The sequence below is a fragment of the Ambystoma mexicanum genome, chromosome 4p (assembly GCF_040938575.1).
Source record: "Ambystoma mexicanum isolate Mex_15411 chromosome 4p, UKY_AmexF1_1, whole genome shotgun sequence".
In the NCBI taxonomy this organism is placed as follows: Eukaryota; Metazoa; Chordata; class Amphibia; order Caudata; family Ambystomatidae; genus Ambystoma; species Ambystoma mexicanum.
In genome coordinates this window covers 713,534,026-713,606,114 of record NC_090927.1, presented here as the reverse complement: position 1 = coordinate 713,606,114, position 72,089 = coordinate 713,534,026, and positions in this window count along the sequence as shown.

The window sequence follows — 72,089 nt, the reverse complement described above, 5'->3', positions numbered from 1 at the left end:
AACAGCATTTCCCGTTCTCGTTGTCCCATCCGCACCTCCCTCCCAAGAGATTGGTTCTGTCCCATCTGCCCCTCCTGTAATTGAACTTGATGAAAAAGAAGAAGGGGCTGGACAGAGGGGATGTACGAGAGTAACTAGTAGTTCGATCAGTAAGGAGAGGAAGCGAGAGTTGCAAGAACAGACAGAGATGTATATAAACGGGAACAATGAGACGTCAGCATTGGCCTCGATGTATGATTTCAGAAGGAGCAACGAAAGACAGGTAGTGTTGGAATGCATGGGTGAATATTTAGTGGCGAGATGGAAGCAGTTAATTGGGAAGCTGCCTCTGCAACGACTGTTGGATTTGAATGCATTGGCACGTTGTAGAGGGAAGGATGAAGAGATGAGGGAACACGTAGACCGACTTTTTGAGCTCAAGAATGAACTTGATAATGAATATGCTGAAACGTTTACCACACCTGGGTATAGGAGTAGAGATATTAGGAGAGATAGAACTGAAGCGGTGAAACCCTATATACAGCAGCGATATTTACTGTCGTCAATACAGACAGGCGATAAACTAAAAGTATGTATATGCGTTAAGATGGATTTCAGATCCTAGTATCCCCACAATGGAGATACATGAGGTATTTGATGAGTACACCTTGCACATGAAAAGAAAAGCACTGCAGATAATGGCTGAACATCTGATAGACAAAGATATAAATGAGAAAAAAGCCAGCCCCCCTGAAATAATAGCAGTATATAGGAGGGCATTTGAACGCGGAACAGGAGAAATAGCCTTATCACTTGACTTGGGAATATTACTACATATGAGAGAGGGGAGTCTACAGTGAATGCAGTATTTCCCATGAGAGAAGTCCCACCTACCTTCGTGCCAAAGTTAGAAATTCCTGGAGTTAATGGGGGCGCAGCGCAGGTAACGCTAGCCCATTATACCGCCCAATATGTACATGTCCCCTTTTCCAGACAGGAAGTGAACAACATAAAACAAACGATTCCCGATATAAGAAAGAATCCTGCGGGATTCTATAAAGAAATAGAGTCTTGTCTGCAGTCATCCGTGCTTACTATGGGTGACATAGATTTAATATTCCCAGTGATCCTGCCAGCAGACATATGGAAACAAATAAGAAAAGTGGATGATGAAACAGCCTATGGCGCTACGTGGGCGAATTTAATACTAGAGGATAGGAATAAAGAGGTGGGAGGAAAACCAGGGCCAAATATGGCGGCATTACCAGCACGAATAATATAGAAATTGAAAGGAATTGTTCCAGAGAAAAGAATTCAATGGGACAAATTGACTGCATGCGTTCAGGGCAAGGATGAACTAGCCACAGATTATTTTAATAGATTTGAGGAAGCATTTACAGATTTCAGTGGACAGGATGTAAGCACAGAAGCGGGAAAAAGGCTATTTGTTGATAAGTATGTGAGAGGGTTACTACTTCCCATTCAAACCTTAATAATGACATCGGAAAGTGCATGGCAAGCAAAAACGTTGAGTGAAGTACTACATATGGCTCAATATTATGAGAACAGAGTGAACGCTGAGAAAGAGAAAGAGGTGAAGGATAGAGCAAATTTGAAGACAAGGGTGCTACCCCAGCAAGTATCGGGACACAATAGAGGAAGAGGGAATGCACAAGGCAGAGGTAATTCGAACATGCATGGAGGGCCCCTGTGACTGAATCAATGTGCGTATTGCAGAGAGGAAGGTCACTGGCGAGCGCAATCTCCACACTTGCGAAATAGAAATGGGTACGGCCAGAGAAGACAGCATAGGGGGCATCCAGGAGCAAATGGGAATAATAGAAATAACATGCAGCAGCACCAAAATAGTCAAGGGAATAGTGCCCAGAATCAGAATCAGGCTCAGGATCGAACCTCTACTCAGAATCAGAGCCAGCAGAACATGCAAAATGGGAATAGAGGAAAGGGCGGGACCTTTTTTGATACTCATGCCAATGCGTACTATAATAATAGCAGCAATTACACATCGGATGATGTGTTGTTTCCCCAATAGGACAGCCCAAGACAGGGGTTGGAACCCGTGTCTATTCCCATGAATCAGAAAGGACCCTACGTAGAAATGAAAGTCGGGAATAGGGAGCACAGCTTCCTTGTGGATACAGGGGCACAAAAGTGTTCGATAGACCATCACTTGGTTCCAGAGATACCACTGTCAGGGCATAGAAATATTTCAGTAGGATTCGCAGGTACCCAGTAGCAGTAACATTAGGCCCATTCACTGAATACTGTCCATTTCTCTTAACAGAGAATTGCGGAGAGAATCTTTTAGGATTAAATTTACTGAAAAAATTGAGTGCAATAATCCACTGTACACCAGATGGAGTATTTTTGACCATTTCACAACAGAATGTACCAGTATATGAATTTGTGTCCAAACCTTTCCCAGGCAAATTGAGTGTAGTGCCAACTTGTATATGGGCAATGAATGACAATGATGTTGGATGTTTGAAGATAGAACCAGTGAAAATTGCTTTGAAAGAAGGAATAACGTTACCGCGTATTCCGCAATATAAAATCTCAATAGAAGGAGAGAAAGGACTGAAAAGTATTGTTTCTGATTTTGTAAAATTGGGGCTGATTGAAGAGATTACAGGCAGTACATGTAACAGTCCCATTCTTCCGGTGTATAAGAAAGGAGGTAATGAGGTACCTTACCGTTTTATAATTGATCTGCGTGCATTAAACAAGGTGGTAGATCCCCAATTCCCGTTGGTCCCAGATGTAACCACGATTTTGACAATGATTCCTGCCTCGGCTGAGTATTTTAGTGTTATTGACTTGAAGAATGTGTTCTTTAGCATTCCAGTGCACAAGGAAAGCAGATATCTGTTCGCCTTTACGTTAGGAGGACCATCATTTACATTCACGCGCATTCCACAAGGCTACACAGAGAGTCTGGGTATTTACAGTAGAGCATTGAAAGAACAACTAGACATGCTAGAGTTACCAGCAGGTTGTGTATTGTTACAATATATAGATGATTTGTTGATTGCTGCAGATACAGAAGAGATTTGTAAAAAGATTACCGTTTTACTATTAACACACTTGGCAGCACATGGCCACAAAGCAAGTTTAAAGAAGTTTCAGTATTGTTGAAAGGAGGTGACTTATTTAGGTTACCTACTTTCGAAAGAAGGGAGAAGACTGACGCCAGAAAGAATAGAAAGCATTTCTGGTATGCCTATTCCAAAAACACAAAAAGGAGTCAGAGCTCCTTATTGTCGGCAGTGGATCGTGAATTTTGCTCTAATTGTGAAGCCAATGGTGGAGTTGACAAAGAAGGATGTTGTGATGCCTTTGCAGTGGAATGAAGAATGTCAGAGAGCATTTGATCTGCTCAAAACTGCATTGAGTTCTGCTCCAGTTTTGGGCACACCAAATTATGAAAAGATTTTCAGATTGTTTGTACACGAGAATGAAGGCTGCGCGTTGGCTGTTTTAACACAGTAACAAGGTGGAAGAAATAGGCCGTTCGGCTATTTTTCTTCTGCGCTGGACCCTGTAGCGCAAGCATTACCACGATGTTTGCGAGCTGTTGCAGCGGCTGCTGCGTCAGTGAAACAAACGGAAGGGATGGTATTGGGGCACACCTTAATTTTGATGGTGCCACATGCCATAGATATTCTACTCAATAGAACACAGACGGAACACCTCGCCTCAGCGAAATTGACTAGATATGAAATTGTCCTCTTTGCACCACACATCCAAATTATGAGGTGTAGCGCTTTGAATCCTGCAGAATTAATGCCACTGCCCATGGAAGAACTTGATGGGATTGAATCGTCTCCCCATGATTGTTTAATGGTTACTGGGGAAAAAACAAAGGGGAGAATTGATTTGACAGACACCCCACAAAGAGAGCCAGATGGAGAGGTATTTTGTGATGGCTCCTGTTTTTAACTACCTGATGGCACATCAACTGCTGCCTATGCTATCACCACATTAAAAAGTATTGTGGAGAGTAAAAGAATCCCCTACAACTCTGCCCAAGCGGCAGAGATAATAGTCTTGACCAGAGCTTGTTAGATTTCTGAAACTCTGAGTGTAAACATATATACTGACAGCCAATACGCCTTTGGTGTGGTTCATAACTTTGGCCGACTCTGGGCTGAGAGAGGTTTCCTAACTTCGTTGGGGCTAGAATACAGCATTGCCCTTTGATTGTACGATTGTTGTCCGCACTTACGTGCCCAAAGCACCTGGCAATAGTAAAATGTGAGGCGCATAAAAAAGTAACATGTAAAGTAGGAGAGGGAAACGCATTTGCAGACAATATTGCGAAGCAAACTGCCACTGACCTAAATATCAAAATGTTAACAGTACAGTCAGAGGAAGTGCCCTGCATGATAGAGAATGGAATTGCCACTGTCAAAGAGATGCAGGCAGAAGCCACTGCTGATGAAATACAAGGGTGGGCGGAGGGCTCTGCTAAATTAGATCTGGAGGGTTGCTGGGTAGACAAGAAGAGTAGAAACTGGATGCTGCCCAACTCCTATGTAACTGCAATGGTCACGATGGCCCACAGCCCTACTCATATTTGTGCCAAAAAGATAGTCCAACATCTAGCCACAGTATGGGAGAATGCGCACATAAAGAAAAATGCAGAGAGGTTGGTACAGAACTGTATCACGTGTCTACCACACAATGTGGGGAAGGGAACGGTGACTCCAACAGGCAGTTTTGGCCCTCTCTCTATGACTTTTGAGGTAATCCATTTTGATTTCATAGAGATGGAGGGATGCCAAAACTTGAAGTATGTCCTAGTGGTCATATGTGCATTTAGCAAATGGCTGGAAGCATATCCATTAAAAGACTGCACTGCCATGAGCACGGCAAAAGTAATTTTGAAGGAGTATTTCTCCCGTTTTGGCTTGCCCTGTGTCATATGGTCAGACAACGGTCCACATTTTGTGGGCGCAGTAATACTACAGATTTGTGCAGGTCTCCAGATCGATAAGCGATTCCATTGTTCTAGACACCCCATGTCAGCCAGTCTTATTGAACGCCACAACGCATCTTGAAATCTAAGATAAGCAAAATATGCGCAGGAAATAAGTTAACCTGGGTAGATGCATTACTGTTAGCGTTACTGTGCATGCGCACATCTGTGCAGGCAAGAACTGGTCTCTCCCCGTACGAAATCGTAATGGGGAGACCAACAAATGTTTGGTGTGCACCTCAGCCGAAAAGGCTGAGGGAACTTGAATACCCTGTGCTCAGCATTTATTGTAATCTGTTAATCCAAAAATTGGGTTTGATTCATCAGCAGGTGCAGGAGGCATTACTAATAAGATACACTGGCCCGGGACACGCCTTGGAGCCAGGAAACTGGGTGCTAATTAAGAACTTTGAGCGGAAGACATCATTAGCACCCAGATGGCGTGGACCCTATCTGATCCTCCTAACTATGCAAACGGCAATTCGGGTGGATGGGAGGAAGGCACGGATACATGCGACACACGCAAAAAAGGTCCGGTCACCATCTGAGAAATTGTTTGATTAAGACGACCAGAAAGAGACAGCAGTCCCAGTTCTTTGCCACAAAATCTGCCTGATCCTGAAACAAAGCCTGAAAAGATTGCTGTAAAAGAGGAAGGGGAAAGAGTGCCCTAACGTTGTTCAGCAGAATCTGCATCACTGCTGGCAGACACAAAACGTGTACCACTTTGACGCCCACCCTCTTTCATTGCGCCGCAGCCTGAAACGAAAGCTGCATCATCACTGTGGCACCCGCCATCATCCGCAATTGTGCCACAGGCTGACTCCAAGCTTGAGTCTGGAAGTGCATCCGCACTATTCATTAATCACACGATACCAGGAGCGAGGCAATACAATTTGCGGCCTTGGAAGAAGGAGTGATCAAACCTACATTTCCGTTGATCTTTTTGTTGCCTCTGTTTCCTATTCTCGGATGAAGTAGGAAACGGAGGCCTAGAGGAGAGCGGCGTGAGTGTTTTGTCCAAATTGGACAGCCCAATAAACGAGGCTCCTCGGTGCTAACATAAAATCCATGTGTCCTGAACCCATGCAAACGAACGGGGCGCACATGATTCGAAAGCAATTGATAACTGCTCTGGAGTTCTTTGAGCAATGTGCAGACGCACAAAGATCTTGCCCAAGGTATAGCAATTCAGGCTGCTGAGAACTGGCAGAACAGACTGTTGAAATGTATCAAACTTATTGACATTCCAACGAGTGCAACGGAGAGAGATATTCACGACGAACACTGCTGGAGAAGAAGAGCCGTGAGAGAAAAATGCCGGAATCAGCTTTTGTCCCCTCCTGCACCACTGCTGATAATGAATTAAACACAGAAACTGGAATATTACACAAAAAGAGTTACCGAAAAAATTGTATGCTGATCTTAACAATAATTATGTGCGTAATGAGTATAATATCCCCGATAATAACAGCACTGGTATTATGGTACTTGGAAGAAATGCACCTTTTAGAAAAACATCTCCACTACTGAAAGCCCTGTTCATGTAATTACTTACACTCTGTCCCCAATGGAAGAAAGACACAGGGAAGGATATGGTAACAATACATTTTTTCAAATAATGAATATGACACATTCAATTCTGAGAAAGAATAATTGTTGGGTGTGTGCCCATTTGCCACAGCAGGGTGGAAAAGGAATAGGTTGGTACATACAGCCATTGACATTGAGTTCTGCATGCAGTGCATCTCTGAGTATGTTATATAATGGAAAATGGAATAAAAGTTAAACGGGTCAACTAGATAGCACAAACATGAATGAATTTGAGGAGACAATCGTGAGACCTGTAGGCTGCTCTATATTTCATAGAGCACAAATGATAATGCCAGAAGCTACGCCCAAACCAATGCCACGAGATAGATTGTTCGTGCCACATAAATCATCTGCAATCACGTTTCATATGAGATTAGAAGGAAATAAAGATGCAGTGCCTCCCTCCTATACAGTAAACTACAGCCCACGTTCTGTTCCTTTTTGTTTAAAAAAGAAAGGCTCTTATTCAGTAGGGACATTCACTAGATGCATGAATATAGCGATTCTTGATAGGGAAGTAGAACCTGTATATGTAGGTGATCATGTGTTTTTTATATGTGGAGAAAAAGCATATCCCTGGTTGCCTAGAAATTATGGAGGTACTTGTTATTTAGGACTTTTGTTCCCAGGAGTGTTTCTTTTAAAAACAACAGACATAGCCAAACTATCTAGATCTAGGCCACAGAGGAGTAATGAAGACGGATTAATAGTAGAAGACATAGCAAAATCATGTATACCATTTATGGCGCAAGCAATAAATTCCTATACTATACGACAACTATCCAGAATCTTAGAGAAAACAATAAATGGAACAACAGATATATTATATAACATGACATTAGAGGAGAACGGGATTAGATTAATGACACTGCAAAATAGGATGGCTCTTGATGTAATTCTGGTTGATCGTGGTGGTGTTTGCAAAATTGTGGGATCAGCATGCTGTGTATTTGTAAACGACTCCTCTCCTATGATTTTTGAAGCAATAAGAAAGTTACACGTCTTGAGCTCTGAACTCCATACCCAAGAAGGGGGTTGGGATATAGGCTCCTGGTTCTGGGAATTATTATATTTGTGGGGATGGAAACTATTTGCGAACCTAGTAGCAGTACTAGGAATATTCATAACATGTTGTTGCTGCATACCCTGCCTACCTGTAATATGCACTGAAATAAGTGAAGAATGTGTACATATGATAGAGAAAAAAACCACTATTAAATCAAACACTCACGGTAATGATGAATCAAAGACAGTAAAAGAATTAATGTCAATTGACATTGATGACAATGAAGATGAGACCAGTAGTGTGCAAGACTCAGAATCTGAATCAGATACCGGGTCAGAAGAGGATGCAATGTACGGATGAAACATTTGTCATACGGCCAAAAGGAGGGTTTGTCGATCTAGAAAAAGTAGACACCCCTCGATCATAAGGCTATGTACTATGTTGGCTGAAGACCAACCATCTCATGCATTTAGTATTAGAAATATATAGCAATAAGCTTGACTAAGGTGCAGCCATTTTAAAGCGACTGAAATCGCCATTTTGTTTTCTCTAATGTTTGCTTTTTGCCTTCTGTTAAACTGCTTTGCTGAAATATTATTTTGCTTCACTGGTGCACAATGCAAGGCTGTGAGAGGCATGTTGAAACATAACGCAGTAACCCAGACATAAATGCCCAGTCTCTTCCCTCACATATCCTTGGAGGGTGAGCAGCAAGGCATTCTAATCAGTACAGCAGGTGCCATATAGTCTCGGTAGCAAAGTAGAAATGCTGGGAGCGAACATTAAATGACTTGAATTATGCTCTTCTTTGCGGCCCCCTTTCCCGAGCCCGGTAGAGCCCCGGAGAGCAAGTTGACACCTAGCACACGAATAGAAACTAGGAGATAGCAAGGCCTGGAATGCGTCTCTCCCTACGCACAGCTTGCTTGCAGAGACAGAAGCATCGTGTTCTTTAAAACAAAGACTTATGTCTGTGGGCTTACAAAATTGCAAACTGTTACTAAATGCATGTTTGAAGGTGTCATACTCGTCACCATTGTCAATCATCATGCCTAGTTCAAAGGAAATGTAATAGGGGCGGTATAAGTTATGACACAGACTGATTACTAGATGCTTGTTTTGTATATATGTAACTGTTGTATGAATTTCTCTCTCTTGCGTCCCCCGAGGTCTGGTAGACACACGTCGTGGGGCGTGGGACCAGTTGGCCAACTGAGACTATTTGCTTTGCAATAAACCCTAGATTATGGGAATACAACCTCGTGCCTGGCGTATCAGTTTGTGTGTGGTGATTGTGCCTTGTTTCCACAAACCAGGGTCCCTCAGGGGCCCCTTCACCACTTGTAAGTTAGATTTGCTTCATTTGAGTGACGGTATTGGTAGCTGATTTAAGGCTATTTACCAGTGATGTGAGCCACGCCCAATCTTTAATAACTGCTGATAGAGATGCATGTTGCACCAGGACAGTTTCATTAGCAGGATCTTTTAGTGCATTATTAGCAGATGGTGCAGTCTCCAATATGTTTTCTTTGTCCTGGATTTCAAGGAACTTTAGGGCAACATCTTTAGAGGAAAATAGTTGCGGGGTCAGGCCAAGTAGTTTGAAGTCTGACCTATGGTTCCATATCATTTTTATAATGATAGCCGAGTGGAACTGACAAATCATGCGTGAGTTGTTGAGCTGAATCAGGGTGACTCAGTGTCTTCAGAATTAAGTACTCTTAACATGGGAATGTCCTTAAAGGATTGGAGCATAAAGGATCGATTGAGTCTGGGTCTCCCATTTTTTTAGACATCACTTAGCCAGCGAACAATGGTAACGTTGTCAGCTGTGAATTCAGCTACTGGGAGATGTCACTTGTGTCTGGAAGTAACATTCCCACCTTGTGGGTTGTTTCGCTGAGGCCTACCTTAATGCTTTTAGTAAGCGGATAGAAGGTTGTTAATTGGGTTTGTTTTGTAGCTAGAATTCCTTTTGCCAAGGCAGAGGCACTCATAACAATGTCAACTTCGCCATCAGGTATTGACCCCGGTGTATCCAGGTCAACAGAAGGAATAGCTTCAGTGGATCCCATGTTTTCATTTTTTCTTTTTGTTGAGTTTTTTTATAGTGTTTTTTATAATTTGTTTTCGCTTTTTTAGGTAGAGCATTGTTAGGGATAATTCTCCAGAATGGCTAATTTCCCTTACCTATTGAGTCCCACAGCAGCTTTGCTAGATTTCTAGGATTAATGTTTTTCACCTGGTAAGAGTGTGAGACTTTTTTCCCACTCTTGCATGTGTTTTGCTGTGTGTTTTACATTTTTGTGTTCATAGACTGGGGAGCCTCACCTACTCCATAGGCATCATCTTTTTACTGTGTGTCACACAGCACCTTTAGTGCAGTGACACAGGGTTGCCTTTTTCAGACTTCCCACTTTAAACTCCATTTTCTGGGACTGACTACTGTCTCCCAGAACATGTAAAGTTGCCATTGACTTTATTAGTCTTTTTAAATTCACAGACCCAGTTCAAATGATCTTCCATAGAGTACTGGAAAGGGTTAATAGTTATCCCTTTTTGTCTGTCTCTCATGGAACATTATTTTGTTCCTCTTTCTTGAAGATTGGGCTGGTGGCAGTGGTATCTACCATTTTTTCCCTACCGCAGACTATGAAAATTGCCTTGGTACTGTTTTAGGCTATGTTAGTAGCCTCAAACTTGAATCCACTGGACCCCTTTTACTTTTATTTGGTTCCGGCTGGATTTATTTGCCATTTCTTTTTGTAAAGGTCTTTCATGTGTTTTACTCTGCGTGTCAAACCATGTTTGGTTCCTTTGTTCGCCGTCCGTTGGTGGGCTTCTATACAGAAGCCCTCCTTAGGCGCCTGAGAGTCTAGGTAGACAGGATGTGAGGGAGGGGATTTAGGCTCCCTGCACAGGGTCTCTATGGAGACCCAAGTCGCACTCTTGTTTGATTGTCTAGGTGACTGTCCTGCCAGGACAGCCACCCTGCTGTGTGATTGACAGCCAAGCTGTGTGAATGGGGAAAGCTGCATAAAAAGCAGGTCTCTGGGACTTGGAAGGCAGAGTCGCCGCTGGATCAAGAGAACCGAAGAGAAGCTGAAGGAAGAGGACGGCTGCAACTACTGAACCTCCCGTTGAAGCCCTGCTCTGGGTCCGAATCTTCTAAACTTCGACGACAGAGAAGATCTGCAAGGAATCTTCTTCCCTTGAGCTGGTGGGACCAACCAGTTCACCAAACACAAAGCAAGGCTTCCCTCCCCTGGTCGAATTTGCTGTGCACCGCTGCAGTGAACCGGATAGCCAGGAGGACCGGACCCTGTTTGAGGTTTAAAGAGCGCACCTTTTATTTGTCGCTTTGCTCTGCTGCTGGTTTCTTCCCTGGGCAGTGAAGGACCCTCCAGTCTTCCTCCTTCTTGTCAGTCCGACGTTCGCTTAAGGAACTGTGAGCCTGCAGGACCTGCCAGGAAATTCTGCCTCAGCTACAGCATCTTTCTTCTACTAAGGTACTGTTCAAATCTAGTCGTTCGTTCCGTCCGATCGGGTGAAAGTGTTTGAAATATTTTGCTAATCCGAGGGCTTGTCCTTCTCAACTCTTTTAAATAACTTTCCGTCCGACCAACTTCGTTTCGAGGGTCTTGGCAAAGACTTAGCCGCAAACTACTCTGAACTGTGCGATCCTCTGCAAAAACTGTGAACCATTAACATTTGCACAGGCCTATTGATTTGAATCCTAGTAGTAGTAAGCCTTTTCTAGATTGCCCTGCCTACTTATTTGTTGGTGCTGCTTGATAATGAATAACCTTGGGGGTCATTACGAGGTTGGAGGTAAGGGAAAAACGATGCCGGTAATGGATTACCGGCATTGCTTACCACTCTGCACGATTATGACATGCCAACCCGCTATTAGTGGCACCGTAATTAACGGTGTTGCTAATAGCGGCCTAGGCGCGGGCACATGACCCTTCATGCCGGCAATACAGGCATGGCGTAAACAGGAGACCATCACAAGTCAGGTGGACATGCAAATAACGGCCTACTGAAGCCCGAAAAGTACCTTACCGGCATGGAGCAAATACCAGCATCGCGGACCACCCGTAAACGGCCATGTGCCGTGTTCCCAACTGCCACAGGTGCACACAATCAGCACAGGTGGAGGCAATATAGACTGGGCCAGCACAAAAGGAGCACACCCCACCCCTTCCCTCACCCAGTCACACACCAAAATGATTCCAATACTACTAGCAATGCTGGGGCTGGAGGACATGATTGCAGTGGAACTCCAGCAACAACAACAACAACAGGCAGCACAGAGGAGACGCAGGAGGAGAATGAGGGTTAGGCAGGGCCAGCATGCCCCACCAGTGCAGCCAGTGGTACCACGCAGGCAGCCCCCAATCCCTCGCATCAGAGCCAGTCCATTCAAACTAACCCCTGAGCAGATCCACACACTGTACCGTCTGAACCGGGACACCATCACCACCATTGTGGACATGATACATGACGACATTGTCAGCATGATTGAAATACGCACCGCCATCCCACTCCTACTGAAGGTAGTGTCTGTGCTCCACTTCCTACAGGCCACAGGCACCTACCAGCACACAGTGGGGCACATGCATGGCATATCACAACCATTATGCTCACGTATGCTGAACCAAGTGCTTGATGCCCTCCTGAAGCACACAGGCGACCACATTTTCCTACCACGGACAGCCCAGGAGATCTCCAACACCAAAGTTGGTTTCCATTCACTGGCCGGCATCCCTGGTTGCATTGGCGCCATCGACTGCACCCATGTGGAATTGGTGGTCCCGCATGCCATGGAGGTTGTGTACCGCAACTGTAACTTATACCACTCCATCAATGTGCAAATGGTATGTGACTCAAACAAGATGATCACACATTGTTGTGCCCGATTTCCCGGATCAACCCATGATTCAATGGTCATGCTGAACTCCATGATACCACGCTACATGGAGCAACATGCAGGGCAGAGATCCTGGCTTCTCGGTGACTTGCATGTTAGGCTCATGGAAATGCGATGTGGGTAGGTGATTGGGGCGAGAGATGCATGCCTCACCTGGCTGAGATGGGGGGGAGATGCATACTTCACCTGGCTGAGAGTGCCTGAGAGAATGGACCATGCTCATACCCCAAAGCAGGCCAGACTGGACCTGACACCTGACCCCAAAATGCAAGACGTAAGCTGCCCTACCATGAAAATGATGCAGTGTTACAACCATTCCACAGCCATCAACATGTGCACTGTACATAATCAGACCGTATCCCCCGCAACACAATGCAGCTACAAGCAATTAGTATGGCCAATGCACAGCACCAAACACCATCAACAGAAAGGACAGTCCTCTATTACTGCGTACAAATGAGTCACATGAGGGCCAAATACATTAAAACACCACTACACTAACACAGAGGTCCACCAAAACTGCATGTCATCATTTGTTGTGCATAGTGAGATCATCATGAGGGGAAAGAGTGCCCTAACGTTGTTCAGCAGAATCTGCATCACTGCGGGCAGACACAAAACGTGTACCACTTTGACGCCCACCCTCTTTCATTGCGCCGCAGCCTAAAACGAAAGCTGCATCATCACTGTGCCACCCGCCATCATCCGCAATTGTGCCACAGGCTGACTCCAAGCTTGAGTCTGGAAGTGCATCCGCACTATTCATTAATCACACGATACCAGGAGCGAGGCAATACAATTTGCGGCCTTGGAAGAAGGAGTGATCAAACCTACATTTCTGTTGATCTTTTTGTTGCCTCTGTTTCCTATTCTCGGATGAAGTAGGAAACGGAGGCCTAGAGGAGAGCGGCGTGAGTGTTGTGCAAATTGGACAGCCCAATAAACGAGGCTCCTCGGTGCTAACATAAAATCCATGTGTCCTGAACCCATGCGAACGAACGGGGCGCACATGATTTGAAAGCAATTGATAACTGCTCTGGAGTTCTTTGAGCAATGTGCAGACGCACAAAGATCTTGCCCAACGTATAGCAATTCAGGCTGCTGAGAACTGGCAGAACAGACTGTTGAAATGTATCAAACTTATTGACATTCCAACGAGTGCAACGGAGAGAGATATTCACGACGAACACTGCTGGAGAAGAAGAGCCGTGAGAGAAAAATGCCGGAATCAGCTTTTGTCCCCTCCTGCACCACTGCTGATAATGAATTAAACACAGAAACTGGAATATTACACAAAAAGAGTTACCGAAAAAATTGTATGCTGATCTTAACAATAATTATGTGCGTAATGAGTATAATATCCCCGATAATAACAGCACTGGTATTATGGTACTTGGAAGGAATGCACCTTTTAGAAATTCTCTTGCACGTGAAAAACATCTCCACTACTGAAAGCCCTGTTCATGTAATTACTTACACTCTGTCCCCAATGGAAGAAAGACACAGGGAAGGATACGGTAACAATACATTATTTCAAATAATGAATATGACACATTCAATTCTGAGAAAGAATAATTGTTGGGTGTGTGCCCATTTGCCACAGCATGGTGGAAAAGGAATAGGTTGGTACATACAGCCATTGACATTGAGTTCTGCATGCAGTGCATCTCTGAGTACGTTATATAATGGAAAATGGAATGAAAGTTAAACGGGTCAACTAGATAGCACAAACATGAATGAATTTGAGGAGACAATCGTGAGACCTGTAGGCTGCTCTATATTTCATAGAGCACAAATGATAATGCCAGAAGCTACGCCCAAACCAATGCCACGAGATAGATTGTTCGTGCCACATAAATCATCTGCAATCACGTTTCATATGAGATTAGAAGGAAATAAAGATGCAGTGCCTCCCTCCTATACAGTAAACTACAGCCCACGTTCTGTTCCTTTTTGTTTAAAAAAGAAAGGCTCTTATTCAGTAGGGACATTCACTAGATGCATGAATATAGCGATTCTTGATAGGGAAGTAGAACCTGTATATGTAGGTGATCCTGTGTGTTTTATATGTGGAGAAAAAGCATATCCCTGGTTGCCTAGAAACTATGGAGGTACTTGTTATTTAGGACTTTTGTTCCCAGGAGTGTTTCTTTTAAAAACAACAGACATAGCCAAACTATCTAGATCTAGGCCACAGAGGAGTAATGGAGACGGATTAATAGTAGAAGACATAGCAAAATCATGTATACCATTTATGGCGCAAGCAATAAATTCCTATACTATACGACAACTATCCAGAATCTTAGAGAAAACAATAAATGGAACAACAGATATATTATATAACATGACATTAGAGGAGAACGGGATTAGATTAATGACACAGCAAAATAGGATGGCTCTTGATGTAATTCTGGTTGATCGTGGTGGTGTTTGCAAAATTGTGGGATCAGCATGCTGTGTATTTGTAAACGACTCCTCTCCTATGATTTTTGAAGCAATAAGAAAGTTACACGTCTTGAGCTCTGAACTCCATACCCAAGAAGGGGGTTGGGATATAGGCTCCTGGTTCTGGGAATTATTATATTTGTGGGGATGGAAACTATTTGTGAACCTAGTAGCAGTACTAGGAATATTCATAACATGTTGTTGCTGCATACCCTGCCTACCTGTAATATGCACTGAAATAAGTGAAGAATGTGTACATATGATAGAGAAAAAAAGCACTATTAAATCAAACACTCACGGTAATGATGAATCAAAGACAGTAAAAGAATTAATGTCAATTGACATTGATGACAATGAAGATGAGACCAGTAGTGTGCAAGACTCAGAATCTGAATCAGATACCGGGTCAGAAGAGGATGCAATGTACGGATGAAACATTTGTCATACGGCCAAAAGGAGGGTTTGTCGATCTAGAAAAAGTAGACACCCCTCGATCATAAGGCTATGTACTATGTTGGCTGAAGACCAACCATCTCATGCATTTAGTATTAGAAATATATAGCAATAAGCTTGACTAAGGTGCAGCCATTTTAAAGCGACTGAAATCGCCATTTTGTTTTCTCTAATGTTTGCTTTTTGCCTTCTGTTAAACTGCTTTGCTGAAATATTATTTTGCTTCACTGGTGCACAATGCAAGGCTGTGAGAGGCATGTTGAAACATAACGCAGTAACCCAGACATAAATGCCCAGTCTCTTCCCTCACATATCCTTGGAGAGTGAGCAGCAAGGCATTCTAATCAGTACAGCAGGTGCCATATAGTCTCGGTAGCAAAGTAGAAATGCTGGGAGCGAACATTAGATGACTTGAATTATGCTCTTCTTTGCGGCCCCCTTTCCTGAGCCCGGTAGAGCCCCGGAGAGCAAGTTGACCCCCAGCACACGAATAGAAACTAGGAGATAGCAAGGCCTGGAATGTGTCTCTCCCTACGCACAGCTTGCTTGCAGAGACAGAAGCATCGTGTTCTTTAAAACAAAGACTTATGTCTGTGGGCTTACAAAATTGCAAACTGTTACTAAATGCATGTTTGAAGGTGTCATACTCGTCACCATTGTAAATCATCGTGCCTAGTTCAAAGGAAATGTAATAGGGGCGGTATAAGTTATGACACAGACTGATTACTAGATGCTTGTTTTGTATATATGTAACTGTTGTATGAATTTCTCTCTCTTGCATCCCCCGAGGTCTGGTAGACACATGTCGTGGGGCGGGGGACCAGTTGGCCAACTGAGACTATTTGCTTTGCAATAAACCCTAGATTATGGGAATACAACCTCGTGCCTGGCGTATCAGTTTGTGTGTGGTGATTGTGCCTTGTTTCCACAAACGAGGGTCCCTCAGGGGCCCCTTCACCACTTGTAAGTTAGATTTGCTTCATTTGAGTGACGGTATTGGTAGCTGATTTAAGGCTATTTACCAGTGATGTGAGCCGCGCCCAATCTTTAATAACTGCTGATAGAGATGCATGTTGCGCCAGGACAGTTTCATTAGCAGGATCTTTTAGTGCATTATTAGCAGATGGTGCAGTCTCCAATATGTTTTCTTTGTCTTGGATTTCAAGGAACTTTAGGGCAACATCTTTAGAGGAGAATAGTTGCGGGGTCAGGCCAAGTAGATTGAAGTCTGACCTATGGTTCCATATCATTTTTATAATGAATGCCGAGTGGAACTGACAAATCATGCGTGAGTTGTTGAGCTGAATCAGGGTGACTCAGTGTCTTCAGAATTAAGTACTCTTAACATGGGAATGTCCTTAAAGGATTGGAGCATAAAGGATCGATTGAGTCTGGGTCTCCCATTTTTTTAGACATCACTTAGCCAGCGAACAATGGTAACGTTGTCAGCTGTGAATTCAGCTACTGGGAGATGTCACTTGTGTCTGGAAGTAACATTCCCACCTTGTGGGTTGTTTCGCTGAGGCCTACCTTAATGCTTTTAGTAAGCGGATAGAAGGTTGTTAATTGGGTTTGTTTTGTAGCTAGAATTCCTTTTGCCAAGGCAGAGGCACTCGTAACAATGTCAACTTCGCCATCAGGTATTGACCCCGGTGTATCCAGGTCAACAGAAGGAATAGCTTCAGTGGATCCCATGTTTTCATTTTTTCTTTTTGTTGAGTTTTTTTATAGTGTTTTTTAAAATTTGTTTTCGCTATTTTAGGTAGAGCATTGTTAGGGATAATTCTCCAGAATGGCTAATTTCCCTTACCTATTGAGTCCCACAGCAGCTTTGCTAGATTTCTAGGATTTATCTTTTTCACCTGGTAAGAGTGTGAGACTTTTTTCCCACTCTTGCATGTGTTTTGCTGTGTGTTTTACATTTTTGTGTTCATAGACTGGGGAGCCTCACCTACTCCATAGGCATCATCTTTTTACTGTGTGTCACACAGCACCTTTAGTGCAGTGACACAGGGTTGCCTTTTTCAGACTTCCCACTTTAAACTCCATTTTCTGGGACTGACTACTGTATCCCAGAACATGTAAAGTTGCCATTGACTTTATTAGTCTTTTTAAATTCACAGACCCAGTTCAACTGATCTTCCATAGAGTACTGGAAAGGGTTAATAGTTATCCCTTTTTTTCTGTCTCTCAGGGAACATTATTTTGTTCCTCTTTCTTGAAGATTGGGCTGGTGGCAGTGGTATCTACCATTTTTTCCCTACCGCAGACTATGAAAATTGCCTTGGTACTGTTTTAGGCTATGTTAGTAGCCTCAAACTTGAATCCACTGGACCCCTTTTACTTTTATTTGGTTCCGGCTGGATTTATTTGCCATTTCTTTTTGTAAAGGTCTTTCATGTGTTTTACTCTGCGTGTCAAACCATGTTTGGTTCCTTTGTTCGCCGTCCGTTGGTGGGCTTCTGTACAGAAGCCCTCCTTAGGCGCCTGAGAGTCTAGGTAGACAGGATGTGAGGGCGGGGATTTAGGCTCCCTGCACAGGGTCTCTATGGAGACCCAAGTCGCACTCTTGTTTGATTGTCTAGGTGACTGTCCTGCCAGGACAGCCACCCTGCTGTGTGATTGACAGCCAAGCTGTGTGAATGGGGAAAGCTGCATAAAAAGCAGGTCTCTGGGACTTGGAAGGCAGAGTCGCCGCTGGATCAAGAGAACCGAAGAGAAGCTGAAGGAAGAGGACGGCTGCAACTACTGAACCTCCCGTTGAAGCCCTGCTCTGGGTCCGAATCTTCTAAACTTCGACGACAGAGAAGATCTGCAAGGAATCTTCTTCCCTTGAGCTGGTGGGACCAACCAGTTCACCAAACACAAAGCAAGGCTTCCCTCCCCTGGTCGAATTTGCTGTGCACCGCTGCAGTGAACCGGATAGCCAGGAGGACCGGACCCTGTTTGAGGTTTAAAGAGTGCACCTTTTATTTGTCGCTTTGCTCTGCTGCTGGTTTCTTCCCTGGGCAGTGAAGGACCCTCCAGTCTTCCTCCTTCTTGTCAGTCCGACGTTCGCTTAAGGAACTGTGAGCCTGCAGGACCTGCCAGGAAATTCTCCCTCAGCTACAGCATCTTTCTTCTACTAAGGTACTGTTCAAATCTAGTCGTTCGTTCCGTCCGATCGGGTGAAAGTGTTTGAAATATTTTGCTAATCCGAGGGCTTGTCCTTCTCAACTCTTTTAAATAACTTTCCGTCCGACCAACTTCGTTTCGAGGGTCTTGGCAAAGACTTAGCCGCAAACTACTCTGAACTGTGCGATCCTCTGCAAAAACTGTGAACCATTAACATTTGCCCAGGCCTATTGATTTGAATCCTAGTAGTAGTAAGCCTTTTCTAGATTGCCCTGCCTACTTATTTGTTGGTGCTGCTTGATAATGAATAACCTTGGGGGTCATTACGAGGTTGGAGGTAAGGGAAAAACGATGCCGGTAATGGATTACCGGCATTGCTTACCACTCTGCACGATTATGACATGCCAACCCGCTATTAGTGGCACCGTAATTAACGGTGTTGCTAATAGCGGCCTAGGCGCGGGCACACGACCCTTCATGCCGGCAATACAGGCATGGCGTAAACAGGAGACCATCACAAGTCAGGTGGACATGCAAATAACGGCCTACTGAAGCCCGAAAAGTACCTTACCGGCATGGAGCAAATACCGGCATCGCGGACCACCCGTAAACGGCCATGTGCCGTGTTCCCAACTGCCACAGGTGCACACAATCAGCACAGGTGGAGGCAATATAGACTGGGCCAGCACAAAAGGAGCACACCCCACCCCTTCCCTCACCCAGTCACACACCAAAATGATTCCAATACTACTAGCAATGCTGGGGCTGGAGGACATGATTGCAGTGGAACTCCAGCAACAACAACAACAACAGGCAGCACAGAGGAGACGCAGGAGGAGAATGAGGGTTAGGCAGGGCCAGCATGCCCCACCAGTGCAGCCAGTGGTACCACGCAGGCAGCCCCCAATCCCTCGCATCAGAGCCAGTCCATTCAAACTAACCCCTGAGCAGATCCACACACTGTACCGTCTGAACCGGGACACCATCACCACCATTGTGGACATGATACATGACGACATTGTCAGCCTGATTGAAATACGCACCGCCATCCCACTCCTACTGAAGGTAGTGTCTGTGCTCCACTTCCTACAGGCCACAGGCACCTACCAGCACACAGTGGGGCACATGCATGGCATATCACAACCATTATGCTCACGTATGCTGAACCAAGTGTTTGATGCCCTCCTGAAGCACACAGGCGACCACATTTTCCTACCACGGACAGCCCAGGAGATCTCCAACACCAAAGTTGGTTTCCATTCACTGGCCGGCATCCCTGGTTGCATTGGCGCCATCGACTGCACCCATGTGGAATTGGTGGTCCCGCATGCCATGGAGGTTGTGTACCGCAACCGTAACTTATACCACTCCATCAATGTGCAAATGGTATGTGACTCAAACAAGATCATCACACATTGTTGTGCCCGATTTCCCGGATCAACCCATGATTCAATGGTCATGCTGAACTCCATGATACCACGCTACATGGAGCAACATGCAGGGCAGAGATCCTGGCTTCTCGGTGACTTGCATGTTAGGCTCATGGAAATGCGATGTGGGTAGGTGATTGGGGGGAGAGATGCATGCCTCACCTGGCTGAGATGGGGGGGAGATGCATACTTCACCTGGCTGAGAGTGCCTGAGAGAATGGACCATGCTCATACCCCAAAGCAGGCCAGACTGGACCTGACACCTGACCCCAAAATGCAAGACGTAAGCTGCCCTACCATGAAAATGATGCAGTGTTACAACCATTCCACAGCCATCAACATGTGCACTGTACATAATCAGACCGTATCCCCCGCAACACAATGCAGCTACAAGCAATTAGTATGGCCAATGCACAGCACCAAATACCATCAACAGAAAGGACAGTCCTCCATTACTGCGTACAAATGAGTCACATGAGGGCCAAATACATTAAAACACCACTACACTAACACAGAGGTCCACCAAAACTGCATGTCATCATTTGTTGTGCATAGTGAGATCATCATGAGGCTGCCATCAACGGTGACAGGATGAAAGCATAGAAATGACTGCACATCAGCCAGATCATGGGAACAACCAGTGTGGACTAACACAGTGCATGAGCACTCACAAGGAATAGGACCCCCCTGCGCCCACTAGATGATGGCACGCACACCTGTCCATAAGAGGAATACACACATAGCAGTCACATCGTGTGTCTCTATTCATGCTTGGATATGTGGTTGCAAACAGGAAATAAATGCATGCTATGGTGTCATTGATACAGGTCCCATATGATGTGATGACTTACACATATACATTGTTGCCCACATGCAGGTGATGCAGGCTATCCCTTGAAGAGGTGGCTCATTACCCCAGTCCGGAACCCACAGAACAGGCACGAGGAGGACTCAGCAGGTCTGGTGGGGCACTCCTGTGCGGCCATGAGAAGGTGGGCAAGATCGTCATGGCATATGTCATGCTACACAATATGTGCATCAGACAGAATGTGCCTCTGCCCCCTGACGCTGAACTGCAACCCCCTGACAATGAGGATGAGGAGGGTGGAGATGGGGCTGCACTTCAGGGAGGCAGCGATGCACAGGAGGGACGTGACATGCGTCTGACTCTGATTAACCAATGTTTCTAGCACACATGGATGGGAGTGTGACATGGAGGTGGCACTCAGGGCACTGGGTGTGTCAGGAACACAGACACTGTAGACTGTTCACCAATAAAGCACACGTACACAATAAGAAATGTCCGCACATGTGAATTATGATTTTCTAACAAGTGTATTAAAGAAACACAACAAAGTGCACAAGCCCTCCACCCCACACACCCTCTCCCCCTCCCCCCTGAACTCCCCCACACACCCTCTCCTCCTGCCCCCCTCAACTCCCCCACACACTCTCTCCCCCTCCCCCCTCAACTTCCCCACACATGGTGTGCACTCGCATGCACCGTAAGTCAACATGAGTTCAGGATGCCTGCCAGAACCTACACCCCTTCTCCTCCTCCGGCATCAGGTGGACCCTTGGCCGACCTGTGCAGGTTCCACCCAGACCTACGCAGGGGCCTGGACCCCGTGGAGCTGGCATTCGACGATGTGGCAGGTTGTTCAGCCACCTGTGCTGGAACCATGGTCTGCATTGCTGCCACCATTTGGGGAAGAACCTGCCTCATTGCTGCCAATTCACCACAAATGTCTTTGGAGCTTGTCTCAATAGCAGATTTGATGGAAGAGGTGCATTCCCTCATCTCATCCCTTGCATGTCCACATTCTGTGATATGCTGGGTTAACAGCCCTGCCAGCTCCTCCTGCCACTGTTGAATTGCCCTCATCCCCTCTTGGCTGTTTGGGACACTGGTGGTGCTATGAGGTGCCACTGCCATCGTTGGTTCCTCATGCAGGCTTTGCGGGGGGTTGAAACTGGCGGCCCATGACTTCCCAGGAGACAGCTCATGGCTGTTGATGTTGTCAATGCTGGTTGGTGAGAGTTGTGGCGAATGCGGTGGTCCTGTAGTGGCAGTAGTGCCTTGTGTGAGACTTTCTTCCTCATCGTCGGACATGGCTGCTGTGGCAGCTGTCTCCCCAACAATACTGCTGGCACCCGAAACAGTGCCTTCAGCCACTGGCTCCTGGGTGTTGGTGACTGGTGTGGGTGCTCTGGTGTTGGTCGTAATGGACATTGGTGCTGGGGTTGTCTTGACCTTGCGCAATACTGCAGGTTTCCCTCTTCCCCTTGATGTAGAGGGGCAGTTTGGTCTCTCCATGCCCCTGGCCTTCTTGTGGGGCGATGCAGCATCCTCCCTGGTGTCCTGGTCATGGGTGTCTGATTGCGTGCTTGTGGGGGAGCAAGAGAGAGAGGGCATTAGTGATGGGTCAACGTGCATCAGGCAGGCATTGGGGTTGCTGTCTTTCTATGGAATGGCAGGAGATTGCCATTGGGGTAGTGACATACGGGTTGCTTGGCTTTTCGGTGGGTAATGAAGGGATGCGTCTGGGAAGAGACATATATGGGGTGCATCATGCATGTCGACGAGTTGGTGCTGTGCACTGCCTGTAGGCAGTCTTGCAAAAATGTGTCTGGCGGACCCTGCCTTCCATCATTGCACTGTCAGTTCAAGGGGACATCATCGTGTTGTACTTTAGAGTGTTTATTTTGCGACACCTACCGGCATCTGCCGATGACGGGGCTTCTCACTCCATGTCCCCCACTCCTTCTATGGCCTCCATCCCAATTGTGCTTGCGGAGATCTCCTCCCACGGTTGCAACTTGATGGGGGAGTCAGCGCCACCACCTGTTGCCATCCCCTGGTTCCGGTTGACTGCGAGGATGTTGCGCACGTGTAAGCGCAGGTCGTCCCAACGCTTCCGGATGTCTTTCAGTGTGCGCGGGGTGCTGCCAACGGCACTCACTTTCTGCGACACCTCCGCCCATATCGCCTTCTTGCGCAGCAATGCGGGTCGGGACATGTTGGTTGAAAAAACAACATCTGCATGTTCTTGCAGTGTCTCGGTGAGCATGTTCAGCTCCTCCTGTGAGAAGCGCTCCTTGCGCAGGCGGTCTGCGTTTTTAAAGTGATTTTCGCATTCTTATATGCTGCAGGTAATGGTACAGGTGTGGTAGAGGTGTGGTCGGGATTTGGGTCATGATTACAGAGGATGGCAATGGATTGTGTTTTTAGAGATGGCCGCCGTGCTATTTCTCGTTCCGGTGCGATGACGCTATTTCTGGTTCCGCTTATAAGCAATCACCGCTAATAGCGGTCACCGCTAATTCAGATGGCTTGGATGGCGGTGGAGCTATCTACGCTTTGCGCAATGCCGATAAGGGCGATTTTTCCCCTTTTTACCGGCAGGGCGGTATGGTCGTTACCGGCATGGCGCAAAGCTCGTGCCCGCAAAGTCGTAATAGGCCGCTTTTAGCGGTCCATTAACAGCACAGACATGGTATTTGCTCAATGCCGGTAATGACCGGTACTTACCTCCAACCTCGTGATGAGGCCCTTTGTCTTTCCCTCCCTTTTTAAATTGCTGGAGTGCCATTTTGAACACACTTCATTTTGAGCTTAACTTGTCCAGAATTCATTGGGTGGTGTCTAGTGTATTAAGATTGTGATTTTCTGCTGCTTTATATTAGAATTGTTGTACAATTGTTTTACAAATGATGGTGTAAATAAATGTATATTCTTTTACTCAGAAACCTTGAGTCAGTGTTTGTTTGAACCATAGTAATTGCTGTCCTTTGTGTAACTATTGATACTGCTCACTTGCTCTTGAGATAAGTCTGGCTGCTCAGCCATCGCTACCACTTTTACTGTGTAGTACAGGCTTGTACCAAAGGTGAATTTGTACTTGCACTTGTAGTCTTAATTGTGTGTGGTGTTCCCAAAGGGTACTGCATATAATTCTGCCTAACAAGCATCTTTTAGTTCAAGGCCATTTTGCTTTCCTTATCGAGTTGGTTCAAATCCAACACGCGTCTTCATTGGATAAATTGCATATATCTTTCATCTGTGAATTATGCTTCTTTAACTTGAGGGGAGCCAGATGTTATGTCTTTTTGCTGCCCACCTGACGCTGACGATGTCTCAAAGCCCTTCTCTTGAGAGCTCTAGAGTGCATCCTTTTTTCTCTACGAGATATGAAGTGTCTAGGGGAACTCCCTTCAGCAGATTTAGTAAACCCTCCTGTATGTCTACACTACACTCCATTCCTCTTGCTTGCCGTTCAATGAGATTAGTCAGGCCTGTCATGGATGAAATTCCGTTCAGGGGCTGAATCTTGAGGAGGATGATCATAGTTCTGGTGATAGGGTGAGTTACCATTTGGTTGAATTTGATAACATTTTCTAACTGTACAATTTTTGCAGTGTTAAGGGTCATCGTTTTTTCATCTACACGGGAAAGTGAGGGATTGGCTAGGGCCGGTGCATAGGATCGTACATGAGGTCTCACTGGATTCTCAGTGGAGGTCGTTTGCATCGACCCCTCGTATACATAAGTGGTAGAGGTTTGAGAGCTCTGTGACTTTACAGTGGCATTGCACGTTTACAGGGTTTGCAGCATTAAGTGCCATAATCGCTTCGTGGGCGCACATAAACCTTTCCAATGTATTCAATTTCGATAGTTTATCAGCTGATGAGGTTTTTAGTTCTTTGATCTCATAGTTGGTTCCATCATGACCCTTATGTAGCAGATTTAGAATGCGCGTTAATACAGGAAACGTCATTTCAGAACCCTGTAGATCTTGTGATGTAAGCAGATTGAATGGAGAGGCAATTTTAGATGCCTCGTGTGCATTCTGGAGGTTGGGGGGGTTTAAGTTGTTGTACTGGGCTAGAACAAGTCTGAGGTTCATAAGTTAATTCGGGGCTTGGAGTTGGGTCATTACCCACACTGGGTGTGCATGCTGTACTCTGAAATTCGGGCAATTGTAATGCCTCATGGGGACACCATAGGGTGGTCGGTCCTACGTCAGTAATTTCATTAAATTTATGGTTAAAGAAATGTACATTACCAATTCCCCCAGCTCTTGCCACTACTGGGGTAGATGGACCAAGAGAAAGGCGTACTCTTTTCTCTAGTTCGGCCATTACTGCTGGCGCCAACATCGAGATATCCAAGAGTGGGCAGAAGGGTATCTCAGATTCAGGTAAGATGATGCCCGTCTGTGGCTGTTTTTCGTGAATGCTAAGGAAGCTCTGCTGGATAGAAAAGTCCAAATATTGAGCTGACTTAAGGGGAAAAGAGTATCTTTCTCGTGCTCCATCGGAGGGGCAGGCACCTGCGCATGCATAAATGCCAGTGCCACGTCTTGAACATTCCCGTCGAGCTTTCTGCTTTTCTCCAAGCAACCCTGTAAATCTCCCATTCCTAAACTGGGTGTCACTGGGATCATGGGAGTAATCCCAAGAGTATTCACATCAGATATCGAAGCAGCAGTAGGAGGGGTTAGGTTGTTGGACGTATTATCACTTTTACTAAGTTGCTCTTTACGAATCTTTCCACTTCTAAGTTTGCCAACCATACTATGGCCTACAACCTATTTGTACAGTCACAAGTTAATAATGCTCTGCAATCAATGCGAGTGGTCCTCCCACCCTATACCCACAACAATGTAGCTAGATAAAGGAAGTACGGTGGCAAACTCATTCGCCACCCAAAGGATTGGTAATCACGCAACAGCAATTTTGAGAATCAATGATTTTGTATGGCCATAACCATACAGGAGGGACTCTTAGCAATACGGCGGTCAATTCGTGTAGAAATGACAATTTCGCCAAGAACCTCAAGGTACCAGAAGAGCGTATTATCCCCACTTCACTCACTAGAAGGTGGCACTAACTTGGGATTCTTCAATCAGTGTATTCTACGTGCCCCAAGATCACTACGTGCATCTTAAACTCAGTGGGTATCAGCCATTACTAGGTCAGCCGTGTTCTGATACAAATTCAAAATACACCAGCGAAAGGGTAACCATCACCAAACACATGCAAGTCAACTCTCCCAGAGTCGTTCATAGAACGCTGTGCTTGGCACTGCAGGCCATATATGCTTGTATGCTAGTTACCAACAAGCAATTTTATGTACCAATTATACTGATTGCTAGTGGTAATGAACACTGGCAGAAGAAACAAGCTAAGGTATAATTTAGTCAGCCAGGTCACTGCACCGCTGCACACCCGAACTGCCAAACAGCACACTTTGGTGCACTTCGGTGCACAATTAATATAGCACTGCCAGTATTATTAAAGCACCTACATCTGAAAGTGCTCTTGTGTTCTGCATGCAAAAATATGTATCATACTAGCTTGCTCATGACGAAATTATTACAAACTAGCAACAGTAATGAGCATAGTCGAATAGGCATTATTCTTGCACCCACCAAGCCATGGAGTGACAATGGGTCTCATTATGGGTCTGGTGGTATCCCTACCGGTGCTAGCGGCGGGTTGCCGCTGTACCCATAATAATTTACTGGCACCTGACTTGCCGGTGTCCTGGGCTATTACAAGCCCGGTAGCAGGGAAGTCAGGTGCCTGTACATTTGTTAATCCCCATTCCCGTAGATCAGACTCTATGGGAGTGGGGGCACGGGAGCACTGGCACAGTTAGCAACAGTGCTGGTGCTCCCGTGATAAGTCTGCCTACCGTGGCCGCTGCGCCCAGCAGGGTCAGACTTGTAGTTTGCCTGTCCAGAAACAAGAGTGACAGTGAGCTTACCGGCACCCTTGTTTCCAGCCCGCAATACTGTAATGAGGCCCAATGATTTGTTTTAAAAGTGACTGTCGATGATTCATGAAGTCGGTAATGTTTTCAGATCTGCAGTGGAATACACATGGAGGAGGACGATTCATGAAGTCAGTAATGTTTTCTAGATCTGCGGTAAAATACACATGGAGGTCGATGATTCATGAATTCTGTAAAGTTTTCAGATCTGCGGTCGAGAGTCATGAAGTCAGTAATGTTTTCAGATCTGCAGTGGAATGCACACGGAGTTCAACGATTCATGAAGTCGGAAATGCTTTCAGATCCACGGTGAAATACACGTTTAGGTCGACGATTCATTAAGTCGGTAATGCTTTTAGATCTGCAGTGGAATACACATGGAGGAGAATGATTCATGAAGTCGGTAAGTAATGCTTGCAGATTTACGATGGAATACACATGAAGGTTGACGATTCAGGAAGTCGGTAATGTTTTCAGATCTGCGTTGAAATACATGTGGAGGTCGACGGGTCATGAAGTCAGTAATGCTCTGAGATCAGCGGTGGAATACACGTGGCGGTCGACGATTCATCAATTCAGTAACGTTTTCAGATCTGCAGTGGAATACACGCGGAGGTCGACGATTCATGAAGTCGGTAATGTTTTCAGATCCACTGTGAAATACACGTTTAGGCTGACGATTCATGAAGTCGGTAATGCTTTTAGATCTGCAGTGGAATACACATGGAGGAGAATGATTCATGAAGTCGGTAATGCTTGCAGATTTACGATGGAATACACATGAAGGTTGACGATTCAGGAAGTCGGTAATGTGTTCAGATCTGCGGTGAAATACACGTGGAGGTCGACGATTCATAAATTCAGTAACGGTTTCAGATCTGCAGTGGAATACACGTGAAGGTCGACGATTCATGAAGTCGGTAATGCTTTCAGATCCACTGTGAAATACACGTTTAGGCTGATGATTCATGAAGTCGGTAATGCTTTTTAGATCTGCAGTGGAATACACATGGAGGAGAATGATTCATGAAGTCGGTAATGCTTGCAGATTTACGATGGAATACACATGGAGGTTGACGATTCAGGAAGTCGGTAATGTGTTCAGATCTGCGGTGAAATACACGTGGAGGTCGACGAGTCATGAAGTCAGTAATGCTCTCAGATCAGCGGTGGAATACACGTGGAGGTCGACGATTCATCAATTCAGTAACGGTTTCAGATCTGCAGTGGAATACACGCGGAGGTCGACGATTCATGAAGTCGGCAATGCTTTCAGATCCACTGTGAAATACACGTTTAGGCTGACGATTCATGAAGTCGGTAATGCTTTTAGATCTGCGGAAGTGGCTTTGGGCATACTTTAGGTTTTACCTCACATAAATGTCAATAATATCACGGTATGTGTTGACAAACAGTTCATTGCCTGCACTATAGGGATTACATACAATTGTGTCCATACATTATCTACTCGTAGAGCTTGCCCCTTGATGTCCCTTGTTTCAGTTTAGCAATGGCAATATATAAAGGAAATATATATCCTGCAATGTTAAGGGAATAGATTTGAAAGCAGCAAAAGGACATGTTTATTTTTTTACTTAGGAAATATTGGTCCTGACTCCTTTTCTATTCAGCCTCATGTCTGCTAAAAACACTTTCTGAAAATGGGAATAGCTTTTCTTTAATGTAATTGCAGAAACATTCGAAGAGCACAGGACCACTGGCATTTTTACAAACCAAATGCGCTCTGCGTGTTTGTTAGAGTATTCCTGTGTATTGTTAAGCGGCTTCACTTCAACACTACAGCTAAGTCAATGCCTAGTCTGGGATGCTGAGGGAAACCCTTATTGATATATTTTTAGGTCCAGTTCATGTACTCTGGATGACAACCCTTATATAACACCCCTCTCTTAGAATCCCCTTGACCCCACTGAGCCAAGAAGTAGGTCTGTTTTGCAAATTTAAAAGGTTTATTTGAGAAATATAACAATATATATCTATCACACTTTTATAATAAATTAATATTGGATATCACACTTAAAATATGACCGTAATCAACAATGGATAATGTTCTACTGGTAAACTGATTGGGTTACTTAGAAGTAGTATAGAGGATGAGGTAGCTGAAATGCTTTATGATTTCAAGGAAATGCAAGGTGGAATAAATGCAGTACAGAAAATAAACTGATATGGTTTCACAAGAGATAATATGTTCACTTTTCCCCTGGTGGCAATTCACCCCCCCCCCATATGCAATGCAAGGAGATGGAAGTAACACACACAGTCTTCAGGAATACAATCAAATACAATACGGAATTCAGTTCCCCCCCAGCAAGCTTAGATGAAACAAGTAGAAGTTTGAAACACAGGCCCAAAATGCTTTTAAATGTGATGGCAATGGATGGGAAAATGTGCTAACTGATTTCAATTCCCCCTAGAGATTCAGGGTGAGTGAGAGATGCTTGTTGGTATTAGTTCAGGCTCACTTTAGCAATGCTCTATGAGTTATTACCAGGTTGCAAACGGATTTTAACAAAGGAAAGAATGGAGCTGCTATTTTGACAAGTGGAGAAATTGAGCCAAAATCGCAAATCGCGGTAAATTTCGCGAGTGCGTAAATCGTGATTGCGGAAAAAGTATAGGCAGTAGGAAGTCGTTTGTTAGAAAGCCTAGAATCACAGCTTTAAAATGAAAGTTAAACCACCTTCCTAGGACAAACGGTTCCAGAGATACAGACAATTTAATAAAGGTAGTTTTTCGGATTTAAAGTAAACTCAAAATGACAGGTGACAGCTTGCAGCTGCAGAATTGACAGGTGACAGTTGTGCAGCTTTAAAAATGACAGATGACACGATTTCTAGGAGGCTGTTCTAATTAGGTTAAATAGTTTGGATTAGATTATTTTAACTAAGAGATTGGGTTCTGCACAGTTCTGGCAGATACTCACTCCTAATTTTGAAATGAATGGGCCTCGTCACGGATCTGGTCAACTTGACTGGACTTCAGGTGGTTCTGCTCACAGCGTCTGGGTCAGCTCTGCTCTGCTGGTCTAGCCTCTCTGGATACAGCGGCCTCTGGTTCTGGATACTGCTCTGCTTTCCGGTCCGGATCAAGTGGATTCTGGATGTAACACTGCTTTCTGGGTACTGGAAAAAGTTCTTGGCAAAGAATTCAGACAGCTCGCCCGGCTGTGGAATAGTTTGCAAAAGATTTTGAGGCCTGCTGACAAATACATTTGCTTGCAGTGGGGCTTCTTGGTTCAAAGTTCTGTAGTCTCTGTTTAGCTTGGAAGTCTAAGTGTTGGATCTCTGGATGTGAAGTCGTCGGTCAGCACGCTCCGCAGCAAATGGAATTGAATGTCTCTACCTGTCCCAGCAGTGTCTTTTTATGTGTTTTGAAAATGGGTGTGTGACTGGGCCTAGCTAAGCCTGCCCCTCTCTACTTATCATTGGCCCAATTCTCCCCTCTCCCATGATTGGGGGAATTGGGTTGTGAGTCAGAGTGATGAGGTCTGTTTATGGGTGAGAGGATCCTCCCCTGATCAATTTGCCCACAAATCTATATTTGATTCAAATACATATTTCCCAGATACACAAGTGGTTGACATTACATGTACACATTATATATTCCTTATGGTCCATGCTTGTCCGCCTATGATCTTCCTGGGGGCTTGCATTCAAAAATGACAACATTTTGCGCTTTTTGGTCAGTTTACCAATATCGGACATTTACCAAAAATTACACACATGTGCGTAAGGAGTATGGACATTAATTGATGAAGTGTCGGATTTGTAACATGTAGACATTTGGAGTAAGACCCTATTTTCCGCCAGCAACCCCCCACCATACACCACAGGGTCCTAACACCTCTTAAAACGTGCACAGAAAAATCACAAGAATAATGATATTACTTATATAATTCTGACAAGTCCGTACTATGAATTATCCATCTTTTTTAAAATTATGCTCTGGCCCAGATGGGTGTATTTAGGTTACAAAGCACATGGGGGAAGCTTCTGTCTGCCCCCGCCTCCAGCTCGGGTGGCTCCCAGAGGCACTTCTCCTCCCACTTCTCCCAAGAGGAAGCCACTTTATGCCCCCCCTCCAATATAACATTTGCCTGAGTCCAGGACAAGGCTTTGTTCAACCTCTTGCAGGTGCCCCTCCCCTTATCTAATCAGAGAGGTGTCAACTCCTTTTGGTGGGGAAGCAGGATGCAGCTAGGCCTGGGAAGAGTGGCTGAGCATGTTTCTCCTGTCGGGGGTAGTTGTCAGGCAGAATTCAGCTAAATGTCACTTTTGTTCCCAGTTTAAATCAAACTTACAATTTTTACATATACACTAAATAATGACTTCCTTCAAGTCATTTCAGAATATAGTTTTACATTGTGTCCACCTCTTAGCAAGTCTTTCCTTGGCCTGGTTTGGGTTCCTCTGTTCAGTTTTACACAAAAGTCTGGTGGTTTTAAAACGCCGGCTTTCTGATAGTGGTGAGTACCGGTATTGCATCCATTTTTGGGATCTGTCTTGAATTACTGCATTTCAATAGAGTGGTCTTTTGCTTGATAGTATAGGACCCTTGCTTAACATTGTTTTGATGGCATCCTTACAGTAGAGTGGTGATGTGGAACCCCCCACAAGAAGGTTGTATCTTTGGAGTGGTCTTGTGCCAACTGCGCAGTTCTCCTGGATTCTGTCGTGAATGTGGGTGGCGATAGCTCATCCCCACATCCACCCAGTCTATTGATTTAGTTTGTTCTGGGATAGAATAATGGGCGGCGACAGCTCATCCCCACATCTACCCAGTCTAAGGATTCAACATGGGTCAAAACCATTGACAGTATACGTTAAATCCTAACAGTGTTCAGTATATGCTATAATCTTGCACAGAGTAGCTGCATGCAATGCGTTTATTGATTATAAAGCAGCTGACACTCACAGGGTGTATAAACACATGCAAAGCTGGTCAGAAGCCCGCGTTTCTAGAAACGTTTCAGGAAATAAATGTAGCACACTTGCACTGCTGTTAGTCATAACCTTGCATTATTATGGATTTTTTTGTGGGATGGTCTCTATTGAAATTACGTTTTTTGTATTCCTGTTTTATTCAAACAAAACACATTTGACACACGTTTTTAACATTTTAAAGATGAAAACTGGTTGGTGCATTAAATCCACATTGACAAAAGGCTTCTAAAGACCCCATTAATAATGTTGTTCACTGTAAGAATCTGTCAAATGCCCAGAAATCACATTGACAGCACATTTTCAGATGCCCAGCCTGACCCGCATTCTACTCGTTGTTAGACTAGTTTCCCTAAACTTCTGTTTCCATCCCCTCTGCCTTGAGATCACTCTCTCCATTACACGTTATTTTAATTATTGTATTATTATTATTATTATTATTATTATTATTAGGGTATTTATTGAGTGCCAACCTAGCTTTGGGGAGCAACAGTGCATGTTACAGTCATAGAGGGAAGAACAAGGCTAGGGAGCAGCGAAACAAGGGACTGGGGATCGTACACCAGGGTAGGCAGGGAATTTTCAGCAATGGATCTACAAGTAACCTTGGAAGGAAACAGTAGGGATCAGATCACCAGTCTCATGTATGTGGGGAGTGGACGTAAGTGGTAGAGAGGAGCATTCCTTGAAGAGTAGAGTCCTGAGCTCCTTCCGAGTTTGATGTCGATCGGGAGAATGTTCTAGAGGCTTGAGACATAGACAGAGACGGCATGTCTTCTGTTTTTTTTCCTTCCTGTACCGGCGGACTTCAAGTCTGCAGATGTCCTTCCTTCTGGTAGATCGTAGGCCCCCAGAGATGCTGAGTTTCACAGTGAGGTAGCTTGGGGACTTCAGTGTGACAGCCTTGTAGATGATGCAGTAGGATTTCAAGATGATACTTGCTTGCAGCAGGCGCCAGTGCTGTTTAATGAGGGTTGCAGTCGAATTAGCTCTGTTCTTTGATAAATCGTGTTGAGCATGCAAGACAGATCTCAGGAGATACAGGGTATGGGTGCTGCTCCCACTCTGACTCCACTGATTAAAGATTTGGTAGTCTTGATACCTACATTTTCTCAGTATCAATGTATTCTCTTGCATGCTGACCCTCCTAAACCAGAGTAATACATTGCGAGTTTTAGGGGGATTGTCCTCAAGGCCATGTGCTCAGTGTCCTCATGTATATCTTCCTGCCTCAGGCACTATTAGTGATTCCCTCAAACTCACCAGGCTCTCCAAATGACAGTTGTGGCAGAACATCCCAGATTTAACTCAAAGGAGGTGGAGTGGGGTGGTTCAGAGGTGAAGTACACACTTTTCTTCTTTACCAAATAAGAGACGTTCCACAAATTATATTTGTATACACAATATAATCTTTATATTAAGAAAAGGCAAATAGATTACACTAACCGGGGAATAAAACTTTGTAAAACAGGGAGGTCGCAATGTAGCAGCTAAGTAGCCATTTTTTAGATATGATTTCCTTCTGAGTCAATAAAAAGTCCATCTGTTAAAAGAAACATTAATAACAGAGCAAAACCCTGGAACAGAGTAAGAAAGTTCCCCAGGATGTGGATGGCGGTTTCAAGAGGAGGTTGCTGTGCACCTTGTTTTATGACCGCCAAGGGCTCCAGCAACTGCACACTGATACAAATGGGGCCAACAGATGCTTGGGAAGGATTGACCTTAGGGCCCTGGCGGGTAGCGTGTCATGCAGCGGATGGGATGCAGAGTAACTCTTACAGCAATTAATCAAACCAACTCAGATGGCAAAGTCTAATATACTGTTTTTTTATCAATTGTCTAAAACAGGGAGTTACAACGGACATCAACGGACGTTGCACAGCATTCTCTCAAAGCATTTCATAAAGAAGCATACTTTTATAGCAAAAATTCATCATACGTGACGTCATACTATGTGGCAAATAAGAAAACCTAAGGGGGTATCTATGATCAGGTGGACAACCCATGCCCACCCCTAGTTCAAGTCATCTTCAACAATTATTGGAAACATGATTCATTATTGGCTCTTGAACTATAATGCTTTTTGTTATATGGCCCTTCACAATTGGTTGGCACGCTCGTGCCATGTCTGGAACTTTCGGCTCACTAGCAGCACTTAAGCTCGTACACAGGTGCCAGGAGGTGGACATGATCGTACCTCCAAACCCAATTAGTCCAACGTCTCTCATTACCCATGCCTTCTGTCATGGAGAGTGTCTCTGAACTTGGCTTTGCAATGTATTCTCGTCTCTGGGAATATAAGGGTGTTAAAATGGATTTCTGAACTCGGACCTGGAGGGGCAGAGGTTCAGAAGGCCAGCCTAGTTTGTTGGAACAGGGTAACCTCTGGACAAGCCAGACCATCAGGGTAGCAATGGCGGCGGTCAAGACTAAGTCTCAAGAGGGGTGAGGGTGAATGAAAGCCTGCAATGAGCACACAAAGCAAGGACACGTACAAACGACTCCAGACGGTGTTATTAAAAATATAGACACATTTATTACAAGGCCTTTGTAACATCAACCATAGCAAAGAATCACAATAATACTAAAGTAAACCAAGACATCACAATCAATACAATGTATATACAAGACCGAGGGGTCTAAGGAGTTAGGAGCACGTAATATGTAAACCACCTAGATGAGGAGGAAAACAGGCAGGGCAAGTAATCATTAGACCCAGTTAGACATCTGAAATACACCTAACTAGGAGGAAGTCCGAACCCTACGAAGCAAGGAGCCTTATGCTCAAAAGTACCTGCACGCGCTGGTGCCAATGGACAAAAGAGGGCCTCTTCAAGGATATCAGGCAGTTCAGGAAGGTGAATGAAGCGGTGCAGAACAAGTCCCACTACTCAAGCAAGGCCTCCACTTGTGGGCAGAGGCAGGGTGAGAGTGCGGGATAGAGTTGCTATTTCGCAACAGCGGTAGAAAAGAAACGGGCTCCTGCGCGAGGGGCCACCGGTTGGGGTATGGACTACTCAACGGTCCCCGACGCAGGCAGATCCAGACTTCTCCAGTTCAGTTCACGTTGCTGGCAGGTTCAGCTGCAATGATCAGGACGTCTCAACACCGTGTACATTCTGCGTAGCAGGATGCAGAGTAGAGGGTGTCCCAAATGCAGCGGATGTGCACAGGTTGTTACCACAGCAGGGCAACACAGCAACCACGTTTACTCTGGTCCGGGCACCCTCGTCTCACTTCAGACCTGGGAATGCCAAGTGTATGAAATTCAGTGTGAGGGTGCCGTGGAAGCAGAGCAAGCAGTAAACCAAGTTTCGAGGGCTTCCCAAAACGGCAGCGGTGACAGAGCAAAGCATCCTGCGTAATCTGGTCAGCCCACTGGTTGGCCCAGGGACACTTCCGAAGAGGCTTACTTGCAGGGTTTGATGAAGGTGCCGGGAATAGTTGATCCCACTATTCCAATGGGTCGAAGCACCTTCGCAGACCTTCTAGGATGATCAGATGCAGAGGGGTCTCGCAGGATGGCAGCAGTTCAGGGTGCCAAACCTTCAGCGGGTCACCAGCGGTTCCTTGACTCAGCTTCTTGTTGCAGGATACTTGGCTCCTTATCCCTTGTTCGGTGTGAACTCAGGAGATCGACATGGTAGTGGTGTTTTCAGCCTCCTCTTATCCAAAGTTCCCTTCGCACCAAAACAGAGAGGACCCAATGGGAGATCTGCTCACAAACACTCACACCATACGAGGACCTATCACGGACCACGGTGGTCCCAGGCATTCAGGACACTCCAGACTCTCTGGCACCCAGAATGTGTATTGGGACCAGACATCTCAGCCCACATCCTGGAGGCACACACAAGGCATGCAGAAGCCCACGAAAGCTTTGGGGTTTCGCGGTAAAGTGCATGACCAAATAAGGACTGCCCTGGGTCGGCTCAACCTGGGGGAAGGTGAAGGGGCAAGACGGTCAGCGGACAGGACAAAGAACCTCGTGGCATGGCCATTTTGGAGCCAGTCCACTCATTTGTGCCAAACGCGGTAAGCGCGGATAACATGGCGAAAAAAGGGTTAAAAACACAAGAGAAATGATAGCTGTAACCAGTCCCATCCGTGACACACTTGCACTTTTCATAACAAGTCCAGCGAGAGTTTCTAGGGCCTTTGGAATGACTAGAGACCCAAGAGCGCGGTAATGTAAATTACGGTGCACTCTTGTTTCATGTTGCACAAAAGCTGCAACATGAGGAAAGGACTAAGGGAAACAAAGTCTCCCAGTACTGACTGTCTTAAGGGCATGTCAGTTTCCCTATAAGAATTGAGTGAAAGACCAGAGGAGTGCGGCGGAAGGCTGCGCTTCTCTGGCAGAGTCTAGATCTGGGTGTAAAACAACAACAAAAAGTTTGGGGGTTGCCACATGGAGGGAAAATTACATACTATATGAAATCTTTCCTAACAAAGGGAATGTGGGCACACACTATCGTTAGTTCTGGAACTGCATGCCCAACACTAATTTCATCCTCGTCTCACGTGGCTAGCGACCATACTTCGGCCTGGTCTGCAGCATTTAATTGTCTCAAATAAATACAACTTTACACTCATGGTGTTCTTTCTTGCACCTTGTTAGGGAGCGATTCAGCTTCTTACATTCTCTGCCTTCAAGAATAGATAACCAGTCTTGGCTGCCTTCAGTCTTGACAGCCCTTCTCGATTCTTCCAGGCTCCCAGCTAATTCTCTGCTGCGACACAGCTTTCAGCCCTTCTCTTCATAGTTTGAACTTACTAAAGTTGTGACACCGATGTCCAGCTTCTATATAATGGTGGCTCTGCCTGCAGTCTATTCACTACGTATAGCTAGCTACTATGATTACTTGATCCACTTGCGTTGATGCATCTGTACAGTTATTGAACGGCTTGCATTTCCTGCAGTGCTCTTCAAGTGTGCAATCTTCTTTCTGCATATGAACGTTTACTGGATTCCTCATTCTGTGATTAGTTTCTATAAGGTCCAGACACTCTCTTCTTCAACCAGACTACTCTGTGCGTCACGCTCATCTTTCGTGACGTCACAAGCTTTTATTTCTCTCATTTTCATATTCCTTCGGGGACCTCTTCCCAGAGATTGTCATCTCTCTGGGGATACATCAGGTAGAGCTTTCTTAGTGGATACCTTTTCTCAAAGATTTGACACAGAATAGTCACATCTGCTGGTGTCAAACATAGCACAATTTCAGGCTTCCAGCATACAGATAACGGGGGGTGGGACTTCAAGCAAAGGCATTCGGCTGCTCCGCTACACTCCCCCCTCTGGTTGATTCATCGACCACATCTTCATTAATTTCCACATTTTAATTTCTTCTTTTGAAGAAGTGCTTTTTCAGAGTCCAAATCTTCATCACTCCCTTCAGCGATCCTGCTGATTTTACATGTTTATCCACACTCCAGGTCATGTAACTGCACTGTCCATTCGGTTTACAATATAACCAATTGTCCTATGGATTTATTTTGATTTCTTGGGTACAGGAACTTAGTTCCTTCATGTGCTATGATGCTCGCCTCTATATATTTTCTGATATCTTTATCTGCCAACTCCTTGGATCCCATCGCTGATTCGACATCAATCATGATCTTCATTCCTACTGCCTTCTTGGCTGTGTTCTTGCACTGTGTAATTATTATCCTGATCACACAGAATCCAAACGTCACCATCACTAATACTTCGCCAAGAAACTTGGGAGATGTTCACCATCCATTGTAGAACCCATGAGAAAATAGACACCAACCATTCGTCATATGTGATGTAATCTTTCACGTCTTCCATCTTGTTATGCAGGTTTGTCAGCAACGTTATGGCCTCCGTCAAGGTCCCATTCTCGTCATCGTGAGAAGGTATGAACGTGCAACATGATGGCCCGATTTTGGCACAAACTCCTCCATCAATCACTGTGATCACGTCAAGGACATATCTGTTCTGCAGGGTCATCAGTCTTATGGACCTCAATTCTTCCCCGATAGCATTAAATCCTTTTATGGTGGTGTTGATTGCCTGCAGAAGCTCCCATCTGGTAATCTGTAACCATTTGGCATTGGCCATTGTCTGGAACTCAGGCATTAAGATAACCGTGAATATTGAGGCAGTCTTGCTGAACAACCTGTGCTCATATGGGATAGCATCAAAGGCTTCGATTGATTTAGCCGAGAAATAATTTTCCATCTTCATTCGATTGATAAATAAAGTGCTCTTCTTTTACTCAAAAGGGCATCTGCTTTTGGAAATTCACCAATGTTCAGGTCACTGTGAGGAATCTCTAACGCTGGAACGTGGATGAGCACCAAGGAACACGTCCCCCCCAGTCTTTGGGAAGCTTCATGTAGGCTCCGGACCCACAAGTCCAATAATGATCCATCAGAATGGTTGCTCCTTCCTTCCTTCCTTCATACCTGGTACATGGAAAATACGGCCACACTGGCGATTCTCCCAACCTTTCCTCGTACCCTTATTTCTGAAACATAAGGACGCATCTTCACCACATTCTGCCTGCCACACCCAGCCTGCCACACCCATTCTGCTACAGCAACTAATGGTAGCCTGTATTAGTATTGTTCCGCAGGTCCTGAGTTCATCATTATGTGCCTGGTGCCAGTGAAACCAGGACAGGGTCCAGGTGGCCTTTGCTTGCTCGCCCTGGGTTGTAGTCCAGTTGGGCAGGTTAGATTACCTCACATGTCTCAACGCCCCCACTGATGAGTTGAAGCCCATGGGTTTGTGCTTAGCAGCATCACCGGTCATGACATAAGCATATGATCTTTGAATATTACTATGTTAATGCCTTTTGGAAAAAGATTGGGGAAACATCTTTCGAATACAGTTCAGTATGTCGCTTGAAGTTGTATATCTGGGTAGTGAAATAATCCAACCTGCTATTCATAAAAATGATGGTTATTTGTTTGACCTATTTGTTGCTATAGCCATCCAGACAATTACGCCAAATTGGAAAAATCTCAAAGGTTTACCCTTTAAATTATGGTGGAGTTTAGTCTGTAATCTTCACAGAATGGAAAAAAGTAATGCTACATGCCCACCCTTGATAGATAAACATCTATTGAAATTGACATCTTTTGTAGATTATTTAAACAATGCAATACCCAATCAAGATTAGGATTATGGTTGAATACTATTAGTCCTTCTCTTATATATATAAGGAACCCTCCCCTCCCCTCCTGGTATCTGTGTTAGTCCTGTGTGTCATGTATGTCCATATATTATTTCTCTTACAAGTAAGTTATAGAACTATTAGCTTATTTTAAACTGCATTGCATGCATTAGAATAGAATATACATATAGTGTATAAGGTTGCATTGTTATTCAAATGCATTGATAAAGAATTGATATATTATATCCTTGTGAGGCTTTTACATTTTTCCATATGCTGTATTATTTGATATATAAATCTTATGTACTTCACGTTCTTAATAAAATATATTTAAACACAACATTGACAGAGCCTAATTCCATGGCCATATGATAAGGCCTTGTGGAAGCTCTTGTAAATAGGTTAAGACTTGTAACTAGAAAGTGTCAAGTCAGTGCCGTGAAGCCAACAGCACTGATTCACTAAGTGCTCCTTGTGGTCCAAGGTGCTGATAATAAACACCTTACAATCATTCCAGTGTCCTGTGTTGATTGGGCCACCACATGTACCCCTCTGTTCGTCTCCATCCCCAACTAGTCTTCAAAAAATGTTCCAATTGAGTGGATGCATCAATCAGTTCCGATTCAAGATAATAGCAATGGTCACTTTTGCGCAGAGATGTTTTGATGGCAGGGCAATTGGGGCACTTGCCGAGTGTCCCCACCTTGGAGGGGAGCCCCATAGGCCTTCCTGATCTTAAGAAGCAAGATTCCATTGTTCACTAGTCTTAAATAGCACACATCAGGATATTTTATGGGGCGCTGCTGAGGCTCCAAACCCATTGCCTTTCTGTTTTGACAAGTACGTTCTGCCTTGATCAATTCATCATGTATTGCTTTCTGTGTTCACTGTGGTATGCATAGTTTGTGGGTTCCTTATAGCACAACTCTGTAGCATTCTTCTTCATGTGGGAATTATGTTGATCATGTGCAATAGGTAACAGTGAAAAGCATATTGATAAATTGACATCCACAATCGTTCAGAAGTTAGCTCAGTGTGTGAAGCACCCATTGCAGAGATATGTTTTCATATACAAAATTAGAATATCACATTGCAGCAAGGTTGGCTGGGCCTTTGCTGTATCTGAAGTTTATAAACCTGCATTCATTTGTACTTGGTTTTGCAGAACAACATCTGCTATTATCAGCAATGTACCTGCGTCAGATAGGGGTTGCTATAAAAACTAACATGTCATCCGTATGGTGAAGGTCTAGAAATTGGTTTGTTCAGATGGGGTGTTGTAAAACCTAGGCAATCGCCTCCAACGATGGCGTAAACTGTTAGTCCAAGAGGTGAATAAGTATCCAAATTCAAGACTATGGAACGAAAGCATTCATGCTTGTATCCTGGATTTGCCTGGATTTGCCAGCCGACGATACAGTGATCCTGGTCAAATCATCTAATATATCTTTCATTACAGTTCTGTCTTCTGTGAGGTGTGCCTTCTTGCATGCTGCTGGTATCGTTTAGCCCATTACTTGATCTTTCTTCTTATGTAGGCCATTTGGGTGGAAGGGTTGGTAGACAGAAGAGAGCGTACCAGATGTTGCAGGCCTCAGGCAAGCATATTTTAAGTTCTGCTTGTTTGACACAAAGAACAGTTTGCTTTTTGGTAAAAGTCAAAGGTTTTGATGCACGTTTTTATGCACGCCTATAAATGAAAATGTCACAAGCCATTGTTTTGGAAGTATTTAAAGCTTTAAAATACAAAAGACAAACCCAGAATAAATGTGTTAAATCACATCGATTGGTATGGTGGTACTTATATACATCCCTTAATGATGGAGAGAATGAAGACAGAATCATTCCCATTTTGCATAACACCCTTCTACAATATTTTGTTTAAAAATTGTCATGTTTGGACATGTGATTTGTCTACTTTCCAAGTCTGTTATTATAAAAATGCAATGGTTTTAGTTCATGGTAAGAACTGGAAAAGAAAATGTTAAAATGCAGACATTGCAGAGTTGACATGAATCCCAACTTCACTCCTTAACCAATGTGTGATCCTGGCAATCTCATTTAATCTTGTATTGCCTAACCTCTCAATATTGCCAGTCCCTACACCTTTCAAAATTGTCAGCCCTTCAGAGTGATTTCCTTCTCATAGTATGATCTTCATAAAAGCCTTATTCATGGTTTCACTGTGTTAACAGTGAGCATAATTATATCGCACACCACAGACATTTGTTCCTTTGATAACTAATGGCAACACTATTTGAAAACCATATCCCACTTCTAATCTCAGTCTGTCTGGATAAAGACACCTTCCTGGTAGCTTCTAATCTGCCTCCAGTATCCATGCTATGGTATGTGTAGCGTTCTCCTTCCTTCCAATTGGTGGTCTCTCTCCATGCATGAGCACTTTTGCATTCTGTGAGGCAGCTAATGTGAGTTCTCTGTCTATTATGGGTTACATGTACATTTTACATACAGTCCTGAATTAATACTACAGGCTGTATAACTTACTGGATGCTATTGATAAAATGTATCTGGTATGTACTAGAACAGTAACCTCTTAGTAGACTGCTAATGTTGGCCTTCACATGCTACTTGTTTATCGCTCTGATTAGAGCAATAATCAAGAGGGTAAGGAGACTTAAAGGGAGTAAACGTGCTTATTATGCTGCGAGACAATATATCAACCTATAGGTTGTGAGCGCGATGGGCGAGGGGGGAGGCGGGGGCGGGGTGTGACCAGTATTCTTGATCCCTTAATTCCTTTGGTTTGCTGGAGGGGGGCCACAAAGATGTCGTGTCCAGGGCCCCAAAAGTGCTTAAGATGGCCCTGTTTCTGCGCCAACATAAAAAAACGATCCACTCCCATGCTTAGTTTATGTTGTTATCTATCAGCGAGATAAAAAAAAATAGCTGCCTTACTGAGCTGCACTGATCTGACCACGTGTGCAGCACCGCTTCCGAAATACGAGTTTGTTAATAAGCAGACCCCATCTAATGCAGCAAAAGGCGTTCTGCACCCCCAAAGCAAATAAACCCCTTCTGTTCAAAGCGCTTTCCAATTGCCTGCAGTTACCGCTGATGTATGTATTTTAAAATGATTCCGAAGGCACTGTTTGTCCGCACGAAAATCTGCCGCCATTGTTTAAAGCAGCAGCAGAGTGACCTTCGTCATAAAGTGGCATTCCAGGAAGACAGTTTTTTTTTTCTCGAAATGCTTGGAGCACTTTGCAGCCGATTTCCTACATAACAGAAACATTAGTTGGCAGTACAAACAATACATTTTAGACACACTTTTGGGGTGCACGTGCTTCCCGTGTACATGTGTTCCGCATACAATCAATGTTTAAAGGTGAGAGAACCCAACGCAAACATCTGAAAGGGTAGGTCAGTGGGTTGAGTGACTGTTGTAGAGATCTCATGTGTTTAGACATGCCTATACATTGTATTCCCTTTTGCAAATGCCTTTAAAATAATTTGTAAGATGCAGCTTCTACCAATTATTACATTCTTTTTTTTTTAAACTTGATAGGTTATCTTTCCCAAACCTTTCAGGGAGACCTAACTTGCCAGTACACACAGCATCCAACACCACCCAGTTATTTCAACCCAGCATGAAAGCAACAGCTCACCCCTAATGCCCGCTTAACATCCACGCTCACTCAGTAGCTGAACCACATAACACCACCACCTAGGGTGGCTAGGTTTTCAAAATAAAAAAAAATGACACCGGACACAAACTTAAGTAGGACTATGCTCCAAATATAGCCCATCATTAAAACTCCCCACGCCGTCCTGTCACTGTGAGAACCCACAGTTAATATTTTCCATCTAAAGCAATGGTCCTGGATAGGAACATTGCAGATTAGTCTGTGAATATGAGAATGTGAGGATTACTTACTGGTAATCTTCATTACGCTTAGTTCTGTTCTTCCTCATCACAGTACTTGCTTATTGAGGCCCCACCTCCATTAACAGGACTTTTCTTTCATCTCTTTTTTTTGGTCTGCTGCTTTCTGTCATCACAAACTTTATTGTGACCACCCGTATGCCTGTGGTTCCATACTTCATAATCACATGGACCCAGACATCAAAGAGGCCCTGGCAAATGTTTTCAAAGTGGCCCCATATTACAAATGTTTAGCAAGCACAACCCTTTACCTATGAGAAAATATGGAAATACCACAAAAAAGAGACCCAGGGTGCAAAGGTCTACCAGGACTTTTCCAGAGTTCACTATAGGCTGGCCCACCCCTGGTAACGAGTAAGAACACGGCTAGGAGTAATGAAGATTACCAGCGAGTAGTCCCCACATTACCTCCACATCCTTCTTCCTCGTCCTAGTACTTACTCATTGAGGCATACCCAATCATTCAGATGGCGGGGGTAATCACCACACACACCACAATGCACTGCTTACAGTATTTTTTAGTCTATATCACCCTTGCTTTTTAGTAACTGCCCTTACGATGCTCCCTGGGCTCTATCACAACAGGTTTTTCAAAACCGCGTGTGACACACCAGTACCGCTGCAAGCAGGAAAAGTTTGAACTGCAAGCAGATGGGCAGTCAGGGTAATGCACGTGGTGACAGAACGAGGTAGGACAAAATAAGATGAAAGAAGTGTCCTGGTAAGGGAGATGGGGCCTCAATGGTAAAAGTACTGGGAGGAGGAAGACGGACTAGGAGATAACACTAAAGACAAAATAGCTTTTCCTGGCTTTGCTACTCCAGGCTTGCTATGTATCTGTTTCACAACTAGTCTCTGTGGTGCAATCAGTTAATGCATGTGGATGCTACATGAAAGGTTGGGGTTTGAGCATCATATGGATGCTGCTACAGAGAGCCAGCAGGCACAGCTAGCCCTCTCAAAGGGCCACCTCAAAGGACTGTGACCCCTGTCTGGAACACAAGGAAGATACTGCTCCCTGTCCAAGCACATCCACTGTGCTGCGACCCCCACCACCTCATCTTTGCCACAGAGGATGGCTTTCTGAAGGCAAGCCCTGCTGGGCCCAACATCTCATTGCCAGACCATGGGCTCCCTTACAATATGGCCACAGCGGCCACAGCCTTGCTTACCGAGACCCGAACAACCTGTGTCCTGCCTCCGCAATCAGCGGATTGGTCAAATGAGCATCATATGGATGCTGATACAGGGAGCCGACAGGCGAAGCCGGCCCCACTGGAAGGGCCACCTCAAAGGGCTGTGAACCCTCGCTGGATGTTTCCTACCCAGGCACATCCACTGTGCCGTGCCCCCTACCACAGCATCTTGGCCACAGAGGATGGCCTTCTGAAGGTAAGTCCTGCTGGGCCCACCGTCTCAATGCCATAACATCGGCTCCCTTACAATATGGCCACCGCTGCCTCAGCCTTGCTTCCCGAGACCCAGGCTGTCTGTGTCGCACCTCAGCAATCGGCAGATTGGTCAAACAAACATCACATGGACGCTGCTACAGGAAGCCAGCAGGCAAAGCGGCGCCCCCTGGAAGGCCCACCTCAAAAGGAACTGACCCCTGTCTATAACACAAGGAAGAAACTGTGCCCTGCCCAAGCACATCCACTGTGCTGCGGCCCCCACCACATCATCTTTGCTACAGAGGATGGCCTTCTGAAGGTAAACCCAGCTGGGCCCAACATCTCATTGCCAGACCAACGGCTCCCTTACAATATGGCCACAGCTGCCCCAGCCTTGCTTACCGAGACCCGAACAACCTGTGTCCTGCCTCTGCAATCAGCGGATTGGTCAAATGAGCATCATATGGATGCTGATACAGGGAGCCGACAGGCGAAGCCGGCCCCACTGGAAGGGCCACCTCAAAGGGCCGTGACCCCTCTCTGGAACACAAGGAAGAGACTGTTTCCTACCCAGGCACATCCACTGTGCCGTGCCCCCTACCACAGCATCTTGGCCACAGAGGATGGCCTTCTGAAGGTAAGTCCTGCTGGACCCACCGTTCAATGCCATAACATCGGCTCCCTTACAATATGGCCACCGCTGCCTCAGCCTTGCATCCCGAGACCCAGGCTGTCTGTGTCGCACCTCAGCAATCGGCAGATTGGTCAAACAAACATCACATGGATGCTGCTACAGGAAGCCAGCAGACAAAGCGGCGCCCCCTGGAAGGCCCACCCGAAAAGTAACTGACCCCTGTCTATAACACAAGGAAGAAACTGTTCCCTGCCCAAGCCCATCCACTGTGCTGCGACCCCCACCACATCATCTTTGCTACAGAGGATGGCCTTCTGAGGGTAAGCCCTGATGGGCCCAACATCCTGTTGCAGGAGCATCGGCTCTGTCACAATATGCTCTCGGCTGCCCCAGCCTTGCTTCCAGAGACCCGGCAGCCTGTGTCCTGCCTCCACAATCAGCAAATTGCTCAAATGAACATCATATGGATGCTGCTACAGGGAACTGGCAGGCGAAGCCGGCACTCCTGGAGGGCCACCACAAAGGGCTGTGACACCTGTTTGGAACACAATGAAGATACTGTTTCCTACCCAGGCACATCCACTGTGCCGTGACTCCTACCACAGCATCTTGGCCACAGAGGAGGGCCTTCTGAAGGTAAATCCTGCTGGGCCCACCGTCTCAATGCCGTACATCGGCTCCCTTAGAATATGGCCACCGCTGCCTCAGCCTTGCTTCCCGAGACCCAGGCTGTCTGTGTTGCGCCTCAGCAATCGGCAGATTGGTCAACCAAACATCACATGGATGCTGCTACAGGAAGCCAGCAGACAAAGCGGCGCCCCCTGGAAGGCCCACCCGAAAAGTAACTGACTCCTGTCTGTAACAAAAGTAATAAACTGTTCCCTGCCCAAGCCCATCCACTGTGCTGCGACCCCCACCATATCATCTTTGCTACAGAGGATTGCTGGGTAAGCCCAGCTGGGCCTAACATCCTGTTGCAGGAGCATCGGCTCTGTCACAATATGCTCTCGGCTGCCCCAGCCTTGCTTCCAGAGACCCGGCACCTGTGTCCTGCTTCCACAATCAGCAAATTGCTCAAATGAACATCATATGGATGCTGCTACCGGGAACTGGCAGGCGAAGCAGGCACTCCTGGAGGGCCACCACAAAGGGCTGTGACCCCTGTTTGGAACACAAGGAAGATACTGTTCCCTACCCAGGCACATCCACCATGCTGCAACCCCCACCACAGCAGCTTGGCCACAGAGGGTGGCCTTCTGAGGGTAAGCCCTGATGGGCCCACTATCGTGTTGCCGGAGAATCAGCTCCCTCACATAATGGCCACAGCCGCCTCAGCCTTGCTTCCTGAGACCTGGGCAGCCTGTGGCCCACCTCCACAATCAGCGGATTGGTCAAACGAGCATCATAGGGATGCTGCTACAGGGAAACGGCAAGCAAAGCTGGTCCCCCTCAAAGAACCACCTCAAAGGGCTATGACCCCTGTCTGGAACACAAGAAGATACTGTTCCCTGGCCGAGCACATCCATCATGCTCCCCACACAAAGCCCCCACACACACTCATGCAAGGACCCTCCTGACACACACCCAAGTGACCCCACACACACATACGCACAGAGCACAAAAGCACCCCCACACAAACACACACACTCAGCACCCAGTCCCCACACACATCACCCCCATAAAGCTCCCTCACACACATGCAGCACCCTGGGGCCTCTGCACATGCACACACTGAAGCCCATGCACACACCCACACACAGTCCCCACCCGACTCTCCCCCAACTGTCCCACTCCACTTATCCCCATATGGCACCCGCAACTGCCCCACCTCTCCCTCAACCCCCACTTCTACCCCAACTTCCCCTGACTTCTCCCCCAGCTGCCTCCCACATGCCCCATTTTTCCCAACGGTTCTTTTCCCGCACTGCCACACTTCTCTCCCAACTGCACCCCACCCAACTGCCCCCATATGCCCCAATCACACCCCATCCAACTGTCCCTTTCCCCCAACTGCCTCCACTTCTCCCCCCACTGTCCCCATGCTACTGTCCTTCTCTACCCACTGCTCCTATTTCTCCCCACTCAACTGCCCCCTCTCCCAACCGTCCAACTCCTAAATGTCCCCATTGCCCTCAACTGGGCAGTCTCCTTCAGCCAACTGCCTCCTCCTCCCCCAACTGCCCAAAACCTCTCCCCCACCTGCCCTCTCCAACTTCCCCTCTCCCCCAAAATGCCCCACCCCACTTATCTTCCAACTGCCCCTTCTCCCTGAACTGCCCTCATCACACTACTTCTCCCCCCTGTGCCCCTTTTAAAAGTGTGAGACCTATTGAATGGCTTAGCAAATTTAAATGGTAATGTCCACGTTATGCTTGTTGGCATATAATTACAAACAAAAATACCAAATTGTGTTCTTTAGCAAATCATTCTAAAATCATACAGCACAAATTCAATTTAGCAAGAGCTGAATAGAAGTGCTGGGCAATCTGGAGTAATCAGCAAACCATCCTTAAATCTTCAGGAACAAAGAGGTTTCTAAAATGGTCGTGTTCTTTAAGTAATCAGTAAATCATCTTAAAACCATCCCCTAATCACCCGGAACATTCAGTCCTCTAAAATGCAAATGCTCTTAAAGTACTCCGCAAATCATCCTAAAATCATCAGGAACAAAGAGGTTTCTAAAATGGTGATGCTGTTGAAGTAATCAGCAAGTCATCCTTAAATCATCCTCACATAATCATACACAATTCTGAAACCTCACCAATGAATTTAAAAGCTTGATGATCTCTGATGACGTGAAGATGACCTCTTATGTAGTTCGATGATCATCGAATGAGTCTAGGATGGTCCCTAATGTCATACTTTTAGACCAGGGATTCATGAAGGAAACTCGTCAGTGATCAAAAAAAGGTAATCCTTGGCTGACATAAATGTTCAACGTGTGTCTGAAACGTATGTGTAACATATGCATTGTTAATGCGTTAAAATTAGCATTTTACCTGGGGGCAAGTATAAACTATTGAGATCTTCATATGTCTGTAATGAGTAGGGTATCTGTAGGGTGTCTGTTCCTATGAGTAGGCAGTATATTTCAGCCCTGTATTACACAAGCCAGGTCCTATGAGTACTTTGTGGGCAATAGAAGTGCAGCGTGGTCAGAAGTTACTTGCTAATTGTGCAGCGTTTAAGGATCTCTTTTGTATCAGCATTTTAAAATAAACAGTCGTGGGTATTGAATCACACAGCCTTGTAGTTGATGCACACCCAACTCATAGTTGCAAACATGACCCGTTCCAATCTGTAGGTGCTTATCCAGTCCTGTTTTTTTCTTTGCATTCTGGGACTTGTAGTCAGAGTGTTCTAATGAGAAAAGTGGAACTACAGGTCCCAAAATGCAAAGAAAACAAACTGGACTGGATAAACACCTACAGATTGGAATTGGGTCATGTTGGCAAGTATGTAAATTAATGTGAACGAAACCTATCACTAGATGCTTTGTTCCCATATACCATGATGTGCAGATCCTCAAACGTAATTATTACCATTTATAAGCTATTCAGCATCTGAGCGTGTGGACATCATAAACCTTAACGTTCAGCGTTATCTGTAGTCACCTGCATTTGAAATGTATTGCAATTATTTGTTTACTCGCATAAAAAACAAATAGTCTGACATTTTTTTAAGTAACCCGTGTAATGTTCGTAATTTCTGTTTTAAGCTTCTGAACTGCGTATTTTTCTTTGTGGTACAATATTAAGATCATGGGCCTCATTACGACCCAGGCGCTAAGTGGTTAACGGCGCCGTAAAAGGCTGTGGCACCGTTAACCACTTAGCGCCTTACTACGAGGTCCCTTTGCGGGACTCGACCTGAACGGCTGGTCTGGACCAGCCGTTAAAGTAGGGACCCGCAAAGGGACCTCGCAGGCAATTACGGTGCCACAATTTGCAGTACCGTAATTGCCGCCTTCCCCATTCCCATTGAGCCCTATGGGGCAAAAATGGGAATGGGGAAGGGCCATGGTGGCATGGGGAATTACCGGCCCGCCAGCCTTGGAATGGGGCGGTATTTCCCCATTTCACCATGGTGGACTTGTTACAACACCGGCACCAACCATGGTGCTAATAGCGCCATGGTTTAGCGCCGGTGTTGTAATGAGGGCCCATGTGTCTGATTAACGAGAAAAGACAGAGGCAGAGATACATTACATATTGCTTAACTGTTTGAAGGACACTCTGTGCAAGCAGCCATGGCAGGAATCTACATCATAGACTGCAGGCTTCATTGGCAACTCTACAGGAAACGAGCTTTGGGGTGACAATTATTTTAAATCTACTGAGTGTAGAGAGAATAGATTATTCAAAAATACATTGTCACTTCCTTTGCGCTACCCCAAATAGTCTGTTGAGATTTGAACGTGGCTGCTTAGGGAAATCCCATGCCCTAAACATGAATCCTCTTGACTACTGGATACAAATATTGATTGTGTCACCCTTTGCCAGGTATAGAGCGGCTCTAATGGACTGTATTCTCCTAGGAGGTGATGTGGCAGGAATACATTAAGTTGACAGCCAACGATATAGGTTTGATGGACACCTGAGAGGTTCCGATCCGGCCATGATCTCATAGCAAATTAAAGGTGGACAGTGCATACAATGGTTGGTCAAACAGACCCTATCTGAACACCCTTTCACACTTCAACAACAAAGTACTGTACATGGATTTTCATCTCAGAGTAAATGCAGCCTGGAGTATTACCCCTGGATGCATTTAACGGAAGATTTAAATCTTGTATGCATGCTGTCTGCTCTGTGGTGGAGCAGGGATCTTCTGGCTGGAATAGTTGGCTGCAGTTATTTGGTGGAGAAGAACTCTGCAAGCTGTACTTTACTTATGTTGATCCACGACCACGGTGTATAGTTCCTTACGGAAGCTTAGAACTTGGGAAAGGCACACATGTTAAATGTGGACTAGCTGGCCGTTAATTGATGAATTCGAGGTTGTATGCGACATTTGTGCTGTCTTTAATAATTGTTGCTCTGAATTTATTTTGAGACTATTTGTGGATGGCATGTGCTATATGGGGACTCTGTAAGCTGTGGGTTATCTATGGTGAGATAATAAACATCATGGTATGTTTAGATCTAGACACCCATGTCTTATTGTTTGACCATGTGGAAACTTCTCGTGGCTTCTGGGCACCCTTTATGGTGACTGTATGTTTTTTTTTTTTTTTACATTTGCATTTATATATCCAAGAAAGACTACAATGCGTGACATTCTTAATGGGTATTGTTATGAATGTAATTCTTTTTTTTGGATATGATTGTAAGTATGTATTTGGCTTGTTTTTTAGGGCTCTGTATCCCAAATAAACACTGAATACAGCTTGAATTGAATAATGCTACAATGTACGCTTCTTGTTTAAAAAAATATGTTTTAAAAAAACAATAAATCATAGACCACTTAGGCATAGGGTAAGAATGACAGTTCTTGTTAGGGCTCCGCGGTCAGCATAGTGCCCGAGTTATTCTAATAACTCATATTATAAAGATACTCCTTGAACTAAAAGAAGAACGCCTGTGGTGCCTTTTCAAGTATCCCACTGCTAAAAAGTGTCTTCCGTTCTCTCTCTCTCTCTCTTTCTCTCTCTCTCTCACACACACACTCTGTTTCTCTCTCTCTTTCTCCTTTTTTCTCTTCCTCTCTCTCAGATCCCTTTTACAGCAGCCAAATGCATTGTTTACATTGTTCAATAAGGAACAGTAGTGTGGGTCAGTTCTCGAAAGACTCCTTAGTAAAACTGATGATTTACTACAGGTGTCCAATTAATTTCAATAGAGTGCCCATAGGATTTTGAAGAGGCATTTTATAATGATAAATGATTTTCTCATTTTAGCTCATACCCAAATTCATTGGAGTCCCACTAGGTTTAGCTGATAAATGTGCAAGCCTAACAGTTATTTAATCCAGCAAAAACCCTTACAGAAAGAAAAGCCGGTATTGGCACAGTTAATAGCTTGGCCGCTTGCATTTGTGCTTTGCATTTTACATTTGAGATATGAATTTGTTACAGCCCCGTATGGAACCAGCCCAGATTAAAGAACATGCACGCTAAAAAACTGGAGCATCGCACCACTATGATTTCATGAGCTGTTTGCTGCTGTTGGCTAACTAAATGCTTCTAACATTTTACATCAGCAGCTTCGGCACAGTGCCAGCAGCTCACACAACCTTCTACGAAGGCCCATGAAAGACTTTTGATCTTAGCACCACACGGCACCAACACTTTTTCAAACCCCATATAACTAGGATCAGAACCGTTGTCCAAGGGAACAATGTAACCCTTAACCGCCTGTTCGGTACAAGGCCATAAAGTAGAAGCAACTAACTTCAGAATACAATACAGACATACATGATATATGTTTGATAACTACCATTTGCAGAAGGACGAGCAGATTGTCCTGTACCAAGACCCAGCAGCATCTGTACACAGCCATGCTCATGCAAACAGGGAATTAATATCCATGTAAATATGTTATAACAACTGATGCAAGGAAGATTAGATAGTGTGACAGTCATATTTCCATTGCTGGCCAAGACAAATTTGGTAAGAATTCATGTTTTACCATACCTCGAGGTCATGTGAAGCTGTTGCTCCACTCAGTGCTTGCCTGTGAGTTGTGTGCACTTAAGTTCTATGCCTATCTCGAACACTCGAACACAACGAGGCCCCAGTTGGGAAATGTAAACACGTCACATGCAAATGATTACGCAGGTGAAGGGGATGTTTTTTTCAGCATAACCAGAATTATCATACATCAGATCGCATTTTATGAGACACAGTGGCTATGAGACTGAAGCTGAAAGACTGAGATTGACACACTGTGACTGAGAAGATGTTACTGAGTCACTATGGCTGAGATTAGGACATTGTGAAGAGTTTGAGAGACTGAGATTGGGATTGAGATGGTGTGACATTGGCACCATGATAGAGAGAACATTGGCTCAGACAGTGACTGTGAGACTGTGACTGAGAACAAGAGACTAAAGCTGAAAGACAGAGACTCACACATTGTGACTGAGACAATATTACTGAGTGACTGTGATTGAGACTAAGATTGTGTCTGTAAAACTGAATGGGAATGAGGCTGAGAGACTGCGGCTGAGATTTAGACATTGTAAATGAGATTGAGAGACTGAGATTGAGACTGAGACTGTGACATAGGCACTGTGATAGAGCGAATGAACCTGAGAGACTTTGACTCGGCACCCATAGGATTTTGAAAATCACATGCAGGTGCTTATTCAGCTGAAGGGGATGTTTTTATCAACATAACAAAGCATAATTATCATAGATCACTCCATATTTTATGAGACACAGCGACCTAGAGACTGAAGCTGAAAGACTGGGACTGACGGACCTACGATTCCGCTACAAAACCTGGATTTTTTTATTTCTAACCGAAACATGGTTTTCTATATGTTACATAGGTTGGTCCCTATAAACGACTTAATTAATCTTGACTCTTATAGAGGCATGGGAATTGCATGACCAATAAATCACATTGTAATATCTCAAAGTTTGAGTCCCTTCTGTGGGAAGTGACATCTCAGATTGGTCTTTTCAATATAGCACTGGCTATGGCTTTATCTTTTAAAGCCATACTGTGCTACTGTCCTCCTGGACCCCTTGATAGCCTCATGGAAAGCATAGAAGAATTCTTAGCTTCAGCTACTGTTTGATAATCAAGAGTGTTAATATTAGGCAATCTTAACATCTGGCTGAATGTGCTGCATTTATCTGACTCAGCTCGGCTATGGGATGTCCTTATAAACCATGATCTTCGACCTTTAACTACGACCACCTCCCACTGTTTGGACCTAAATTTATTACATGGATTAGGAGTTTCTATGGGGGTTACATTACCCACCTCCTGGTCCGATCATTTCATCAGATTATTTTCCGGTTTATAGTCATAATGTCGAAATACATAATGTCGAAAGTCAAAATGTTGAAAACATAATGTCAAAAAAAAAAATCGAATGTCTTTTTTTCTTTGGTTTTTGTTCGAAATGGAGGGTTCCCCCCCAAAACCCCCTTTTTATTTTTTTTCTGTTTTAACCTTTTTTTTTACTTGCGGAACCCCCAAAAAAACATGTAAATACAAAAATAATGCATTCGAAAAAAAAAAAATGTCGACATTCTTTTTTCGTCAGTTTTGTAATTCGACATTATTTTTCCGACATTATGACTGCACACCTTATTTTCCTTCAAGTTAACCCAGATGGCCCAAGCCTTCACTCAACCCGAAGACACTGTTTTGAGAGGCATTAAAAATGAAGTTGCAACAACATCTGGGGTCGAATTGGGTGAACGTGGCTCTGCATGTTATGCATATTTCAACAAGGACAAGAATGCACTTAACTTAATTTGTGATAGCCATGCTCAATATAGGTCACTTCAAAAAATGTCCAACCCCTGGTTTTCTAAAACACTTGCACATTTTTAACAGGAATAACAACAGAAAAAAAGAGTTTGCTGGAAAAGCAGAGATAACAGCACTATGGCTAACGTTAAATTAGCTTTGAAAGTCTATGAATAGGCAATGAATAGTCTATTTTTGGTACTAAAGCTAAATATCTTCAGAATAACATTGCAACCAATGAGAATAAACCTAAATAATTGTTCTGTGTTATTTCTAAATTTCTACATCCAATAGGCGGTGCCTCCAATTTAACTGCCTTGCTGGACCTAGCCAATGATTAACTTATTTTTTTATAGATAAAATTGAAGACATCCCAATATAAGATTCAATGGTCAGCAACACAGACTGCACCTCAAAGCATTGACTATTTCAACTAATGTCTCCTTCGATTTTTTTAAAGTAACAATTGACAACATTACCAAGCTTATGCAGCAACAGAAACCCAGAATTCATTTATTTGATACTACTCCAGTGTACTATTAAACCTATTGCGTCTATCTCGACCATGTATGACCACATTTGTACATTTATCGGTAGAACAAGACCTTGTGCCATTAGAGTTAAAGCTCTCAACAGCGACTCATCTGCTAAACCCAAAATGCTTACAGAACTACTGACCCGTAGCTGGTTTGCCATGGCCGGTAAAAATATTGGAGAAAGTAGTTAAACTTCTACTTCAAGCGCATGTTTATATGTTTACAAATCCTGGAGACTTTTCAGTCCAGATGTTGACAGAGATTGCACGGATCTCAGTGTGGTATGAAATAATAAGCAATTCAGATGCAGGTGAATTGACGTTACTGATAATGTTAGACTCATCAGCGGAATTCTATAGTGTAGATTCAGATACTACGCCTGGCAGATTGTCAGAGGTTGCCAGTGTTTCCAGAAATCCCCTAAAATGGTTAAAGTCATTCCTGGATAGAACCTTTCACTGCTTTAAAATGGGGAGCCATATCTGTAATTAGATTCCAATATCCTGTGCAATTCCTCAAGGTTCTTCCCTATCCCCATTGTCATTTAATGTCGAGATGCAACCTCGTATGACAATTATTACAAAATACAATCTCTTCTACCATTCATATGCAGATGACATCCACATATATTTGAAGGACAGCAAGTCAGTAGAGTAACTGCATAATATAGTACAATGCACTGCTGAAGTTGGTCAGTAGTCACTGCCCATAAGCTCCAACTAACCCCAAGCAAGACAGAGCTTATCTTGTTTCGACCTAAACACTGTATTCAGGAGTCTATATTGATTACTCCCCCATGTGTTTTTGGTTTCCCTATGACTTTGCAGCAGCTAAGATCAATAATTTAGGATGAATTTGGCACTCACATTTGGGCTGTCAACATCTGGTTGGAGCAATTGTACAATCTGCCTTTTATTATCTTCGTCTGTTCCAGTACGCCCTTCCATATATTCCATTATGAGAGCATGCTGTTGTAGTGGGCTCCCTGGTTAATTGCAGACTGGACTACGCAAATGGCTTGTTAGATGGTATTCCTGCAAGCCAACTTCTTAGATTACACAATGTCCAAAACGCAGCCATTAGACTTATCCACAAGCTTCCTGAAATAAACTCAGACTCAGAAGCCCAAATAGCTCTTCACTGACTACCTGTCTGGCAGAGAATAGATTTTAAAATCCTGTGTTTGGTGTTAAAGTGCATTAATGGTTCTGCACCTCCTTATTTGGTTAAGAAAACATTATTTTCCGATTTGTATTCTCCGCTCCGCCAATAAGTACCACTTGACTATTCCTTCCACCTGTTGTGTGTCCAGAGAGGACAGACGTTTCTCTGTCTATGGGCTGTGGAATTCCCTAATATTATCACTGTGCAAGCTGACCTCTCTTCTGGCTTTTAAGAAAGCCCTGAAAACCTTTCTTTTCCATTAATAAGGGCTGTTTGTTCTTGTGATATATCAGTTTGATCAGAAGGTGGAACATAGTACAACCTGTGCCTAGATGTGGGTTAGTCTGTTAAGTGTGCAATGTAAATATATCAAATCAAATCAGTGACTGTGACTGAGAACAAGACTCATAGACTTTGAGCCTTAGACTCTGTGAATGAGACTGAGAGACTGGAACTGAGACTGAGAGAGTTGGCTAACATACTGAAACACAGAGACTGTGACTAATATCTGGACAGAATGTGTGACTAAGCCTGAGGGATGGAACTGTTATTGAGAGACTGACCGAGAGACTGACACTGTGATTAAGGGAATGCAATTTAGACTTGAGATATGAGTGAGATTCAAAGACTGTGACTGAAACCGGCAGTCTGATATATCCACTTGCATTGTGGTAATCGGTCTGTGATATTTGATTCCTCTACTTGCTGTAGGAGTTTTTCTTCTTGAGAAAATGCTCTTAATGTTTGCACTTAACTATTTGCGCTAGAGGTATTGTTCCCAGATATTCACAGTGAGAACTCGGCTCCACGGTAAAATGCACTTTTCTTGCTTCCTGCACTATAATGCTTTCACCCCTCTATTTGCACTGTGATATTTACACCCAGCATTCACACTGCATTTGTGTCTTCTTCAAATGTACTGTGAGGACTCACTACCTCACTAGACACACTGTGATTTTTTCCCCTCACATGGGGTTTGCTCCTTGGCACAACGGTCTGTGTTATCCTCTCCTTGCTACCTGTGTTGCCCCTTTCTAACCTTTCAGTCGCCCATCATAAGTGACATATTTCACCACACATTGGAACTCTGTGCTTAATATTGAAAGGCTAGAACCATAACAAACACAGACCTGGCATCCACATACTGTAAAGCTTGACCCCACAAATCCAAACTCAAAGGACTATGCACTAACAACAATCAGAAACTTTAGCCTGGCCTCCGACTGACCTGCATGCATCAGCACAACAACAAATCAAACTTGCACTACCCTCTGCTCCTACTCACCAAACACGTCTTTTTTCCCCAGCAGATCAGAAGCACCAAATGAACATGACAATGCACTACATAAAAACATATAACATTGCTCAACATAAATTAATGTAACAGAACATAAAAGACAGAAGGTTATGGATGACACCACCTTTTACACTCCTGCAGTAATATGGTTCTACTAAGTTAAGGAATAACTCTGAAGATGTGTTCCAAAAATGTTTAATTTGTGGAGTTTGCTATATCAAGAAAGCATTTGTGACAAAGTCACTAATGTTAAGCTAGAGGATGGAAGCGGGGAGACCCTTGGGGTCAGGGACCACCACATGCTCCATGATGCAGGCACTCTAGGCGGTATGCAATGGAGTTCCCCATATATCCAATCCCAAGCATATCAGTACACTGGGAAACCTGTTATAGCCAAGTAATCATATCCAAGAGGATTAAAGTAAAACGAGAATAATGAGAATTAGTACACTGGTACAATGTGCTGGGGTACTAATAGCAATATAACACTCACAGGGGTGCATTAGCGGTGAGGTAATGCCCTGGGGTATCATTTACACACCCAAGAGAAGAAAATCTATGAGTCATATTCTACGCAAAAGAAATCCTCATTGATAGACAGAGAGAAGCTTGTTAGCATCATTCATGGGCAATGTCCCAGGCCCTACTTAAACCAGTTGGTTAGGCCTGTTAGTGCCAGGAAAAAGCATGAAACCATATCATATGGGCAATCCAAAAGGAGGGTCAGGGAGCTTTAAGGAGAAATCAGCTGACTGTGGACTGCTGCCAAACGAACTCCAAAATGGCAGTTGCTTCCTAACCTAGGCAAGTACGTGCCATGATGCCATCTGCTACATAATGCAAGCCACCTGGGCAAATCGTAGTTTGTCTGGGTTTTAGACAATCATCCGATATGCTCATACACCTCACAGAGCTGACACAGATTACACAGTTACACAGCCCAGTGCCAGCCCCTCTAGACAATGTAAGGCAAGCAGTGAGGTGTTGATGTTAGGATTCAAAGAGCAGATTTGCAGGAAAACCAAAAGCAACATGTTGGAGCAGCAAGAAGGTGGAGACGAGAAGAATAGGGAGTTGGACAGAGAAGGAGAGTAGACAGAAAGATGTGGAGATGGGAAAAAGAGAGATGGGGTGGGAAGAGAAAAACAGGGGAAAGTTGAGAAGAGGAGGAGTCAGAGCGCTGAAGGATAGTGTGTGTGAGAGAGAGAGAGAGAGAAAGAGAGGGCATGAGCAGGGAATAAAAGATAGGAGGTGATGCAGAAGATAAGGAAATAGTGTGAAGGGAAAGGAAGTGGAGGAGGAGGAAGAACATCAGATGAACACAGAAGGGAAGGAGGTAGTGAAGGATACAGAGTGAGAAAAGGTGGAAAACCAGAGAAAAGACAAAGAGATGGGGAAGGAGGCACCAGGAGAAAGTAGAGAATGAAGAGGGGGTTAAATGAGCGGGAGAGGGAGAGGTAGAGAGAAGGCCAAAGACCAAGATGAATAGTGAAGAAGATATGTAGAGAAGTAAAGGGAAATCTAAAGACCACAGGAGAGAGAGAGAAGGTCAAAATCTGTGAAGTCCTCCACAACCTTGGTACAAATGGTGCACCTGAGGTAGTGGAGGAGAGGGCAGAGAAATGGGCTGACTTAATTTGAAAAGTCAAAACAGGAGGTGAAGTCTTGTGCCTGATGAGTGCCCCGAAGGATGACATGCAAGAAAGACTCAGAACTAAGAATGAAGTGTTCAGGATACTCTAAATCATACAGACTGTGAGTATATGTGTGGCTCACAATGAAGGTGGACCTGAACTGAGAGTGGAGAGGGAAAGACTTAGGACCATGGTTCTAAGGCAGGGGTTGTAATAACTAGTAATATTTTCGTCTTGAAAAGGTTCAAACAACAATCCAGATTCACCCACCTGTATTCTTCTCCTGTGCAGAACTCTTATAAGCCAGACGAAAATGGGGAAATACCTGAAAATCCCTCCGCTGACCCGAACCAAAGGATTCAGCCCGCGGTGAGACCTCCAGGGAAAACCTCCCGAAAACCTCCCGAAAGGGGAAAAACCCTGTGCAGGGAAGAGCTGCTAGAGGTCGAGGAATCCAGTCAATCTCCCTCTTCTTCTGATCTGAAATGTTCTGCTCTCCAGGTGGACTGGTTGGTATGTGCTACGTAGGAGTCAAAGAACAAGATTATAAGTGAGTAATAGAAATCACTAAAGAGGGCTATTCCCGGACGAGGAAGGAATAGTGGTGGTTTAAACTAAGACTCGTAGCTTACCCTGAAATGCTACTCAAAATGCTCCAAACAACGGAGGCTGTGGTCAGGGAATAAGATGCAAGAAGAAATCTGGCACCAGACTGCAATAAGAAATAATGAACCGATAGCTTATAGACACAGACTAAAAGAAAGGCACTGAGATGAAAATTTATCGGGATTAGTTAGAAACACACGTTACCCTTAGAGAGAGAAGGGGGTAAGGTAATGTTGTTTCAGAAGTCTGCAGGAACTCGAAATTAAGAGGGCACTATTCTCATAGACTGGACGTAGATCTGACAGATGGAAGCATAAAGGAAATGAGAATCAGAACGAAATATCTCAACTGCCCTTAATACTAAGAGAGAGAGCTTGGCTCCTGAACTCCCAGAGGCACCTACCCGATTACTGTGCGCTGATTGCCAAACGCGGCATCTCTGTGACGCGGAGAAAATGAAAGGGAAAACAGTCATGAATGATCCTTCGTTTCCCCGGGCTCGTACTAAGGAAAGAATAGATTTCACAATAGATGAGGGCTGAAAATTCAGAATCCCTACCTAAATCCCAAGTAGCTCTGAAAAGTAATTCAGGAAGAGTAGAGACAAACTCACGGAGCGATGCTGGAGAGTGGCAACGCGTTGGAGGATGTTCTGTGTATCCAGATAAGCGTTGTGTGTGTCGGGGGGGGTTCCCGGCACGTCTATGGACGTCGGGAACACTAGACTGCTGCGGTCAGACTGAGCCTCCTCCATGTTGTAGGGAGGATGAAAAGGACCAGTTGCCGTGTTATCCTTGTGTTGCACTCTTGGATAAATTCCATTTATCACAAGGATCTTCACTCTGTGCCTCTCCAAATGTTTTGTACTACAGCTCCCATGATCCCTCATCATTGACTAGGCTGGCTAGGGCATATGGGAGATGTAATCAAAAGGATATGGAGATCAACTGGTTCCAGACCCCTGTCTTTGGTGACTCTGGAGTGGAGGCGAGACCCACAGTATGGATTGTGCTAATCAGAACTACTGTGAAGTGCCAGGAATATGACACATGCACAGAGGACTCATACCCATACACTTTTATTAAATTAGAAAGCGGTTGGAAAATGCCTCACTGTCCCTAACCCAGGAGGTAGTTCCCTACCTCAACCAAAACTAAGGTCCTGTCCTAGCCCTCACACCCTAAGGTACTAAGGGTAATGCCTCTGACTTGCAAAGCACACGACTGTTCAGGTTAAAAAAAAGGTGTACGTCTGACAAAAGTTTCAAATGATAATATTCACAGTTCCAGGGAATGACTCCCTTCCCCAGGTTTCTCTCCATCAAAACAAAAGTTAAAAAGAACAACCAAGTTGGTTGTAGCTCAAGAGGATAACTCCCCTCCTCTTGATGTTGCAACTTGTTCCAGGGGAAATGTCTCCCTTCCCCAAGTCCTTCTCACATTCAATGTAATTCACAAACCCTAAGGGCATGAATCTACCATGAAATTCTCTCATTCACACAACAATACCTGGTATACTCGCCATCCAGGTTCTTTCATATAATTCATTGATACAATTTGGGTATGGGTGTCAGACTCTCAAAACAACTGGTATACCCTCCTATCAGGTTTTTTCTCTTTACACATTCACTGCAGTACAGAATCCTTAGGGCTCGGCTCTTCTGTGGTATTCTTTAACTCACAAAACACCTGACATACTCTCCTGCCAGGTTCCTTTTCACATTCACTATAATTCAGTGTACCCACTTGGTTTTGCCTAGTATACTCTCCTGCCAGGACTTTCATTTTGTATTTCACTTTATACAAACATGCTTTTGCTTGGTATACTCTCCTGTCAGGTCTTTTAATATTCATTGCATTTCAGTCTTTTCGCCACAATGGTTTTCCCTCATTTATTATATATTGTGTTTAAGGATCCCAGATCCTTTTGCATGGACTTCTTATCATGTAATCAAATGTCCCAGGGGCCCTACAGTCCTGCTCAGACTTTCCCTAGCTCTCACACTGTGTTTTCTTCAATTCTCGCTACACCATCCAAAGCACCCAGACCGCCCGTCCCTCTCAAAAGGGCTCACCGGTTCTCAGCAGCAGCTTTAGGGTCCCTTGCATCTCCCGTGTCCGTCTGTAGCTTGTCATCAAGTCTGCCAAGTGATTTGTTCGCTTGTCAGCTTGTACCATGCCTCTGGCTCCCCTTGGCAGCTTCCTTTCGTCTCTGTGTCTAGGTGGCCATGCTTCAACCCATGAGTTTCACTGGACAACGTTCCCAGGCCTTCCACGACCGACCTGGCAAGACTGTCTGCTTCCTCTGGTGCTCTGACACACAGACGAATTTCCTGCACCGCCAGCCGCCATACTCCCGGTCTCTCAACCCGGCTGTTCTTACCACAGCTGGGTATGAAGCCGACAAACTCCATTCTTCTTTTCCTGGAATGGTTTTAGACTATGTCAGGCCAATCACATTCTCCCAGCCACTAGACTGCTGGCATTTGTTCGCATTAGGAGTAATCATCATTTCCTTGTCTCTTCCTTGTCTCATTTCTTATGTTTGCTCTCTGATATTGAGGAATGTTATCAGTGAAATTGTCAAGTTGTTGAGGGGGATGATGGCGTAATGCCATTAGGGCATGAGAGATGAAGCTAATATCCCAGAAAGGGAAAGGGGGATATTGTGCCTCACCTGATGATGTCACATCATCCCCCCAAGGGTCACCTTCCCCCTTGGGTCCTCCCTCAAATAGCCACCCCCAGGGTCACGTTCCAGATAGTGGCTGTCATCCCCTGTCCACACAAGGAGAGGTTATCCCAACGAAAGGAGTGATGAGATCATCAGATTCATCACACTACTTTGTGTGGCTGAAATAAAACGGATAGTGTATTGCTAAATGACACTGAGTCTTCTGTTGATTCCTTAGACATGGCACCTTCCTTTTACTAATTGTCTTTTACTCTTCAGTGCCAATATACTTTAGCATTGTAAGCAGCTTTACTATTAACATACAAGCCCTAAAAATGCTCTGTGTACTTGTACATTTGATTTGAATTCCTGGCACACAACCTGAGTATGTGTGCTTTTGATGGCTAGTTCCAGGACATTTGATGCCAATACCTGGCATTGGTGAGAGCATGCATTTCAAGGAAATACCAGACACTGATGTGAGTAAATGGACATTTGGTCATATTGCATGGCTCATTATGTAGTATCATTGCCCCTTAGTGGAAATTCCGAGAAATTGTGTGTCTGTTTCACATGGGCATTTGATGGCAATTCATTTAAATGGGATGGCCGGCCGGGCTATCAATGGCACTATTAGGCAATGGTGTGAGTACCTCAGCACTTGATGGCAGTAGCTGTTCTATAATGCTTTGGCATTTGATGGCAGTCCATGGTTTTGTTGTGAGTGCATGAATATATGATGACAATCCCTGGCCATAGATTGAGTAGCTGTCCTTTTAATGGCCGCATATGGAAATAATGTGATTACATTAGTCTTTTATGGCAATAACTGATGCATGATAAGAAAGCTTTGTCACATGATCTGAGTAGCAGAGCCTCTTATGGCATACAGTGGTTAAAATTGGCAAATGGTGAATGTTTCACAAATAATTATACAATGGGCCTCATTACACGTTATGCAGTAAGGGTTTACTGGTACCGGTAAGGGCACCGGTACCGGCAAACCCTTACCGCCTTACTACGAGGTCCCTTTTCTGGACCCAACCTCAACGGCTGGTTTTACCAGCCGTTAAGGAACGGGCCCGCAAAGGGACCTTGGTGCTAATTACGGTACCGCAATTTGCGGTACCGTAATTACCTCCTTCCCCATTCCCATTGAGCCCTATGAGTGCAAAAATGGGAATGGGGAAGTGCCTTGGTGAATGGGGAATTACCGGCCCCGCTCACCTTGGAGTAGGCCGGTAATTCCGACATCCACCAAGGCGGACACAGTAAAATACCGGCGGCAACCATGGTGCTAATAGCGCCAGGGTTACCGCATACCATGTAATGAGGCCCAATGCCTATACTAAAGCCCCAGTGTTCCCTTACATTATAAAAACACACACATTTATATAAACAATGAATGTACACTTTGTTTATCACAGAAAATGTGTACTTCCTAAATTTCTATCTACATCTATTATTATTATTAATATTGTTAATATTATTACTATTGTATTTATTGAGCGCGACCCTAGCTTCGAGATGGAATGGAGCGCTTTACAGAGGTATATACCAATACTGATAAATAACAGACCACTTTACAAAGGTGTTCAACATTACAGATGCATAATGGAGCGCTTTTCAGTGGTAAAAACAGAAAAGATATACAGCAGGGGTAAGATACGAAGCGGAACAGAGGAGGGGTACAGCTGTACCACGTGGCGGAGAGGAGAGGGTTGGGTGGCGTCTAGCGAGTCAGGTGGCGTGAGAGGCTACGTGATGGCCTAGGTTCTTGTCCACCTCTCAAACTTCTGTTGGTTTCTAAGAGGCCCTGTTCATGAGCTGGGATGTCTAAATTCAGGGAAATTCAGGAGTAGGTGGATTTACCAGCTGTGACTTCGGTACTTATCAATGAGAAATGGGTCTCATTCACAAAAAAAGTGTGTGTGTGTGTTTGGACATTTGATGGCAATGCTTGCAAATGCAAGGAGAACCTGGACCCTCAATGATAATATCAGACATTGGTGTGAGTGGCAAATTATCTATGTGGTTATATGCTACATCTTGTGTGTAGCGTGGCAAAATGCAAACATTGACTAATTGGATGTGACATCCTCACATCCAAAACCTGAATCTGTTCAAATACGTATTCATGCTTCAATGTGGCAAATTATTGAAGGTTAGGGTGAGTGTTTTGAAATAAATAAAATTACAATGCACACAGAGTAGAGAGTTTGTCAGATACATAGCGATTCCGGCATAGAACACTTTTATCGTGGACATTTTTCTCAGCGATAATGATCTGTGGTATTCTTCTCAACATTCTGTTGGATTGTATGCAAAGAAGGCTGTTACCTTCACATGCGTTATGTGTCCCCTTCCACCTTTGTATAGGGGTATTTCGAAAGAGTATCTTGAAATGATTTCCATCTAGAAATGATAACCTTCTATCGGAAAATAATGTCTATGGTTATTCTGTGTTTTGATAATTTGCTTACAAATAAGTGCAAACGTTAAGGTCGATGGTTGGAAGATTTTAGATCAATCATAAGCTCACACAAGCGTCACTTATGCAACCAAGCTGCATCTCACTGATGAGGCTCACCCATATGTTATGTTATGTTATGTTATGTTATGTTACTTTGCATGTATATAGCGCCTTATGTATCACTGGTATGATCTCAAAGAGCTGGTAGGGTGAACGCCCTCGGGAACCGCAGTTCAAGTCAGTAGAGAGAGGGAGAGAGAGTCATAAGGTGCGTGGGTGCACTGGATATGTGTGCAGCTGGTGTGGCACTTGCATGATAGCTGCTTTTTAGCGGTAGGTGCGGTGGTTGGGAGGTCAGGAACATGTGTTCATTCTAGTGGGCTGATACCCAGACTGATTTCTGGCTGCGTTAGGCCCGAGGAGACACTTAGGCTAGCACTGTGTGCTCAGCTAGCTGTGTTTTATTAGGATGAGGAGGAGTATGTGGCGGGTGTTAGTATGAGAACAGCTATACCGAATGTGTCATAGTATCACTGTGTTCTAGTTGAGTGGTGGTGTATATATAGGAGCGAGTAAGCGTGGTGGTGTAATATGGTGGTTTTCAGTAAGGTGCTTGAGGTCAAGCGCTCATCTGTACCATCTATTTTATCCATTGTATTCACTCTGTCTGTTCATTCGGCTTCGTCAGTGCATACATTTCATCTGGTTCATCAATTAGTTTACTAGTCGTTCCATTCATTCCATCATTCATCCTCAATCTACATAAACTACTTCATCCAATCTGTTGATCCATTTCATCCTTCCCTTCCGTTTAGTGTGTTCCATCTGTTCCATCCTTTTTATTTATTCGATCTGTTCCATGTGTTTTACTCACTTCATCAGTTCCATCCGTTGAATCCGTTCCATCCACCCCATCGGTTCCACCCACTCCATCCGTTCCATCCACTCCATCCGTTCCATCCAGTCCATCTGTTCCATCCACTCCATCCGTTCCATCCACTCATCCGTTCCATCTACTCTATCCATTCCATCCACTCTAGCCTCTCCATGCGCTCCATCCATTCCATGTACTCCCTCTGTTCTATGCACTCCATCAGTTCTATCCTTTCGGTCCACTCTATCAGTTCCATGCGCTCCACCCGTTCCATGCACTCCCTCTGTTCTATGCACTCCATTTGTTCTATCCGTTCCATGCACTCCATCCGTTCCATGCACTCTATCCGTTTCATGTACTCCAACCGTCCCTTGCACTCCAACTGTTCCTGCACTCCAACCATTCCATGCACTCCAACAGTTCTATCTGTTCCATCCGTTCCATCCTCTCTATCTGTTCCATTCACTCTATCCGTTCCATCCACTCCATCTGTTCCATCTACTCCATCTGTTCCATCCACTCCATCCGTTCCATCCGCTCTGTGCATTCCATCTGCTCCGTCCGTTTCATCCACTCCATCCGTTCCCTACACGCCATCTGTTCCCTCCACTCCATCTGTTCTATCCACTCCATCGGTTCCACCGACTTGGTTTGTTCCAACCGGTCTATTCGTTCCATCCACTCGATCCGTTCCATCCAGTCCATCTGTTCCATCTACTCTATCCATTCCATCCACTCTATCCTCTCCATGCGCTCAATCCATTCCATGTACTCCCTCCATTCTATGCACTCCATCTGTTCCATCTACTCCATCCGTTCCATCCGCTCCGTCCGTTTCATCCACTCCATCAGTTCTATCCATTCGGTCCACTCTATCAGTTCCACGCACTGCATCCATTCCATGCACTCCCTCTGTTCTATGCACTCCATATGTTCTATCCGTTCCATGCACTCCATCCGTTCCATGCACTCCATCCATTCCATGCAGTCCATCCATTCCCTGCGCTCCATCCATTCCATGTGCTCCATCTGTTTCATGCACTCCATCTGTTCCATGCACTCCATCCTTTCCATGCACTCCAACCATTCCTTGCACTCCAACTGTTACTGCACTCCAACCATTCCATGCACTCCAACAGTTCTATCTGTTCCATCCGTTCCATCCTCTCTATCTGTTCCATTCACTCTATCCGTTCCATCCACTCCATCCGTTCCATCCACTCCATCCATTCCATCTGCTCCATCCGTTCCATTCACTCCACCTGTTCCATCTGCTCTGTGCATTCCAGCCGCTCCTTCCGTTTCATCCACTCTATCCGTTCCCTACACGCCATCTGTTCCCTCCACTCCAACTGTTCTATCCACTCCATCTATTCCACCGACTTGGTTTGTTCCAACTGGTCTATCAGTTCTATCCACTCCAACTTTTTGGTCAACTCCATCAGTTCCATCTACTCCATCTGTTCCATCCGCTCCTTCTGCTCCATCCACTCCTTCTGCTCCATCCACTCCATCTGTTCTATACGCTCCATCTGTTCATCCATTCCATCTGTTCCATCCACTTCATCAGTTCCATCCATTCTACCTGTCTCATACACTCTACCCTTTCTGTTCACTTCATCTATGCCATCTAGATCGGTCCAATCCAACTGTTCCCTCCGCTCCTTTTGTTTCATCAACTCCATCTGTACTGTCTACTGTATCCGTTCATCAGCTGCATCCGTTCAGTCCATTTGATCTGTTCCATATTGTTAAAGCTACTAATTTTGCTAATCGTTCAATCTGCTCGGTAGTCTCATCCGTTCAATCCACTCATCTGTTTTATCTGTTCGACTCCTACCATCCGTTCAGTCTGTTCCATCCATTCATTCTTTCTACCCTCTCCGTCCGTTCCAACCACTCCATCCATTCCACTCACTCCATCCGTTCTACCCACTCCATCCGTTCTATCCACTCTACGTGTTTCGTCTGTTCCATTTGCTCTGCTAGCCAGTAGGTTTACTCTGTCCCATCTGATTTGTCTGTTCCATATACTTCATCCATTCGTTTTGACAAGTAGACTGTAAGGATATTTGGCATGTTACAGCACAGAGTACAGCACTACTGCACAGGTAGCAATTTGTTTTTGATGCAGCACCACCACATGGGTGTGGTGCATTGCTATATGTGTTGCCAGAGTAACATGGACATATAAGTAAAGACAGGCTATTCAGTCAAAAACGATTTTTACATATAAGATGCAAATCTATTTTTACAGTTAAAAGCACACATGTGCACATTCAAAAATGCACACTATTTTTCACCTGAAATGCCTATGTTGCAAGAGACACATTTGAAAATTAATAACTAACCTTATTAATAGCTAACCTGACTAATAAAACTTCATTTAACATAACCCACTAATAAAAATGTGTCTCCACTGCAGAATTAGGCCTACTCTGAAAGTGAACTTTTAAATGCACATTCATTTTTTTTTCTCTGCTGCCCTGTCCACATAACTACAGGAAGCAAAGAGCTCGAAGGAAAAGGAAATCAGTTTGTTACAATTTTTACTGTAGAAATGAGCCATTGTGTAGTGAGGGAGGAGATGACATGATTGATTCTGATTGGAGCAGCGTCATAGCAAGTATCATGCTAGAGGCTGTGATTAGAGTTTTGCTGGGGAAGCTTGAGGAGAGGGGACAATCGAGATCTTGCAGAGCTGGGAGAAGGACCTGTTTCCTGGCTGAAGCATTCCTGCTGCAAAAGCTGAGAATTCCAGGCAATAACCCCGGTTTGAGAACGGCAGACGCTTGTTTTCACTGGGGTTAATCTTCAAGGGAGCCAAATTCAGAAAGAGAATAGCCGGAGAAAACTCATGCTGAACAGATAAGGTAATTACAGAAGTGTGGGAGCTGTGCGAAAGTGTGCAAAACTGTTCAGTCAGTGTATTCGAGGGAGTCCCAGTCCCTTATCAGCATATTTAATGTTACCAATTGAATATATTCTCGCAGTTCTCTGTTCATTTTATCACAAATAATGTTGTACCATTTCATTTATTTCTGTAAAAAGGGTTAAACTGTGTTTAAAGGAAATTTCTATAATACAAAAATATCTGAAAACAGATAGCTAGTGTGTATTATTTCTCTCTTTCATTTTGCATGGGAAAAGGTTTAAACGTGGCTAGATTTTTAAACAGTGCAATTGTCATTTTAAAACAGATGTGTGCATGATTATATTCAGTATGGACAGTTGTGAGTGACTGTTTGTAGCATAGCTTGTTGGAGGTACATGAGTCAACGGGAAGAGAGACTCTCTGGACATAGTTCCATACCGTATATAAGGTAGTGGAAATTACCACAAAAATACCACAATAGCCCATGGTGGCACACAAGACTAACACTGAAAATGTGGTATCCCTAAAATGTAGGCCTGAGGTCTCTCTAGTGATCAAGAACAATCTAGATAAAAAACAAGGGATGTTGGATATTGGGGCCACAAATAAACCAACCACTATACCAACCAACCACGCAAATTATCGCGCACATTATCTAAATAGGTCTGAATTCTGAAATAATGCAATGTATTATTGTTATGTGTGATCCAACATGAATACAGAGAGTGATTATTGCTAAAGGTATTTTGGCGGTAAGAAAATACTGCAAAGCCCCAAATATCCAGAAAATACCCAACATATTTATGGTGCGTTGCAGGCCGGGAAAGTGATCATAGAGTACCTACTGGGCATGGCAAGCGTGTCTCACACTGCCATTTGCACATTAAAGGGAACCCATTTTATAATAGCAGTGTGCCACTAAAAACGAATTTCAGAATGTCACAAAGGGAAACCACATTTTCAGACCTAGTGCAATATTTAGAGGCAAAGCTGTTTGCACATGGGACGTGGTCGTCGAACAGTACCTTAGAATGGCGTGACCACATTCAGGGTGAGGTGCAGAAAGAAAAACTAGACAATATTTTTGCAGAAGGCAGCATAATTCAGGTCTGCCTTACAAGATTTTTGAATGCAGCCGATAAAAGTGCACAGAAAGACCGTTTAATACGGCTATGCAGCAAAATATGGTTTATTTTGAATAAGTCCCTGCGAATGCAGGAGAATGATACCCAGCTAATTAACAGGTTAAAGACTGAATTAGATGGGGCAAGACAAAATCAGGAAATGTTAAGAGCAGAATTGGATGTATGCCAAAAAGACATGCAATTAAAATGCAGAGACTTTGATGCTCAGTTATCCAAAAGCAAGAAACAATTTGAGGATAGTGAGCAAGAATTGGTACCACATTAGACAGGATAAAGATGAGGTTGTTTCAGAAATGCAGATTTTACAAAAAGAACATTGTGAAAAAGAATGTGATCTCCAGAGTGCAGAACAAGAAATGATTAAAATGATTCAAGAAAGAGACAAGAGAAATAAAGAGTTCAATGAATGCCAAATGGAAATGTGCGACATGCAGGAGGTGATTAATAAGATGAGTGATGAAAACAACTATTTGCAAAATGAAGCAAACAGACTCCTTAAAAAGTGTAAGGACTTAGAACAGCAAATGTGCATTCCCAGGTCCCAGGAGAGGCGGCAGGGTACCACATTCAATAGAGTGGAGGTGAATTCTAGCTCTGCCCAAAGAGCTAGTGCCCCAGTGACTGGGCCGGTGACTGAACTTGGTTGCAGCGCCCTTGGGGGATTTGATACTCCTATTGGGGGCAGCCACCAATCTCATACACCTGAAAACAGGATTGAATCACAAAATAGTGCAATTCCATGCATTGCAACAAGTAGCCCCATAAAAATAATGAAATCCATTAAAGCCCTGATCAAACCATTTAAAAAGGGAGGTGAATGCTGCATTGAGGATCACTTAGAAGCGGTGCATGACATTTTTAAAGCACTCCAGATACATAAGGAACAGTACAGACAATATTTTATTTAACTTTAGATGCCCCGACGGCCAGCATCATAAGGGGATTAAATGAACAGCAGAATATGACCTGGTTGGAGTTTGAAAAAGAAATTAGGTGTCATTTTTCTCCTTTTCAGTCATTGCAGGAGGCAAAGAAAGTCGCTTACACAATTACTGCTGGACCTAATACATCCCCTCGCCAATTTTTACAAGACTTAAAAAGAGCATTTTCTCGCTTTGATGTATATTTGACCCAAATTCCAATGGGTTTAAAACTGCATACTTCTATGGGCTCCAGAAAGACATCATATCCCAATTGGTCCGTGAATTTGACCGTGACAAGTCCCTTGAATGGATTGTACATCAAAGCACAAAACTATATGAGGTACTCTATTGTCAGGGTAGAGAAAGTGATAAAATGAAAGATACTAGACCTAAATCTAAAGAACCCTCAGCCACAGTAATGGAAATCAGGTCAGCCAAAATGTCCCTTGAGTCTGCTCAAAGCCAAGGTAAAAATAATGTGACACCTGAACAAAGGGGTAATCAACAAAGATCGCCATTTCCTGTACCAATGTTCCAATCACATGATCCTAGTAATAGAGAGAGCTACATCAGCCCTAGGTATTTAGGGGACAGACCCCGGGTAGGATATCGGCCTGATATGGCAGGTATGAACAATAACCAGAGACAAAATCAAGATCAAAGAAATGATGGTCCCTACCAGTCATTGGGGACACAGAGCAGATTTGATCCCAACACCATGATATATGGTAATCAGGATAGACCCCGATATGTGGATCGATTTACTGATAATGGAAATCAACATAGGAGCCAGTACCCACAATCTGAGAGACAGGACATGAGGCAAAACGTGAACTACAATCCACGTCAGTACAATGATTCCCCACCAGGGGACTATAATCAAAGGATGGGTGCAACCTGCTCCCCTCCACAAATGAATTAAGAGTTCAGAAACCATCCCAACCGACATCAATCACCTGAGAGGTATCAGAATAGATCCAATCAGGGGGAAAACTACCAATATCGACCTAGGCCACAGAAAGAGGATCCTAGAGAGATGGAAAGGTTCCAGTGCCTTGAGGCCCAAGTGAAAATGTTAGCTGAGCAAATAGGAAAGCTCTATACAGCGCAAAAACAACCTTCCAAAGAGGGGGCTGATGGCCATAGCAATGACCCGGGGGCTTCCGAAAAGTGACTAAGTACTCATGATAACTGCAGTGCCAAAATGACAGATTGCTCTGATATAATTTTGCATAACGACTCTGAGATGCCTAATGGATTAAAAATGAAAGTGCCAGTAAATGAACTTGTGACAGAAAGTGCAAATACTTCTAAAAAAGAGGTACGGTTTAACCTAGAGCTAAATAAAACAGTAAAGATTTGCACAAATGAAAAAGAAACATTAGAAATTCCAAAAGAACAAAGGGACAGATTTAAGAAAAATGACTCATGCATGGGGAATACCAGTGAACAGGGAGTAAGTGGGGATGCTATAGCTCCTCCCCTGGGCAAGCAAAACAATGACCAAACACAGACAGAAAAAGGAAATACTCAAAAGGAGGGTCCAAGTCAATCATCTGAAGAATTCTTTGAGCCACATATTTTTGAAGAGGCTGAAAGGGCTGGTATCACACTAAATGATCACAAATGCACAGAATTAAAAAATGACAAATTGCTGAATGATGTTGTTACACATGTTCAGTTGGAAGGTTGTAATGTGGTCTCTGATGTTACCCAGATGGATGGGCGAACAGTGGCCACACTCCAAAAAATCTCTGATCATGGAGAAATGAATAAAATCTCTCGCGCAGAAATGGGTAAAAAGGAGGCAAAAATGTCTCTCCATTTACCAATGTGCTTAGCCAAAAGTGAAAAAGACCTGAGAAAGGTGAGCCCTGAAATCAGTAAGAATTCACACTTCTTATGTGTATTAGAGGAAGTTGAGGACAGATATTATGCACCCATCACTGTAGAAGAAAAAGGCCACACCTTTGCTATGATTGACACTGGCGCACAGGCCACAATTATGTCCAAGGAGCTGGTAAAGAGTATCAATGAAGGGAGACCCCCACAGAGTCAGATCACAGTGAAGGAAAATCAAGGTCCAGTGCATAACTTTAATGGGGAGGAGGTGCCCATCATAGGTGTAACTGAGGTTGACATAAAAATAGGAAAGCACAGAATGAAACAAGAGGTATTGATCACATCTATTTGTGAAATTCCATTTCTGATGGGGACAGATTGCCTGAAAAGATTGTCTCCTCTCATAGATGGGGTGAATGGAGTGCTGTGGTCCTTAACCAAATAACCATTGAGGCCTAAGAAACTAAAATCACAAAACAGCAATATAAATGAATGTCACACCGTTGCCAAAACAAATGATGCTGTGGAGGTATATCTCCAGAATAGCTGCATACCTAGTGTCACTGTTATATTAATGTGTCAAGACAAAATGCAGAGCGACAATGAAAAACTACCTGTACAAATATACTTGGACCCAAGGAAAAATTGGCAGACTGCCATAGATGAGCACACATTACGTTTTTATTTAAAAGAGAAAACATGCAAACAGAATATTGCTCCTAAAACAGATTCAGAAAAACACATTACGACTCTGGCAGAAATACACATGGAAGATGAGCAACCATGGGTTCATGTTGGTATAAATGACTATTTTAAAACAATAAAAGCCACTTTAGCGCTTGGACAT